The sequence below is a fragment of the Haliaeetus leucocephalus genome, unplaced genomic scaffold, assembly GCF_000737465.1.
Source record: "Haliaeetus leucocephalus isolate CR32 unplaced genomic scaffold, Haliaeetus_leucocephalus-4.0 Scaffold317, whole genome shotgun sequence".
In the NCBI taxonomy this organism is placed as follows: domain Eukaryota; kingdom Metazoa; phylum Chordata; class Aves; order Accipitriformes; family Accipitridae; genus Haliaeetus; species Haliaeetus leucocephalus.
In genome coordinates, this window is record NW_010972753.1 from 9,960,646 (window position 1) to 10,032,734 (window position 72,089).

Below are 72,089 nucleotides of genomic sequence, written 5' to 3' on the forward strand. Positions count from 1 at the left end.
CCATGGATGAGAAATGCAGAAGAGTTTCACTAGCTGGTTACCAAATGCATTCTCCTGTTGAGAAAAATATTTGTTCTGATGAAAGGAATAGCAGCTGGGAAACTATTTAAAGAAATAACTAAGGTGAAATCAGTGGGATTTCAAACTGAACGGGTAAATGCTTTCGGAGGGAGAGAGGTGCTGATATAAACCCATTGAAACAGTCTCACTACAGACTAAAAAATGAGACAGATATAAATCATCTTGGCTTTTCTGACTTTGGGAAAGCAGCCCTTATTGAGAATAACAAAGAAAATCCTGAAAGCAGTCAGGAAGTCACATTTACTCACTGCCTGTTTCTGCTCCTGTGTCTCACGCAGAGCTGCTAAAGAATTTGCCACCTTCTTTGTGAATGTCAACGTTACATCTGAGCCTCATGAAGTCTCCGCTCTCTGGTTCCTGTGGTACGTGAGGCAGTGTGGAGGCACAGCCAGGATTTTCTCTATCACCAATGGGGGCCAGGTACAAAATGTCTCATATTCTTCCTCCTCTCTTGAAACCATAAAGAGCAAGTGGAGTGTGGTACTACCCATCAAAGCCCTGCAATTAACAAAAACAGGACAAAACACCAAGTGCATGTAGCACTGGAGACAATCACCTTCTCACGGGGTGGAACAGCCCTCTTGGCTAACTCTGTACAATGAGGAATTTTATTAGCTAGGCTTTGGGATAAATTGGGACAATTTAATAATTTTTTTTTTTTCCTGCATTCACTTCAGCATAGTCCTTTTGTTGCTGTTTTGTTGCTTTTTGGCCACTTGAAGTACTTTTTTGTACTTCAAGTGTACTTCAGAGTGAAATAAGGTTTTTTTGATGTTGAAGCCTCTGATGACAAGAGTTGGAAGTAGATAGCAAAAGGCCCTTCCTTCTTGGGACAGCTCACGTGGCAGCATGTTTCCTGAGCTACTTCAGATTGTTTCTCGCCTTGGTCATGGCAGGTGCCTGGCTGCCTGCAGAACAGCATGGTTTTCCTGTGATTGTTCTGGATGAAGTTTCAGAAAAAGGGGAGAGGGAGCTGTCAAAGTAATTTGGATGTGATATGTCAGCACCCTTTACTGGCCTTCTACCTCAGTTAACTCAGCCTCCAAAAGCATGTGCAGCATTTCAGACTTAAGCTACCGACAGCAAAAGTGGAGAGAGTACTACACCCTTCCAAGTGTGCCGGGATTGGGAGACATTAAGAGAAGTTGCCTGGAGAGATGCAAAGTCTCCATCAACATCTGTCCATTGGGGTAAGAATAGACAACCATGTGTCAGGAAGGATCTAAGTAGAGCTAATGCTGCCCCGAGGTAAGGGCAAGACCTAAAAGCCTTCTTCCTTAGGAGCCCCTCAGCCACTTTTGCTGTCCCATGTCAGCAACTGCTAGGCACTGCAGCAAGAATTAAAATTAATCCCGGGATACTTGTAGCTAAATAAGACATGTGGAGAGGGGAAAACTTTTCTTTGTGCCCGGATGGGGCAAGCTGTCTTGGTTTCTAGCATCCTTCCCTCTCCCCTCACCCCAGTCAAAATCAGTTGAGCAAAACCGCTAAGGGTTTCTGACTTAGCAGCCATGACAACTCTTACAAAACTTCTTCAGGCAGCCACTTCAGTCTTTCAGCACAAGACGTTGTGGATCCTTTCCCCCCTGCTAGTACCAGCATGTTATATGTAAAAGTGAGCTGCTTGATATAACACTGGTGGCTGGTAGATAAAGGAGGGTTAGTGCTTCCCCTGAGCCTCTGCACAGACATCACAAGGAAATACGTGCCACAGATTGTGCTTTTTTCCAGACAGCAATGTCTTTGTGTCTTCCCAGCGACAGATAAAGCTCATTGCCTGCTGCATTTGAGGCCAGACCCAGTTAAAGATCTGTTTTGCTTCTGGGCTGGTGCAGGTTTTTGCTGTACAGACATGAGTTGGTGTCTTTGTCACACGAGGGTTTTGGTAGCACAGTGATGGGTAAAATACTCAAAACCTCTTTTTAATGAAGTGATGTGTTTATACTAGCTAGAATACCTGCATTATATGTGTTTGTTCTCTAGGCTTCAGGAGTTTTTAAGCCAGCTAATTGAGGAAGCCATTGCAAAAGTGGGTTAGGCAGCAATCCCCACTGAGCCTCAGGTTTATGCCTTCATTCTTCTGAAAGTCTGGGTCTCTTTATGCACCCTTAGGACTTTCAGATTTGGCCTGGAGTTTCTTGATTATGAGCAGAAGTCATATTCAATGTCATTGTGATTAATGCTGGTGATTTTTTGTTTGTGTTTCTTTTCTGTTTGTTTTTTAGGAGAGGAAGTTTAAAGGGGGTTCTGGTCAGATATCGGAGAAAATAATGGAACGCCTCAAAGGCAGAGTTAAACTGGAGAGAACTGTGGTCCGTATTGATCAGACAGGTGATAATGTCATTGTGGAGACTCTAAACCATGAGATATATGAGGTAATTTGATCAGAATAAAAGTGGAGTATGCATTTAGTGGGGGAATACATCTGCTGTAGCTCTTAGCCAGATGTAATCAGGAAGTACTCATTTGTGTGTCTATTTCTCGGACTACACTGACACTCTGTGAAACCAGCTTTACAGATTTATTTATGACCGGGTCTCTTCTTGGTGTTCTGCTAGTTGGTTTGTGTCATTACTCTGCCTTTTCTGCCTCAACTTCTTCTGTGATTATATATTTTTACATTTTAGTTCTGCAATGAGACCATTTCAAAGAAAGGAGAAATAACGTTCTTTTTCGTATCTAAGTTTGTGGTTTGCAGAACAAAAAAAAAAGACATTTCAAATATCTTTAGTGAGATTTAGCCTCTCTGCAGTGGTACTGTGAAATGCTCCATCAGTATGTGATCACCCTCAGTGGCACCCACGGGGCGGCAGCTCCCTTCTGCGTGCAGAGCCCTGCCTGCCACAGGGGTTTGTGCAGGACTGTCGGGGTCTGCAAGACCCCTTTCTCACCAGTGACAATGTTTGGAGGATATTTAGGGAAAGCTAGCAGAAAGGGAAGGGACTGTTTGGCACTGAAGCCGGTCTAAGGATGTCCTGGAGGAGAGACTCTCTCCCTCCCTAGGGATTTTTAAATGCTGGAGTTAAACCACTGGCTTCTCCCTCCATGCTGGCTGAGTGACAGGCCAGTCGGAGGAGATGGGCTTCCTGCACTCAGCGGCCCCACCAGCATGAGAAAGCCTGAGAGCAGCAGCGTCCATTGTGATATAGTGTCACCCTGAGCCCTGAAGCAGAGCGTCCTTCACCGCTCCAGTCAGACACAGGACCTGTGAGAGGCATGCAGCGTGTTCAGGAATGCTGAAATCACCATCAGTGTTGCTTATCTAACCACAAAACAACATGTTTTTCCCAGCTCCTTTTTCTGAAATGGCAGAATTTTTTTGGTCCCCTGGAAATATCTGTGTGGGAAAGCCAAGTAGCAGAGTCAGGTGTGGGAAAGCTGTTAACAACCAGTGAGTGTGTCTTTGAAATGTGTCCTGCAGGGCGAGCTCAGTGAGAGGCAGCACCTTGTCTGTACTGACTGCGTTTTACGTTTCAGGGCAAGTATGTGATCAGTGCTATTCCTCCGATCCTGACAACGAAGATTCATTACAAACCAGAACTGCCGCCAAAGAGAAACCAGTTAATTCAGCGTTTGCCTATGGGGTGTGTCATAAAATGCATGGTGTACTACAGGGAAGCCTTCTGGGAGAGAAAGGGTATGTGGGGAAAGTGAAGGACTTGGGACTCCCATGCTATGTGAATTTTGAAGCTCTGCTGTCTATCAGGGAATAAATCCAAGGCAGGGGGTGGTAAATATGCAAAACTCCAAAACCAAACACACAGAAAAGTGAAAGGTAAAGCTCCTTAGAAAGGAGAGCTCTTCCTCCAAGCTTGAGTGCATGCCTTGTCCCAAAGATGAGTCCAGGCCCAAATAGGGTCCTGAATCTCATTGCTGCTAGCTGAGGAGGGATGACTGAGAGAACAAGCAAGGTTTCCCTGGGAAGCATTGCTGAAACCTGCAATGCACAAAAGCAGTGACCCTGCAGCAGCAGGTCCCTGCTTCTCCCTGCCAGGGACAGCGTTAGGGCAGCCAAAGAGAATTGACAGCAGATGACAAGGAGAGCTTAAGGTGTAAGCAAGACCTTTCCCTGTTTTTAATCTTCTGTTCTACAGACCTGATACCTCAGAGGACTGGAAAAAGTAGGTTAGCCTTTTGTTTAACTCAAGATATTTTTTCCATGTGCTGCAACATCATGTGTTTCTCAGCTTTAACTGATACCATTTCCAGAACTATTTGTATGAACAGATTAGTTTTCACTTCCTATGTAATGATGCTGAGAGTTGCACTGGCCGAGAATATTTCTTAATCAAAATAATATAATCTTGCATGTTTCAGAGCATAAACCGGCCATTGGGCTTAGAAAGAAATGTGGGCAGGTTTGTACATTGTTATCTATATGGGATTTTTTGTGTGTTCATCTGAAACATGTACTGATATGATACTAGATGAGATGGCCCATGTTTCTGCTGCATTACTGTTATGGGACACCATTCCTGACAGTCTTGTCGTCAGGAAAATCAATACAGGGTGTAAAGTTGAGCCTGCAGTGACCAGATATAATTACCCTGGGTTTTGTTGCTGCTGTTGTTTTGGCCAAAGTTACTCATGGAATGAACCATCATAGTTCTTGCTAGATCCGTTTATTTTTAATCTTTATTGCCCCCAATATAGAAAGCCAAAGGGACTTGCAACAATCCACAGAAATTCCTTGCTAAGTAAAAATGGAATTTAAATATGACTTTTATAAGTCTGTGTACTAAATTTCCCAGAGTCAGAGAGGAGAGAGACTATTACAAAAACACTTCAGACATGTAGGTATTATTGGTGACAAAGAAATTACTGTACAATTCCTTTTATGGATAATTTTCCTTGCTCATTACTATCAGAACCAATGATCATGAACAAGTTTCTCTGACAATCGTTTTGTTTTCTTTCCCCCCCTTAGGTTATTGCGGTTCCTTCATCATTGAGGATGAAGAGTCTCCAATTGGAATAACCATAGATGACACAAAACCTGATGGATCTTTCCCTGCCATTATGGGGTTAAGAGCTTCTAGCCCATACTTACAGCTGTGTATTTCTTTTTGTATGAAGGAGTGGAAGGAGGAGGAAGAGGGGAAATGGCCAGGTTACATCAGTAGTGCCCACTCCTACAGTCTTCATAGATGGAAGAAAGCACTTCTGACAAGCCCCTGCTACAAATAGCCTAATACAAAGGAGATGGTTGGAAAGGAGTTGCTGAATTTAGCTGTAGTTCATTTTAAGCATTCAGTTAATATTTTTTTGCTGTAGAGTAGATTTAGAAATAAATCACTTTCTTACCTAGCTTTGCGAGCCTGTATTCGGCTTATGTTGGGCCTTGTATTTAGTGCCTCAGCCAAAAAGAAAATGTAGTTGTCCAAGAAATCCTCATTTGCCTCCTCTCCATGATGAGCTGAGGCAGGACAATGAACATCAGCTGGTGGTTCAGCAGGGCAGCAGCTGTGCAGTGAAGAAATCGGGATTCTGAAGAAACTGCCAAGTAGAAAAGTTGTAGTTTGGACAAACAGATGGGAAAATATGTAACAGCATTGACTGACTTTTAAAATAGGTTAAGCCAATATGAACAAACAATCTTTACAAATGTTTCCACTGTAATCTGAGGTGAGACTGCCAAAAAAACGGCAATATAAATGTCAGGCAACTACTCCTTAAGTATCTGGCAAGGAAAGCTTGCCACTTCTACTGAACTGTACATATTTATGGGCATGTTCAAGGCTTAAAAACTTCCATGACCTGAGAGCAATAAGCCTCCTCCAAACCCCATGTGGCAAACATTTTCCTGCTTTCTCCTTGTGGGTTTATGCAACTTTCTAAAAGAGTGCAGGAACATATGTCCATCCCCCGAGTATCTCCACTAAGGTCAGATGAACTAATCACCAAATCTGTTTCCTTCAAGCTGAATAAATATTGGTCCCAGTTCTTACAGGACTGGTCCATGACACTGGGCAGTGCTTGTCAGAGCAGCAGGCTCCCCTCACTTACTAACACCAAAAGACATGGGCAGTGGTATGGCCAGCTGCCTGCGAGACTTCAAAACTCAAGAAAATGTGGGGTCTCAGTCCTTTTGGGTAAGACCTAGGTATAAGAGGGTAGGCAGCACGTGCTAGTTTGCTGGACACTGTCATCTCTCTGCCCACTTTGGGTATAATTTTGCTCTCCTGAGTCAGTGGGGATGGAGAGTTCATTCCCACACAGCAAAATGAGGCCAGTGCTGGCAGCTTTGAAAACAGGCTTGCAATCCACAACTTTCTCATCTGGCAGCTGCCAGGAAGTCCTCTGCACCTCCTCCCCTGGGAATGCATGCTCTCCCTTTCACTTCACTCCCCAGGGTACCAGGCACAGGCCTTTTCACCCATGTGACCTGTAATTATTAAGTGATGAGGTATGATGAAAAAATGCCAAGCCTATTACATACTGGTAAAGTGCTTTACCCGTCTTTTTTTAGAGTCATTTCAAGCAAGAGCTTGCAAATCAGCTGGGGTGCTGACACTGCATGATACTTACATGCTATATTTTTCTTTTCAGTTTCATCCTTACCAGAAAGGCTGTTAAACTGGCCCATCTCAGTAAGGAAGAGAGGTAAGAGTTCAGAAACTGCAACTATATCAGAAATAAATTGATTCTCTGGGATGCTTCCCCACAAGAATATGTATGTGGGTATGTGTGTGCATATGCATGGATACACATGCTCAGTGCAACTACCAATACTGGAAATTGGGGCAAAAATTGAGCTTTTAGCATAAACAGGCTGAGACACTAATGATAATATACATCCTGTTATGGATACTTCTGAGTTTCCAAGTCCTGCCCACTCTTCTGTGTTATGACTTATCAGCTCTGTGTCTCTATGTGAACTGAGAAGATTTTTCCAAAGACATGGCCAGACTGCATCCCCACTGAACGATGCTTCACCCCAGGGATATAGGGAGTGCTGACATGCATAGTTTTGGGTGTCCTTCACATTTAGACTGGGTAACAAAATTTTTAATCCCCTGTGTTTACAACAGTATAGTTTCTCCATTAGTCTGTGAAATGAACAAACAGTACTTTCTAAATGTGGGTTTTGGTACACATGCAAGTGAAAGAGGTGTTCTGCTTAGGAACGTGAGTAGTATTCTCCAGCTCATATTTTGTTCTCAGCTATAGTAAATCTGTAGGGATTTCATTGATTTATATTGCTTCTCTTCTGGTCTTACACCAGTGAACATGAGAATGAATTGGCTCTGCATCCTAAAATAACTGTACAAAGATTTATTTTTTCAGAGCTCATTGCCAAAATCAACCTTCATTTCCCGTTCCCTGGGTCCATTTTGGATGTCACATTTAGGCTTCAGCATTTGAAATATGTATGTTAAGATAAGAACTTGAAATCAGACTTAAAAACAAAGCCAAACCCAACTTTCTTTCCAATGTATTGCAATAAATGTGATTTTTTTTTATAAGAAGAGCAATAGCTGAGAGGTTTTTTTCCACCTTTTTTTTTTCTGACTCTGATTTTATTTTCATATAGGAAGAAGAAGATCTGTGAGGCGTACGCCAAGGCAATGGGGATGGAAGAGGCTTTACATGTAAGAAATGAATGCCTGTTTTCACCCCTTTTGTACAGTAATGTTGCTCCTTTGTTCTGGATGAAGCCAAAATTCCTGGTACCTAAAATGTGTACCTAAAATTGCACATCGTGCCATGCAATCTGTGCTCCCAGGGGGAGGGCAGCAGCATCTAGTACAGGAAGAGAAGAGCTGCCAGTCTCACTCTTTACGAGAAAAGAGGAGGCAGTGCATGGTTTTATTTGTCCTGTCATTTCCCCATGGGAAGCTAGTGCTTCTGTAAAAGTGCAAAGATTTGTTTTGTGCAGATGGATAGTGTTAGCCAGATGACATGGCACTCCTTTGACAGGTATCCTTAGCCTGTTTTTTCCCTCTTCAAAGGATATTTGTTTTTTTTATTTCCAGTTTCTCTGCCACTGTTTCACTCTCTAATGTTTGCTAATACTTACAGCCTGTGCATTATGAAGAAAAGAACTGGAGCATGGAGCAATATTCAGGGGGGTGTTACACAGCCTACTTCCCACCAGGCATAATGTATTCTTATGGAAGGTAAACCAGAGAATGCTTTGCTGTTTAATTTACATTTCTTAGCTTGTGTACAATGATATACCTTATGGAACAAACTTATGGCATATGTAGCATATTAGGGGAACTCCAATCCTCTTTCCATTCCCCTGCTCCCCAGCTAAGAAGGATCTTGTTATTGACTTCAGTAAGAGCAGAGTTTCTCTTGTGACTTTCAAGGAAACCAAACACAGTGATAAAGGGACCCACTAGAGCCACAAAACCTTCCCCCACTAGGTTACTTACAGTAGTTGCTGCTACACAGTATTTGCAATAGATCCCTTTAATGCTTTCTGAGACCTTGAGGGCACACATCTTGGACAGATGAAGAGTCTCCACTGACTGTGTAGGTGGAGCATCAGGTTCTGGTGAAGCCCATTGAGTCACATCACAAGGGGAAGACGCAAAACCCTTACGTGAAAACTCGTTCGCTTCTCCCACCCAGCAAAACCTCCCATGCCCTCCCCATGCAGAACTGCTGTATTCCTACAGGAACATGTTAGATAATACTGATGAATACTAGGTATATCACTGAGAAGTGTGTGAAAGGCATGGTTCAGCACGTAATAGGAACAGCCAGACAAATCTTGTATCCATACTCAAAGACCAGACAAACCACATAGCACATCGCAGCATGAGCTCCTTAGCATGTCCATCACAGAGTTACACCCTGCCTCTGTGCCAAGATACGTGTGAGAAGTCATCTCGTGCACAGACTCTTGTGTCGTAATATACCTGAACTCTTGGGTAGTGATGGGTGAGGCCTCTGACCTGGGGAAGATGGTGTCAGGCAGACAGGGAAAACCTAATCGGGGGTTAGATGGGAGCCCTTAGAGCAAGCACATCTCTCTATGGGAAAGGGAGCTCATTACCTATGGGTGGGTTGACCGCGATGCTTGTGCAGCTTTGCACAGCTGGAGGGGCTGGTTTATATGACCCTGCGGGGTGAATGCAACTCCCTGAATGCTAAGGCCTTCAGCTGCCATCCCCTTTTGGCAGGACTTGCAGGCTGGCAACTCCAGCCTCCAAACAGAAGCTGGTATTAGTGACCTGCCACTGCAAAAACATCATTCACATCCCATTGTAATGGCAGGATAACATAAATCTATCAGCTGCACTGCATTGCTGGAGGCTGTTAGGATTATCCCTTATTCCAGCACTAAAATAAGGTTCGTATTATTTTGCACAGAAGCTGGGCACGCTGATTTATGCCTTACATTTTCTCTCTCTCAGATCTTCATTTTTGTGTACAGAAGCAAGTAGGTGGTCCTGCGGGGACAGCTTATTGCACCATGGTCCCCAGCCCAGGTCTGCAGGAATTCTGGAGAACTGAAGTTGAGCGCTCCATCAAAGCCCATAAATTGCTTTTAGAAGGATCATCGCCTTCCTGTTACTTGTCATCTGACATTCTCCATTTGTTTTGAAGGATCATTCGCCAGCCCATTGACAGAATCTACTTTGCTGGCACGGAGACAGCTACCCAATGGAGTGGATACATGGAGGGGGCTGTACAGGCAGGAGAGAGAGCAGCCAGAGAGGTACAGACTGTTGGTTTGCTTTCAACGTCTCTATTAAAAGGTTAAAAAGGATTAAGTACAGCTTGGAGGGTCTGATTTCGTGCATCACACCGTGTAGTTGTGCAGAGGCTCCTAGAATTAGTGGGGAAGAATCCCAGAAAAGGATGAGAACCAAAGCCTTTTTTTAAAAAAAACCAAACTTTACTTAGTTTATTATTGAATAAAGTGAAGCCAAGAATCTCACACAAATCAGAACATTAAGCAGTGTGTTGCTGCACTGGAGACTTAAAACGAAGCTCATGCTGTATACCTAATGTCTAGAGGAAAATAGCCTCCAATCTGATGCTGCCCTTAGATATACTAACACAATTTCTAAGAAGTTAATCACTGTATGTTTTAAAAGTAAGTTACAAATGCTCACAGCTATTTCCTATGCAGCAATCTGGAAATCTGAGCATTGTTCTCTTTTTTGATCCATCCCTTCTGCTTCTCCTTTTACGAGAAAGTACGGTTAGCTTGGCTTTATGAATTCGTAATGGGCGGCTCTGATAATGTCTAAATCTCCTCAGAATGACACGCATTGGGCTGGATTCCCAGTCACAGTGAAATCCCTTTACAACAGTCTGGAGGGAGGGGAAAAAAAACCATTAAAGGGTGTACATTACAGTTACAACAGCTGTATGACAGAGCCATGGAGCTGTTATTTAAGGGAAGATCAGCCCTTTGCTTCCATTTGACAGAACATCATATTTGCCTTATAATCCTCATTACTTGCTTTGTTTCAAGTCACCTAATTTCTCTTTTCTTTTCTCCATGCCTGTGAGGAGTAGTTACAAAGATGGTTAGTTGTCTCTTCTGGAGACATTCATTTGCCCCGAGAACCACCGTGATTGTTATTATCAGTTTATTCTCTAGAAAAATCCTTGATGAGCTTTGTACTGCCTGATTAGCCAAGAGATAACTTCGTAATTCTATGCTTTGAAAGCCCCAGAGTTGTATCTCTCCTCTTTCTTTTTTGTGATCCAAGCGGCATCTTTCCTAACAGGCTTTGTGTCCCGAGTGTGTGGTGGTAACCTCACCTTGCTGTTTCTCAAACTATCACGTGAAAAAGCATTTTTACTTGTACTCAGAAAAAAATTTAAAATAAACATCTGGAGAAGCTGTAGTTTGTGTGGATTTCTGAGTGAAGTCCTACTTTTTACAAATGACTCTGTGAAACTGTCCTTTTATCCTTAAAACACTGGTTAGGCACACGACCATTTGATGACCAGCTGTCATATATTTACACAAACTACCAAAACTGCCGCCTCCTTCTCTCTTTGCTGTCGTAAACAGAGAAATCACTATACGTTTTCTGGTTCAAAGCACTTTCAGGTAGTCATAAAGCCTTTTGTCAATGTCACCTTGCTCTGACTTGCTCTGCTTTTCTAAAACTGAAAGTAGTGTGGGTTTTAATTTTTCTCACATGGTACAAACGATTTTTTCTTCTAGATATTGCATAGTATGGGGAGGATCTCAGAGAATGAAATTTGGATGCCAGAGCCAGAGTCGAAGGTAAGCCAGACTTTCTTGTTGTCACCTGGTGAGGCGCGCACCCCTCAGTCAGGCTGTGGTCCCTGCTTTGGCGATTCCTGTGGGACCTGCCCCCGGGCAAGGTTTTGGTTACCTCACACGCTGATGGTATTCATTTTTTTGACCTGTCCAAGGAATATTGTTACCCCTGTCTGAGGGGTGAATGGCCAAGACCTCAGAGTGTGGGGGACTACAAAATGCAGGAAATCAGCTTGGTTCTGCCCATTCCCAGGCCATAATTTTAAGCCAAAATAACCTCCTTCCAGTCACAAGTAACTCCACCTTCACTGTCCTGTGGCTGTTTGGGATGACAGAAAATACGCATTTCACAGCCGTGACCCTCCTTCCCCCAGAGTCTGGTCCTTGGGAAAAACCTGTGATCTCCCCAGACTAGTGGGGGATGTTTGTCACCTCCCCGCTCACGCGGTACCACTACCTTGTGATGGTACCATCTCCTCTCTCCCCCAGGATGTCCCAGCCCGACCATTCACCACCAGCTTCTGGGAGAGGAACCTGCCGTCCGTGCCAGGACTACTGTGCCTGCTTAGCTCTACCGTGTGTTTCACCTCTGTGGCTGCTGCGGGGCTGTTTGCCTATAAAAAGGGACTACTAATTCGAAAGTAGTGGGGACCACACGTCCAGTGGAAGCTGCATACTCCCTCTTCTTCCCTTTTACCAGATGAGTGTTACTTTTGAAGAGAAGTGGCATGGACAGCTGGAAAGGTCAATAGTTGTTCTTGTGATTTTTCTTTTGAGTACCATAATTCACGCATCAAATCTATAGCAGTTGCTACCAGCTAAACAGAAATAAATCAACTGTGGGAGCGTTCTTCAAATTTGCCTTTTCCTTGTCCATTTGTTTTGATTGGACATGATAATATCGATGGTATATTCCTAATACAGGGGAGGCAAAATGCAGATCACACCTTTCCCAAGAGGCAAAGAGGCCTTGGAGAACACATTCGTTTCCACTTGCTGCTTTATTTTTTACCACCGGAGATAAAATGCCCTTATGTATTCGTCTCAGTTAGCAGCTCAGAATATCTGAGGTTATTCCCATAACATCCCCACTGCACAGAAGAGATTAGCACGCCAATCAGATGTAGAATTGCCAAATTAATTTTCAAATGCATTTGATTAATTATTAATCATCGCAACATGAAACTTAACCATGAGCTGGATGAAAAGAGGTAATTAGCATGAAGCAGCTCACTAAGCGGCGAGAGAGGAAGTGCGAGTGGACTTTATTCTGCCCGCTACCGAGCAAACATCTGCGCTTATCTGTTCTGCAGGGTGCCTGCGTTGGTGCGGCACGGCCATGGCGCGGTTCTCGGTTACTTCCTGGCCCAAGAGCATCCCATCCAGCCCAGACGTTTGCTGTTAAAGCAGGGTGAAATGAATTAGCGAAGTTAAAGCCCCTCCGACTTGCAGCAGGTGCTAGCTGTTATTTTCCAAATGGCAGCAGCTTCCTGGCTCCCTGTCAACTCGCTGCCCCTCGTTTTGCTCGTAATCTGTACCGCCTTCCTCCAATAAGGAGAAATAAATTGGGGCTTGAATTACTGCCTTGTAAATTACAGTAATTGGATGCATCTGCCTGTTCCGCTCTTATTATGTACATGATACACTTAAAATAATCACTTTAGTGTTTAACTGAAGTCTGGAATATATGTTTCACAACGTACCATCATTATGCGGTCTTTTTGCCATGAAATGTGAGCATTGTACGTGTCCATGAACTCAGCTGTCATTCATCATGGGTGAAATGTGCCTTTCAATGGTCCTGGAACCTTGATAAAAGGAGCTCTTCTATAAACTTTTCTTCAGATTCTTTCTTGTGTCGTTTTTTGTGAGTTTGTGGAAGATGGTGTTTCTTTAGTATGTTAAATCACTAGGCACATCACACGCAGCAGCCACCAAATCCTTACTCTGCTCGCTATGATCCTTATGTGTACGCCAACAGAAATACCTACCTACCCAAGATGACCTCGCTTCTGGCCTCTGCTTCAACCATATTCATATATCCTCTCGCTTTTTTGTACAAAAGCCTTGCAGACACCGTAAGTGCAGGCCAATCTCAGCCTAGGTGCTGGTGGGCTCCAAACCAGAAGCCATTTCCAGAGGGATGGGGTGCTTCAGGCAGCCCCTTGTCATCAGATGTGAGCAGGTGCTCACGGTGCCAGTGTTAACCACCGCACAGAAAAGGCTGTACAGACAGTACATGTCTCCTGAGTTACTTTGTTCATTGTTTGCCGCCATTCTGCGTGAGGATCAGCCAGCCACTACCAGTTTCTCTGGGGGAAAAAAGCCTGAACAGATTATTTATAAGAAGACTATCTACATTTTCAGCTTTCAGCTTCAACTTGCCAATCTACCTTGAGCTTACACATGCACTCCAAATTACCATCAGTGGAACGAGAGAATAGTCTCAGTAGGAAGCAGCAATGTTGGATTTTGCACACAATAAACCGTAGTATTAAATGCTTGTTTAAAGGATTTTTGACAGGTCATTTGACAGGTCAGCTTAGCATCCACCTTCGGAACCTTCGCAGGGGGGAAAAGTGACTAACGTGAATTGCTGTTTGGCTCGAGGGCTCCCTGCTGACTCTGTTCTCCGCAGCTCCAGCCATTACCGAGCCAGGATTCCTGTGCGCTAGGACTACCCCGTGCATGCAGCGTGGCACAGCCACAGTGCCTGCCCGAGGGCTCGGGGAGGGAGCACAGGCTTGCTCCTGACAAGCCTTTTGTGGCGTGAAACGGTTCTGCACCGTTACACGCTTCACCCGGGGGGATATTTCCACCGCCTGAAAAACACTGTCCATAGCTGTTCAAAAAAATTCATCCATACGTGTATTTGTGGCAATTACAGCCATTCATTTTTGTGCTGACTTTAAACTTGACATCTGAATTTCACAGCTTTTGTGTGCACATGCAAAAGAGATCCCAAATCATCTGGAATATACCTGTGAGCCGACACTGTCCAGCTTTGCTTTTCACCTTATCCATGCACATTTCTGTTGCAATTTGGGTTTTGAAGTGCAAGTTCAATTCAGCTGAACTAGTCTCAAACTGTTAAACGGGGCCAGGTACTATGTTCCCCACTTCACAGGGAAATAGCACGTCTCACTGCTGTGGGAGTGGTAAGCAGTAAATGAAATGAAAGAGGTTGATTAAAATTGGCATTTCTGAAACTCCTGCAGCTCCCAGGCACCATGCTGCTGCAGAGAAAGGGCAGCGTTTGTCAGAGATTATAGACCAGTTTCCATCCTGCTTTAATGCCCTTTCTGACAATCAGAACAATTTCCCTGTTTAAACATTAAACATTTAGCTTAAATATTAAACAACCAGGCATCTTTCTTAAACCAATTTTGAAACAGAATGGGACTGAGTTTATCACTGCTGACAACTCTCCAAGCGAGCTGCTGCCATTGTTAAAACCGTGAGGCTGAAGCACTGTGGAAACACCTTTTTCTGCTGGGGACAGAGCAGAGTCCTCACCCGGACCGTGGAGTGGGAAAGCCTTTGGTGACCTTCCCTATCCAGGGGTGCTCAGTGCCCCACTTTTGGGAGGAAGAGCCCTGCACTCCCTTGGCAGAGGTGGGAGATGCTCTGTCCTCTCAAAGTAGGAGGTGAGACGGGAGAGGCCAAGGTCCACACAAAGTCCATCAGCACCAGGGTGGGAACTGAATTGCATTGACACACCTGGGAAATGGGAAAGCCTCAGGTGAAAAGGCTGCTGTTTGCTGCTTGGAAATAAAGCAAAGACAAGAGCAAGCGCTGGCAGAAGGAGCAGCAGAGGGGAAAGAGAGGAGAAGATAAAAAAATAGACTAATACTCCATACTAGCAGTGAAATAAGCAGCACCACGGAGCAGATAGGTCAGGCAGTCTGAAATAAGCAAGCGGAGATGACGCATGTGAGACAACCTGCCTCTTTTTTAAATTAAATTGCTGGTTTTGCTTACAGATACCACTTCAGCTGTGCCCAAGCCCCTCACAGCATGTCACATAACTAGCCTTTCAACACCTTTGAGAGCTACAGAAATGGGTACCAGTGATGGGAAAACACTCCTGTGAGACTCTCATGCTTCCCACCTCCCTTCTGCCCTGCTCCCCTCGGCTGTAGCACGGCTGCCCCCTCCCTGGCTGCCATCAGCCAGCCCCACGGGGATGGACGGGGACCTTGGAACAGGACAGGCTGCTGGGCCACCAAGAGCTGGACGGGCAGGAGGTGCAGGAGAAGAGCCGCCGGTTGGCTTTTTTGCACCGTTGACCCAGCGAGGCTTTCCTTCCCTCATCATCTGACTGTCATGCAACCTCCAAAATGCCCGGCGTGGGAACTGACAACCCAAACCCCTCCGGTTGGAAACCCACTACGTGAGAGGTCTGGGAAGGGGCCACCATCACGAGGATGAAGCGCTGGGTCGCAGGGGCTGCATGCTTTGGTGCAGTGGATGCAAACCTCCCCCAGGTCCGGCAGCGTCCCTCCAGCCGTGTTCCTCACGTGGGGCAAGGGGGAGGTCTGACCAGATCTGCCCGGGGTGCTAAAGGTACATCCAACCTCAAAAATCCACTCTGGGCAAGCAAGTGGCTGCAGCCTGCATTTGGTCTCTTCGATAGTCATTCACCAGCAATAATTTCCAGTCCACGTTTGATCCAGCCCCTGGTTTCACACTTGATCTCTTTTCCCAGGATGAAACACACCCCCAACCACTGGCAGAAATTAGCATTATATAGTCGAATAAAAATACCACCCAGAGGGATGTGCCAATGTTGCGCAGTCTGACAGCCCATAACGTGCAGGTTTCCCACCAGTCGGTTCCCACGTCCCATTGCCCAGATTCTGCTGCCTGACAGCAAGGGCTTTCCCCAGCCAGAAACCACTCCGGGAACAAGCTGGACACTTTTCTTATGTTCTCTGCACTGAGCTTAGCTCCCAGTTCCTGACAGCAGCATCAAGAAATAGAAAAATGGGCAAATCCAGAGAGTCCTCTTCTGTGAAAACATGATTTTAGTCCATTCTCTTCTTTTCCTTTTGAGCTGTTTCTCTTCCATGGAGCAGTTGGAAGCAAACAATTTTGCTTTGTAAATATTCCCTGCAACAGTTGCGTTCCACACACACGCAGAGAAAGCAAATTTCATCTTGGTGAAAATCCAGAAGGGGAAATTAAATGTGCTCTTTATTAGTGAAGTTAACTTCTTCTTTTCCCACTCAGCTCCTGCCCTTGGCAATCAACGCTTGGGGCTCTGGTTGCAATTCCTGTTGTTCTTTTGTAGAGCTTGGCTTCCCAGTTTTTGTTCCCTGTTTCTTGCTCTGTTTGGTTTTTTCTTTTTTTTTTTTTTCTCATCTTAAGTAGCAGAGACAGAATAACCCAGGACACATAGAAGAAACAAGGAAAAAAGTTTCCCAAGTGAGAGTGCATTACTTAGGAGAGGAAAGGAAAGCTTTAGCAGAGCTGTGCTGGGAGCTTGCTGGGTGCCAGAGGAGGGAGGACAGCAATGGCTCCGAGCTGCCTGTCTCCTCTCCCAGGGGTCCCAGGAGATGTGCTGTGCCCCGGCCTATAACCATGAGCGGATCAGACAGGGGTGTGAGTTTGCACTGCCTATGACCGTACCAAGCACAAGACGCTATAAGAAGACAGACGTCCTTTGCCATCTCTGACTTCCCACTGTTACTCTTTCTCTACGAAATTAACGGTGAGCTCCGCTGCCACTCACAGTACACGAAAGAGCTTCCACTCGAGATGATGGGGTTGAAAATGAAGCAAAGGCCATAATTACTGCTTGTGCTGGCATTTGGACTTTCACGGTCAGACCGGTCACTTGAAAACTCCTTGGATTATAGCTTGAGCACCATCATTTCCATCCAAACGTTGGTTAAATCCAGGTCTGGATTTAATTACAAAAGGCAGAGCCTAGCATTTGGGGGGGGACGACGATGAGGGACACTACTGTTAGGAGACGCCAGCTGCAGACAGCTGTGTTGAAGCGGGGCTGGCGGCCCTCAGCACAGCACAGCAGGGCTCCAGGCTGAAATAAAGGCTGCCATCTTCTGGCTACATAATAAATGTATTTTATCACCTCCCAAACAAAAATGTGGCAGAAGCTTAAGACTTCGATTTGCAGCAAAGGTATTTCTGCACCCTGTGCTTACCATTTCTGTCGGGTAGCTAAAATATCAAATTCTGGAATGGAAACACACTAAAGGAAAGGGATGCAAGTCCTCAGCTTCAAGCCCCAGTTCTCACCCGTCTCCAAGCTCCAATATGCCACATTGGAGGAAGCAGGGAAAGGCAGGCTCCATCCCTGCAGCCTCTGCTTCCCAGAGGCAGAAATCAGGGCAAGGAAATGGCTGCTGCACTGCGCCTCTGCCAGCACCGCAAGAATTCCTCTGAAGGGCAGCTGAAGTCGATTCTGCTGCTTGGCAGCACGAAGGAGCTGGAAGAAAAGTGTGAGCACAGATCCTAAGTGCACCTGAGCACTCCCTGCCTCGGAGAAGGGGGCTTCTTTGGCAGCAGTTGGCTTTACAGAGATAGATAGAGGAGTTGGCTCTAAATATGCAACCTCTGAAAAAGCACCCTGGCCAAACTCCAGCTCATGAAGAAATTATTGGGAAATAACATAGTTTCTAATTTAGTCTAATATTCTTGTTCCACTCTGAGTTGAATTGGCAAGTGGAGGCTAGAGTAATGTCTCGCCTTGATTTTGATTAAGTGCAAGCATGCATTTCAATTGTTTAAGATAATGACTGTACAGGCTGATGGGACAAATCACTGCCTCAGACCTGGAATAGAAGTTTTCACATCTGAAATTATAATGTAATTTCTGCTAAATGCAACACTGCTGTGCAAAGTGTTTTCTTACAACTTGGAGCATATGCAAATTGGGAGCGAACAGCCTGCGAGCTAACAAGGATGCCTCAGTGCATTATTAATACGCTTCCTTTTCTCCCCTCCTTCCCATCTAAACATCACAGCATATTTGAGTGCAGTGTTGAATCCCATTAGACGGCGGTGCAGGAGCGAACCGAGCCATTTGACAGACCCAATCAGCCAAAGGCTGGTGTTTCTGCTGGGTACCGCTTCCTCGAGCGCTTCTTCAATAAAGTCTCTGCTGCCGCAGGGAAGTGGCACTCGATGAGATTCCCTCAGAGTTAATGCTGGTGTTCAATGACATTATGCCATTGTGCAGGTGAGGCTGGTCTGTATTTTCTCAGACCCTTTCTGCTGTACGTCAGATGAACAGATCGCTTCGATTTGGATGAGGCTTTTTTCCCCCCTCGAAGTTGCAGGGATGGGGGGAGGGAGCCTACAGAGCCTGTAGATGCCAGAGTAAATGGAGCTGGATGGATATTGATTATTTTGTTAGGGCCGTTCCACTACGGAGGGATTGTAAACATTGTTAACAGAAAACTCCCTGTGCACATCGCAAAAACCAACCCTGGGTGAAAGCCAATAACCCTTTACTCCTAAATTAGAAAAGATATCTCTCACATCCTGTCAAAACACAGAGTGAGACTGTCTTTGACCTATGATGGACATAAGAACTTAAAACAACTTTGTTTGCCTCTTTCAGCAAGGCTGAGAAGAATGGAAAACAGGGATGAGCCAGCATGGCACTGGGTAAAGACCCAGTGGACAAAACCCTTAGGGTGTGTTTCACAGCTTATCATCACAGCTATTTAAAATTAATTTTTGAGTTTTTTCTAGCCTAGCTTCAGAATAGCTTATTGCTACTGACTGTAAAATCATGCAAACTAAAATCAATTCACAAACCCTTTTACTAAGGTGTATTTTTTTTACAGCTTAACTTGGCACTTAGATGCTAACTGAAGGCTTTTCTAGGAAACACCACTAATATTCTAACTGACTAGAATATCAGGCCTTTGCTTGTCTTTCCAATGACCAACAAAATAATTGTATAGCCTGCCTGCATAAAGGACGTGCAGCTACCTATTAACATGCAGTCTATTAATTTGCATCACGTTAGATTCACAGGGCCTGCATTATCCCTGTTTGCATTTCTCCAAAGCTAAATACCCCAAGGAGGCATTTAAGTACTTAATTGCTATCAGTAGTTGGTGGGAGGTAGAAGCTGCCTAGTTCGGTATCCAAAGAGCATCTGTGCCACCTGCGCAGGGCTGGTTTAGGACTCACGGCCTCTGGAAGAGCTGCTGCCTTTCGGAGCAGCAGCTGGAGGCTGGATAAGGTGCCCTCAGATGTCTGAAAGGCACAAGGCAACTGCGTTTCGGCTCCTGAATTGCTCTCTAGGTGGGTAAATCTCACGTCCATTTTGAAAACATCTAATCTTGCTATTAATGTCTTTGCAGAACAAGTGAAATACATGCATTAGATCTGATAAGTTAATCCCATCTATTTGAAACTCGTAACTGAGATGCTGAAGGTAGAAACCCCATCAATTTGGGTATCCTCCTACATGGAAAGTGAGAGGAGGACGTGTCTGTAGGACTCCTCCAGTCCTGCATCGGCTGAACCACCAGGCGAGGAGCCCCCTTCTCCCCGCTCACCGCACAGAGGAGGACCAGCCAGACAAGAAACTGTGTCTCTGCAACCCCGTTGATGGAAGAACCTCAAACGAGGTGGCAAAAACTTGGGCCTTAACGCATCGGTCTAAATTAAACGAAAAGCCTTCCCTTGTTTCCAGTAGATACCAAACTGTATCTTGGTTCTGTACGGTCTGAGGCCAGTTTTGCTTTTCATTCTTGGTTGGTTTTTTTTTCTGAGGCAATGTTACAGGCCCAAGGGGAATTTATCCTGCCTTGAACCAGAAGGCAAAACTTGTCAGTCCTTCAAACATTTTGGGATTTGCTTCAGATGAGGAGATTGGTATAATTATACAAGGTGAGAGTCAAAATTACCCTCAGTTCTCATACTAGAAGTGAGGTTTGTATGATTTAGCCAAATAATTTGCAAACACATCCTACCCTCTCCTAAACAATGAGTGGGATTTCTAATTGGTTTCTCAGGAAATTATATTACTATCTTCTATAGATGTTATCCAAAATGCATTTTTCCTGTATTAATCTCTCCAAATTAATTTTCTGTACCCTGGACTGCTGGAAATAATGAAGTGCCCCCTAGCTCACATAGTCTTTTTGACATGCACACTGAAAGCTGTGTAAATAAATAAATAAATAAAAAATTAAAATACCACCATTTCAGTACCTCCTCTGGGATGCCACAGGACACGTCTGAACAAAGGGTTAAAGAGGTAGTTCAAATCTGACCCAAGGCAGCAATGCTTAAGAGTCATAACCATTTGTGAGCTGCTTTGAGGGCCTGTGAAATGCATTGCTGGTTCTGATACGTTTCTTAGGGGACGGATGCTTTATAGAGCATGCAAAGGATTAGTTGAGGGTATTTGCTTTCATGGTATTTGTGCTCCTTTATAACTTGTAAGTAATACTGGAAGTTAAGCCTATACAAAGAGCACTGCATGCTTTTGACGCATTTTTCACATGGATGGTTACGATTTTGCCAGTATTCATACGCAATGTTTTTGTGAAAAACAGGTCCCTTCCCAAGGCCGAATTTGTTCTTTGGTTACATTATCTCTCTAGCACTGACACTGAGATGCTGAATGAAATTAAGCCAGTGATGTTTGTCTTTCTTTTCTTCCAGGTTTTTTATGTTTACACCACACAGTATTTGGTACAAGGTCTGTTTCTTCCCATGTTCAGTGACAGCTGGATAGCACCTGCCCTTGACTCTTATGAGCAGCTATAAAACGTGTCCCTGCCCATACATGTTCTGGTAAACAAGGGGCTCCAAGAGAGGTAGGTTCATGATGGGGACACTCCAAATCCACCTACAGCAATAAAAACTAATTCTTAAGTGTAAGGCAGGTGGTCACCTATATGTTAGGAAGAATTATTACCAAATGTGGTTTGAGTTTTTTGGTGTTTGATTGGAAGGGGGGGGGGTTGAGGGTCTTTTGGCTTCTGGGGGGTTGGTTTGTTTTTTTTATCCATCTCTCCTCCTTCTTTACAGAGCTTGCTTTACTGAGAAAAGCTGAAGATTCCTCACCGGCTTCAGGATGAAATGCAAAACATTGTGTTACTAAGTAATACTCACCATTTCAACCAAGTCAAAAGGGGCTTCCACAAAAGAAAAGCCTTAAACAGTAAATGTGACATGACAATATTTATTGATTCTAATTAAGGTTAGAAAAAGTTCACAGCTGTCAGATAAAAATATTTGCAGAGCCTATTGAAAAGGGAACTTAAGAAGGAAACCAAGGGAGACAGTCACCACAGAGGCACTTGAGAAAATGCTACAGTTATAAAAGGCACAAATTCATCACACACACAGCATATATATTCCTGCAAAGTGAAGTCACTCTTTTTTTTCCAAAACACAGAGGCAGGCATCACTGAACACTGACCTGTACATGACCACAGGAGACACGCTATAAGCAGCAGTCTATGACAAGGCCTAAATGATTTGACTGTAGAGATACTTTGAAGCAAGCCTGTTTTGGCCATCTCATTTTTATCTCTATTGAAGAACAGATTGTAAGATCAAGGTGATCTTAAGGTGGTGGAGATGGGAGAGGGAAAGTTAGTCCATTTAAACACAGGTCAGGTTTATTTGTGAGCATTTGTAATCTGCAATTTAAGTGGGTTTGCTTCTTGCCTGAGAGCAGTAGCAGATCTGTTGTCATCTGCACTTCTGTAAAGTCTACCTCAGTGAAACAATAGTCCCACTGAGGATACACAAAGACTGTTGTAATAGAAGTCCCTAGCTTCTCCTCCAGGCCCTGGGTTCCAGTGATGGACAATGCTCAGACAAATACTTAATTGTGATTAATGTCTTTGTTGTATTGACAGCAGATGTGCTATGTGGAATCAAGTCTGCACTGAGAAAAAAAATGGACTGGGTAAAGGAAAGACAAGGGGCTGCCTCAGATTGCTCACTTCCTTGTTATTGTCAAGGAGTTTATACAATTAGCTTTCAAGTACTTTGGTTAACACAAGATTTTCGTGCCCTGACCCGACATCCTTTGCAATATACAGTTGCTATCATAACAGTGTACAAGCAAGTAAACCTCTTTTTTTTTTTTTTTTGCAAACTCTTAAGAGCCTTACAAAATATGCATGATAACACAAATCAGTTTGTAAGAGACAAATACAGTTAGTTCCATGGTTGTTCCTATAATACATTTTACAAAGCTCGTAAACTGCTGGAACTTTCATGATAGCAGATTTCTCATCACGTTAATAAATTAAGAATATAGCACAACTGGTAACCCGTCAAAACCAGACTTCATTCCTCTCTTTGGAGGGTTGGCACGAAGGAATTTTAAAAATGTAAGCCAGTGTGAACAGTTCCCTTTACCCATGGGGAAGCAACTTGACTTTCTACCTACATTTGTCAATTTTCTCATCACACTGGCATCCAAATACACGAAGTGCCTTTTACGTGGAAGATGTTGAGAAAACAGCAGCAAATCCTTCTTTTTAATCCCATAGTGGTGATCAGCTCCACAGCGTAATCGTGGCAAGAAACAGCTGGAAAGACAAAGAGAGCATTCCTAATGCTTTGGCAGTCTGGAAGGAAGAAGACAGAGACTTTTGAGTGCTAATACAGATGTTGCAATTCAAACCTCCCAGCTCTATCAGATTTGGCTAGAAATCTCAGGGGATCCAAATTTCATTTGAGATTTCAAGTCACAGCTACTTTTAGTTGTGGCAGAATAACATGATAAATACTTTGTTGGTTCTTTTTCCCATTTTTGTTTCACTTTGAAACTAAGAATAAGAAAGGTTTCTAATGATATACCTTTTTTTTTTTTAAAAATTGACCAATCTCACGAAAAGCTTTGGTTATGATTCAGTTCAGTTCTAACTATACCTAACTTCTGTATTTCCTTGGATCTTTTTCGCCTGTGGCACACAACATTTTCTTGTTAGACCAGCAAAAACCTCTGCCAGATTCAGGAGCAAAGAAGAGAGAGATACATTTTGGACATGAATAAAACCAGTTTATCCTCATTAGTCTCATGGATCTGCTCCCCTTTAGAGACCTCTGGAGTACTTCTAGGGCAGAAGCAAGACTTGAATTCCAAACAGTTTTGGCAGAGAAATCATCTGCAAATGCAGCAGTTCTTTATATGTTAAGTATGTATTCACCGTCTAGTGCTTACAAGTATTGGGCCAAGACTTTAAAAATGTCTTCCCGAATTTAGGTTCCTATGTTTATTTCTGGCCTGAGAATTGTCTGAGTTTCAAAAGCTCTGAACTTACACAGTTCCCATTCAGCTTTCGGTTCCTAATTCATTTAGTAAATAAATCACACAGAGAAAGCCACGTAGAAGCACTCTGTGGTAGGCAAATGTCCCAGCCAATTAGTGCTCTATGTGATACAATGAGAAAGGCCATATGTACACTGCTGCACTGTTCTTCTGACTTAAAGATCTTTATGTTTGAAAAGTTCCCCTATGCATTTTAAAAGGCTGTTATGAGGATATTCATTTGTGATAAAATCCAAGCTGCTGCTACAAGAATATTTTTAACTGGCACATCAAGTTAAAAAGAATGAAACCTAAGGGCCAGAAACTGATGCGCTGCTCACAAATATTACAGCTTTATAAGTGGTTCAGTGGATTTCCATGGGACTATTTGGAGAATGAAGTACTACTCTGCACAAGCAGGATCAGATGCTAACCCAAAAAGTCTGCCTGAGAACTGGTGATACAGGTCCTCTACTGTCTGCTCACACTAGTTGCTGAATGTATTATTATACTTCCTTCCATGGCTTTGTACTGAAATATAATTTTTTACATATAAATCAGCACTGGTTGAAGGGAGAAGTGCAGCAAACAGGCTCAGAAAAATTCCAGTTATCTCAAACTTCACGTGCACCAAATCCTGTTCTCCATTATACCTGTGTCTTCCTGGTTTGTATTGTGCAGATGTAAAACAGCAGAAATACCTACAAAAAGGTACCATCATGTTGACAGGTAGGCACCTAAGGTTTTGGTGGTTGTGGTTTTTTTGTTTCTTTTTTTCTTTCTTCTTTTTTTTTCTTCTTTTTTTCTTTTTTTACATTGTTTGAAAGGTACCAAGCTAGGGAGGGCAGAAGCACTTGCATGTGACTATCCTATCCATGGTTCTCTTTGGTGTCTCTATCATTTAGATCCTTGATTAGTTACCAAAAGTGCTCAGTCAGTACAACACCGCACAGCAGGCAGAAGTGGAAGTGCTAATCCCATCAATATGGTTGTTAGCAGAGATTGAAGCTCTGAATCAGCTAAACTGTGTTCAGCATGAAGCAAGTGTTGGGGGGCAGCTAAATTGTTTTTTTCGTTGGGTTTTTTTTGTAATGCTAACACTACATTTTCAAGACCATTGTGCCCTACCAGGCAAAACACAGCATCAAGGTGTTCAAAGTAGAAATTTAAAGTAGATGAAAGAAAGAAATGAGGTAAGAAAAAAATATGTAAAAGTTTTCTATGGACAGCTTTGCAGCTTCCTGGGGTAGGCAGAGGTTGATTTGTTCTCTTGCTATCTTGCAGCAACTTGGGGAGCTAAAAGAGGACCTTGGAGGTAAAGATATGTCAGACAGGGTGAAAAAGGTTCAAAAGGTTGTGCCTGTATATTAGCACAAGGTTCCCCATTCACACTCAGGTCCAACAGCCTGATCTGCCATACCGCTGTACACATCAGCTATAGTCTGGAGCCTGCCAGATTTCTAGGCAGAGGAGATCTGATCCCGCGCAGGGACGGACTCGACTGGGACACATGAGCTCTGCCATTCCAGGCAGTGTGAAAGCTGCTGGGGAGCCTGAAATTCAACCACATTGCTAAAGGCAGTAAAAACATTGTCCTTTAACTCGCTGTAGGACAAATATGCCACTGGAAATGCCAACAACCTATGGCCACACTTGCATAGTTTGGATGGATAAATTTAGCCTGACTTGTCGCTTAGGTGCTGCCTGGGCTCTGGACATCTGGGTAAAAAGTAAAAACACTAAAAAGATCCTTACCAGTAATTTGCATGAACTAGTTAGTTATTCGTTAAGCAATGGATTTCTTTTCTCAGTCTACCACACAGGAAGGCAGAAATCCTTAGTTTACAACTAGAGATGGAAGTACCTGTGAAGACTTGGAGTTCAGGGTCTGGTTCAGATCTAAGTGTAAAAAGAACTGGAAACCTCATCAGAACAGGCTTTATAGAGGTATTTTGTCACTTCTGTTCTGAGATCCAGATAAAAACCTCAAGGTGATAATGCATGGCAGGGTATCCTAGAAATTCAACAACCAAAATGTGGGATATTTAGAAAACAATGGACATATAGTGAACAATCCAGGCACAATGGAACTGATTATTCCGTGAGCCAAAGGCCTCTGCAGGCAGCAGGCCTCAAGGACGTGGCAAAGATTAACTGTTGCTACAAATTTGATGAAGCGAGCACGAAAAGTAGAACAAGGCTAACTGTTGCTATAAAAGTTTGATGAAATAAGCACAAAATGCGAACAAAGTTGGGCCTACGTGACTGAAAGCAGGACACAAGACAAGTTACAGGCGGGGGAACCATTCGCGTGATCAGAAGGCCTTATCCTATCAAATTATTGTTTTAGGCGCGTGGACAGCACATGCTAACCAATCAACAGATGGCTTACGCATGAGCAGGAACTAAAATACTTATATAAACCAAGCTATTTGGGCAATAAATTGGCATCTGCTTTAATCATATTGATTGTGTGCAGTGTCCGTGACTTCTGCGTCGACACCAAAAAGTTCCTGCTAGAAGTAGGCCTGGATTGAAAGGGTTCTTTTTCAATATGGATCACCTTCCTTTATCCCTCCCCTCCAGCCTCTTCTCTCTACTATTTTCTCCTCTTCCCCAGTCCTGATCTGATTTTGGAGACAGGGAAGTACATGCCAAAAAACCCTCCAAAAAAAAGAAAACCGCTCAAGTGTGAGGATTTGCGTTGGCACCTTTTTCAGTTTCGAACTAGAAGTCCCTTTCTGTAGGCAAATAACCCAGCCGCAGCCACTGAGGTGAAGAAAGTGGACAATCCAATCAGCTTTAGCAGTCCTGGCACAGACGGCAAGTTCCTCTCCCAGAAGGTTGTAGTGATGGGCAAAGCTGGAACATCCTGTGGGGAGAGCATCCATTATCAAAATAACATCTCCACTGTGAGAGGCAGGATGTAAATTGAGAGATTCTTGCGGCAGAAACAGAACTGGGTTGAAGGACTTCATGTTATGAAGAAGTACAGTGTATCAAAATTTTCTGCTCAGTTAAAGGGAAGAAGAAGAGACACATGGAAAGGATTCATAGCCCAGTTAAAAAGTGCAGTTCTTTCTGATCCCATATTACAGAGTTGTCAGATGGGTGACCTCTCTGAGTTTCTATCATGTTCCTGTTTAGGTAAGGGCAGTTTTGGTGAGTAGGGGAAAGTTTATTGTGGCTTTGATTTAGTGAACTTAAATAAAAGCAGTCAACAACATTTTATCTCATCAACAAAACCACAGAAAAAAAATAATCCATTTAATCTACAGAAAGACTTACAATTGATTCAGGTTCTGGCTTCCAAATTTCACTGTCTGGGATTTTCCTCATAGCAAACAGTATCTGAAAATAAATAACATTCTCCAGTAAGTACCACTCATTCTTTGGAAGGGAAAAAGAGTTGGCTTCAATTTTTGTTTTAAAATGGCGTGATGAAGACAACAATTAAGCACATAAACCTCTGTGTATTCAAATTTTAAAAGAAAACTCGACCTTTGTACAACTCATTTCTGGGGAGGTCTGATATTTAATAAGATACTCCTCCTAGTGGAAATAGAAACAGTAACAGAAAAACCTCTCTGCTTAGTTAGTCCATGCGAGATATTGGAACTTGAGTAGTCCCGTGGGAACAGGGTAATATGAATATGACTAAGAGTTAAGTACACACTCATGGCAAAGTGAGGTGTGCATAAACCAGCTACTGCATGGGCAAGCTACAGAGCCAGGAGTAGCTTGTTTTGCAAATTTTACCATGATGTAGGAAGAGGAACAGAATCCTGTAAGTGATGACAGACCACCACTTTCAGCCAGAGAAAAGCAAGACTAAAAAGAAAACCTTCACAATGGAAAAGTAACCATTTGAAGTATCAAAGATACCAGAAATCAGTAGGACAGCAAAGATTATCTGAAATTATAGTCATGAAAGACAGCAAGATTAACTTCTTCTACAGTAAAATAAAATGGAGGTGGTGGTATTAAAGTTTTTCCTATTCCAGGCACTTGTAGATTTAAGATTTGCTGCCTTTTACAACGGGCTTTGATTCTAGACAAGATTCATGGACTGCGTCAACTTTTCAACACAGGAGAGTGCGAAGCACCCTTGCACTAGATTTTAAACATATTTTCCTTGCACTACTTCTGGAGGTTCTCAGGAACATGTTAGGTATAACCTTCACAAATGGGACAGTCTAGGGACAATTGATCCCTGTCTTTTGGGGCAGGGGTATGGGCTAGACTAACTCTCCAGATCCCTTCCAGGCCCATTTCTGTTCCATGACTATAGTTTTTAGCCACAAGGTTCCCTTCACCTCATAAAACAAAGATGACATTTCTTTTGCTGCTCAATAAACTGTAATATTCCTGAAAATACTTGAGGAATTGGCATGTTCTCAGAAGCAAAATATTTAAGCCCTTGTTTAATGACTTTATGTAAGGCTGTCTCAATGGTATATCACTGTGTCAACAGTATTGTTGGAAATAGTTGAGGAAGGGACTGGCTTGGTGTGCAGAGCTGCAGAACTGAGCTGTTCCTAGTGAGGTTAATGACCATGATCTCTTGGTATGATGACTAACAAAGTGCCCATTTGGGGGAAAAAACAACTAGGTGAGAATTTGGGGTTTCTGTTAAAGAAGAAAGTATTTCATTCCTGGAAACAGAGAAGAGTTTGATGAAATAGCCAGAGCCCTTCCTAAGCACTCCAAATCTAAGTGCAAAACCTTCATCCTTTTTGAAGTCTATCCCCTTTGCAGGGATTTGCATCAAGATTTCAGAACGCCTGAAGCTGTCAATACTCAGTTCCCATTTCACCTCCAACCAGAAGATCATTTTCCATAGGATATTTGACAGTGTCCCCTGTTTTGGGCTTGCGCCGGTACCTCTCTGGCTGCTCTCTCTCCAGCCTGTACAGCCCCCTCCATGTATCCGCTCCACTCTGTGGCTGTCTCTGTGCCAGCAAAGTATATCCTGCCAATGGGCTGCCGAATAATCCTGGAGGGCGACAAGCAGTAAGTCACATTGGTCATATCAGGAAAGATAACTGAAATACTTGGGTTAATATTAGAATAAAAGTGTTTTAAATAACAGCAAGCACTTAAAAGATAGGAGCTTTGGGTGAGCTGAGCTGGAGAGTGAGTCTGCATTGCGTTTCATTTCTTACAGTAAACACATCAGTGTTCATATTTTCTAAATATTTACACTGCTTGTAGGTGTAAAGGACAATTAATTTGAAATGAGACTTATTTTATCCCATGATTTTAGCCAGTGTCATAAATACCAATGGTAGGCATTACTGGTGCAGTGTAGGATTCTGAAGTAGATCCCCATGATATCTAATGTAACAAGCAAATGAAAAAAAGTTTTAAAAGTTTTTTTTTTACTCTGTTTTTGCCAGAATTTGCAATAATTATAATTAAAATTACTTTAAATACTAAGGCCTCCATATGCTCTTCACTACAACTGCTTTATTGCTCTAAGTTCTTTTTACATTGTGAAAAGTTATACTTCAAAAGTAGGGCTATGCCATCACATTAAAAACTATGTATCTGAATTCCATCATTGGTCTGACCAGTAAGACTTTTTCTTTTTGGTACATCATATTTTCATGCAAAAACTTATTTCAGAGAGGAATGTATACAATGACACACTGATTACTATATTAAACCTTGACTGCTAAAAGGAAAGGAACAGTCCAAAGAAATCACTCATTACTGTCAACGTTGGCAAGAACTAACTCTCTGCCAGTATTTATAAAATACCAGCTAAAGATGTGCTGGAAACAGTAACACCAATCTTAAATACACAAAGCCAGTTTTGTAAACAGATTGTGAAAGCTTCCCAACTCCCTTCCAAGAACATACTCAGCTGTATTCACCAAATAACAAAAGTGAATAAAAACCCCTAATGATACTGTACTCATCCATCATAAAGCCCAACTGAGACAAGTGGAAGGTTATGATATCTGTTTAAAATATTCCCCAGTGATCTTCAAGGTATAAAGCGAACAGTGACAGAGGATTTATGACCCTTTCTGAGGATATTTATTAACTTGGTCTTATCTTACTACTCCGAAGCCCACTATAAATAGAGACTGTACCTTCCATACTGAGTCATTATGCCTGGTGGGAAGTAGGCTGTGTAGCAGCCCCCAGAATACTGCTCTTCACACCAGTTCTTCTCTTCATAATGCACTGGCTGTAAAACAGAGATTAATTCACTCAAGGAAAGGACAAAGTCCCGAGGAAGGTAATAAAAGAACTGAGGAGACAGCAGAGAAGAATAGCTTATGATTTGTTGCATGTCAACGTCTGACAAGACGAACACATTTAACAAGTCTCTTAATGCAACATGGATCTGACACAATAAGCCTTAATTTTAGACACTGCCAGGTATTTTTAAAGAAACTAGCTAATCTGGCCACTGTAAAACATAATGCTCTTAATCTGTCAATGTAAATTTATGCTTTGAGCAAAAATTTATGCTTTGAGCCATGTAAAGCAAAATTAACCTCTGCTGTACACAGGTGTAATACTTGTAATATGTACAAATTGGATACAAATATATACTGTTAAAAACACAAAGTATGGCACTTGCATGGTTCCGCATACAATACCATTGTGTTTAAAACGATGTAATCTCTAGACTGGTGTCTGCAACATTTAACTCACATAAAATTGCCCTTAAAGGATAAACAGGGTTGTTCACATAAACTAAGTGTGAGATCACACAAATCCTATCAATTATTTACCATTGCAGGGAAGAGAAGGCAAGGGAAAGGCAAAAAAAACCCAACAACAAAACCCAAACCAAAAAACCACATGCAGCAATGGATCTTAGCAACTAGTAAGAGAGAAGAAACATTATGCTCCACATAGACTGAGAGGGAAAAGCAAGCCTGTCACATCTGAAAACAGTTGAGGCGTATGGTGGTAAGCACTGTGAATGGCACCCATGAACCTGGACGAGAACATATCTGCCTTTTAACTGTTTCATAAGCTCATTCTTGCCCTCACTGTCAAACACAACCCACGACTTGCCATGACCCTCTCTCCACTCCTCTGCAGAGGGCAGCAAGTGCTCCTGTAGGAGGTACCTTTTCCAAAACGCTACACAGTGCTGTGCCAGGGCACTGCTGCATTCCGGTTTCATTCTGCCCTTCCCCAGCTCAACAAGTCTGACAAGAGACGCCGCGGTTTAGATTTTGTGCTTACATGTAAAGCTTCCTCTGATCCCAGAACCTTTGCATAGAGCTCACACAGCCTTGTCTTCCTGCAAGAGAAAAGCAACAGAAGACTTCTGTGTGAAGAAAGAGAAAACAAACCACCTCTAATACATCCTAGTTTCAAGAGAGCAAGTATTAATATCTGCTTGAACTTGAGGTTCCAGCTTTTGGGGATCTATCCTAATTGGTCAGCCTCTGGATCCCTACAAATAACTCACTCAAACTCCTGTGCTGTGTAAGTGCCGGTTTTACCAGCAGTTATGCAAGCTGTTCATTTAAGATACCTCTAGCAGCCCAGATCCATACATTATCCAAAGATTCTCCAGGCTGTCACAGGAAAAGAAAGTAAGGCATTGCACTTTTTGTCTTGGCACATAGCCTAACTTACGCTTTGTTCCTACAAAGATGCAGGTATTGATAGCCTGAGGCTCTCAGGGAATCAGTACTTTATTTCTGTATCTATAAAATTTTCTCCTGTTTTAGTTTATGAGTCTATAAATCCATGAATATACTTCATTCTGTAGCAAATCCCAAGTGCAATTAAGTTTGTTCCTACTAGCTTTTGGGTCTTACTGTTTACTGTTAACTGCACTGCACCAATTCCCAAACACAAGAAGATCAAGATGAAATAATAGTTAACAATTACAAAAAACAAACATGCAAACACAACACTGGAAAGACGTTTACTTCTGGAAGCAAATCCTGTACTCCACAGAAAGCCATGCTGGGCACAGAAATACAGCAGTCCCAGCTCTGTAACTGTATGGGCTACACTTGCAGCTATATAAGAATATGAGGAAACCATATCTATACTGCTGTATGAAGCACCCAGCTATACAGGAGGCCAGCTATACCCATGAGCAGCTGAACTCAAAGAATGCTATAGAAAGGGGGTGAGGAGGAAAAAAAAACCCAGGAAGACCTGAAGGGCCTTTAAGAAGGTGTCCTCCTCTACAGGTTGGGGCTTGAGCAAGAAAGGGAAGGCTGCTACAGTTCAGGAAGAGCTGTGGCCCTGGGGTGATTTTGCTGCTGGCGGGTGTCAAGACCAGCAGCAGCAGAGGGGAAGGAAGCAGTCCCTTCCTTGTGCCCCGAGGCAGAGGACAAGGGTCAGCCTGCTTCAGAAGCAGAAATGCATGGTGACACATGACTGGCCTGTAGGGCTCAGAGAGCTGCAAGATCTGTATATGAACATCCCGCTGCAGGCAGGGGGTGACATGAATCCAGCAACAGCCATAACAAAAGGGATAATTTCCTCCATCTCTCTCTCCGTCTCTCCCTAAGTGAGGTGATCATCATGCCCTGCAGACCACCAGCACCTACCCAGTGTCCGAACAGAATAAAGCCATTTTAACAGCATGATCCATCAAAGCCTCTGCTGAGGTCTGCCCACCAACTCTCACAAATGCCCACCGGCTCCTGCTTTCAGGGCAGGTCAGTAACACCACAGGGCTCCACAGGAAAGCGAGTTATCACCTTGGGACCCATCTGCTTCTGCTCCTCCCAGCACCACAACAGGGATGAGAAGGACCCCTCTAGATCGTCTGTGCCCTGCCCTTTTCCCACACATGACTTGCAGACCCTCCAGCGAGCTTGGAAATGGCATCCCAGAGGCTGGTAGGGATTCTCATGTACAGCCAACTGCAGGCCTCCAGAAAGGTGCAAGTTCACTGCTGTTTGTTAACTACATTGCAGATACAGATAAAGTTAGTTAAGATAGCCGTGCAAAAGAAAATATTAAGCTTCAGGCCAAGGGCATCTTCAGAATCTTAAGAAATTTCAACCCTGGAAGGAATTATTCATCAATAATAAGGCATTATTTGACAGAAAAGAAACACAGAAAAGCAGTTTCTAAAGGATTGAATTGTACCAACAGTAATCTATCACTGAGGACATTTGCCCTAATAAGAGCAAATCCTTGCAGATGTGCTGGTCTCTCTGCAACATCTGCACTTTTTGTCCTAGAACAGTTTATATAAATACTTATTTATGGATTTATGCTTAATGCTAGCATAGAACATAGGGAATACGCAGTGAGTAAAATCCTTATTTCTTGGCTTTGGACTCAGCTGTGAAATTGCCACCAGCACTAAATAAGAGGAATGTTATGCCTGGAGCTACGTAGGTAGGGTCCTGTTGAGAGTTAAACTGTGTTCAGTGTGGAAGAAGTGCACGTGCAGACACTCGGCTCTTTTTCCTGGTCTCTTATTCCACAGCAGTATATGATACCATCACCTTTGTTGCAAAGCTGTGAAAGGTAGGGCACAATCTAACCACTGTAATTACTCATTGGCACCTGGCCTGGGAAGACCAGCTGGAAGGCAGCAGTGAGTTTTACTCCTTTCATTCTGGCTTAGGCTGTAAAACAGTTTCCATCCCATCCCGCAACTGCTGTTCCCAGCCATGACTTAGGATAGCTGCCACAGACTCTACGTCCTACTCTTCGTATTCAAGGATTACCGAAAACCTTACCTTGTCATCAGTGTGATAAAGGGAGAGCCCAACTTGTAGTGACAGGTGAGCACAGCATCTCAGTGAGATGCATCCTCTGTAGGGTGCCACAAGAAGCCTGTCCTCAGAAGAGATCCCTCCCTGCAAACATCACAGCCTCCATCTAAACAACACAAACTGGTTGCACCCTGAGTGTACACTGGGGGAAGGTCCGGGTTCACACTCTGCCTTCTCCTGGACCCCGATTTCCATTGGAAGGGGACTTGTGCTCATGTGCAGGACAGGAGCTGCAATGCAGCCCAGCGGGTTCCTGCCTTGGCTGGCTGTGGCCAGGACTGCAGGAGCCAGGGAGGTACCCCTGCACCAGGGTACATCTATCAGGTACCAACCCAAGCATATTTCATACCCATCTTTACCAAAGGAAAGTCCTTCCTAGTCTAAGGTTTATTCCTCAAAAGACAAAGAGTTCAAAATCCTTTTGTTTATACCTTGGCTGTAGGCAGCAGCAGAGTCAGGTAATTGTGCTAATGCTTTTAACACCCAGGGGAAAGCAACCTTTCCTTCATGGTGCCTTGCAAACAGCCAGGACAGCCATTCATTTCACAGAAAGAGAAGCTGTTCCCAAATACTGCAAATGCTCAGTTGTATCTAGTGTATTGAAATACAGCATAAGACACCATTTGGTGTTTATTACAGCTTAAAATGCTGGGCACACTGGATTTCAGAATACCTACACTACTTTTATTGTCAGTTACATGCTGGGGGTCTATCTCAAAGCCTGAGTGCTGAGGAAAAGGCTGCCTTGTCCATTACTGCCCAAATTAAAAGTGCTTTGTGCTACCAGGCTGTCATTTAAAAAGACTGGGACATTAACAGCTCCATTTGGACCCATTATTCACAGACGGCTAGACTACCTGCAAAGCTAATCTAAGATGACTACATCTTCTCTAGTTAGACTAGCTATTACTGTAAAAATGTTTACTTGGACACAGTATTCCTTGTGGCATGCTTTAAAAACAAATGTATTTTCCCCATGTCAAAATAAGGCTCTCCTCATATCCACACTCTCTACTTGTAGCTTTAATTTTATCTGATACTGTGAATCACTGTGATGGAAAAAACCTCATTACTTTGTAAAATCTATTTTAGTAATAAACCAAAGAGCACTACTGTATGCAGAGATTTGTTTCAAGAAGACAGTAAAAAAGACCTTCATCTTGTGCCTGAAGGGCATTTTTTTCCCCCCATAAACTGAGGGTGGAGAGCTGGTGGCAGCTTTTTGACCCCTTCATGATGCTGAGTTTTCGTTTATGGCAGCTACAGCAACCTCAAGATTGCACTAAGTTACAGCCACTGAAAGGACCCTCCAGGGCAATTAGAAAAAAAATTAAGCACAGTGGCCAAACCTGTCCCTTCTGACAAGCTTTCAAAGAGCTCAGTGCACTTGCAGGAAGCTAGAGAGGTGGCAGTGTTGGGGGGATGAGGCTGGCCCTGGACCCTTTCCAGTGAAGGCAGCAGAATATCTACGCTATTTTCATATTCAGCAGCTTAGAGCAGTTCTTCTGCTAGAGTCACATAAGCAGAGCAGCCCTGCTGGAAAATGAGAACCAGGACCAGAGAGTTTCCAAAGGGCAGGGGCCAGCTACCACATCTGCTGCCGGTTTGTGGGAATTCCATGGGGCTTTCATCCAAAAACAAGAAAGATATTTTCTTCCTTAAAGCAACACATCTGCCTATTGTCACAAGGTTACAGACAACTTCCTTCAAACTGGGGCATTTTTTTCCTGCTCTGGTCATTTATAACAGAATTTTGACTCAGATTCCATGCAGATCTCCAGTGTTTGTACTTACCTTTCTTCTTTTGTGAGACCTGTCAGTCTTCTACACTTCCGAGCAAGAATGAAGCTGTAGGAAGATCACGAACAATTTACTTCCATTATGTTACTACATTTCCTCCATTATTTAAAATGCCAATACCTTAAGATGGGATGCTGTGATTCATAGTGTTAGCTTCTGGGTTTCTATCCAAAATATCTATTTCACCTCTCTGCATAATGTTATATGCTCTGCCTGCTGCTTGCAGGACTCACTGTGGAAGGAACCACTCTGAGATTCAGGTTAGAATATTTATATGAGCTGTTTCCCCATGCCCTTAATTTTATACAGCAGTGGGTGCAGGCATATAGCAACAAGAGGTGAAGCCTGGGATTGAACTGGAAATTATTGTTTAATACACTTTTTAAGACTGATCATACTCTCTGGCTATTTAAAAAACCAGAACAAAACAAAATATAATTCTAGAAACAAATTTTAATTTAAAGAACTGGAAGATCTGGGGGAGGCAAAATATTTGGAGAAAACTTTACATTTCTGCAATCACCCCCTTTTTTCTTCTCCTTCCTTTCCTCTTCTCCAATTTTGTACTTTGCCAAACAAAAAGGTAAAAGATGATGGTGAGAAAAAAAACAGAATTTCATTTTTTAAGTTAGCAATTAAATCATAGAGATAACATTTTTTGAAAGAAAAAAAATCATAGAACATATTCACCACACACTGAGAAACTCAACCCTTTAACTATTTTAAAGTATTTCCCTTCAAAAGTAGCAGGTTTTCTGTTTCAACTGTTGCCTCTAAGACAAAATAAAAAGGCGTTAACTAGACACTTTCTTTGTCTCTTACCCTATTATGGCAGGAAAGCTGCCATCAGGCTTAGTATCATCAAGTGTTAAACTAACTGCAGCATCCTCATCTTCAATGATCATGGTACCACAATACCCTGTTAAGCACAAGGTGGAAAAGAAGTTAGGATCCATGTATCCAAATGCAGGAACAAGCTTCCAAGAAGTTGTGAAATACTCAGAACTTGACTGGAAAAAGCCCTACACAACCTGATCTAAATTCCCCCTGCTTTGAGCAAGGCATGGGACTAGATGGCATCCAGACGTCCCTCCCAGTCTCTATCATCCTCTGATTCTATGATTCTATTACAGGGAGATACGAAAACAAAGGAAAGGAGAACAAAAAACCCAAGTAAAGCGACCCCCTCAAGTGACAAAGATTAGCACAGAGCTCCCTTGCTGATCTGCAAGGCAATGTAGTATAGTGGTGCCTTGAGTCAGAGAAGTGCTAGATCCTCCCTAGAGGAGAAAGTTTAGATCTGAGATGGGCTGATAATTAACAATCCTTTTCAAGCGTCTTTAAAACAGAAAGTCAATAAAAGCACCTCCTATTGTTGAATTCATGGTAGAAAAATAAATTATTCTGCAACCCAGTTAGCAAGGTAACTATTAATTGCACAGAAACAGATTGCTCTCAGATACTGAAGATATTGAAATGCCTCTACCACAGTTGTTTTCATATATGACATTTATGTCAGACATAGGAAATATTCATACCTTGTTTTGAAAACACAATTGTTCTTAAAAGAAGGGTTTGAAGAAAATAAATTGTTCTTAAAAGAAGAACAATGGTGTTAGCAAAGCACAGTATGCAAGCTATGGGTTATATCAGGAAATAGGAATCACCTCTTGCCAATCCATCCCAAACCTAACATCCAGAATATGCCAGAATCCAGAACTCTTGAAATCATTCACAAAGATGAAGGGTAGATGACATTTGTAGACAAACACAGATGAGGACTCATTATAACCAGTGATGACAAATGGGTGCTATTACATTGCAGTTTGTCTTAGATTCGGTAAGTTCTAAGAGAGCTAAGGAATCATGATGGAAGTATTTAGCATGTAAAGGGAGTCCAGGATGACGAGCCCAGCTGGGGATGTCTATGTGAAGACACCTTCAATTGCCAGTGCATCCAGAGGGCAGAATTTTGCAGGCTGATAATTGATGGGATAAAACCTCCTTCCATCACACATCACTTGTACCTTTACATTACTGTACAAGTGGGAGAGACTCATCTCATAGCCAGGTGCCACTGAAGGAAAAGGAGAGGACAACAAAGAACAACCAAGGCAATAAGCAACAGGCATGAGCTCTCCCTTCATGTCTTACCTCCTTTTTGTTCCCCCATCCACCCTCTCTTCCCAACCGCTCTCTCAAGTTTCTCAAACAGGGGAAGGCAAAAATGGCATAGAAGTGTGTGAAGTCTCCTTCTAAGGTCCAGCATCCTCTAAACACAAAGTCTACTCCATTACCATGTAACCCTCTTCCCTCTCTCTGTCACTACTACTCCTTTCAATTAAAATGTAATACCCTTCTTCCTCCAGAAAGTTTCCTTATAGTATACAATGCACTTGATGACTGAGCCCATGGGGATTCGGTTGATGAGCTGGTTTCTCATTGGGGGCAAAGGTGGGTTGAAATGAATCTTCAAACCAAGAGCTGGGGGAATGGCACTGATCACATATTTGCCCTGCAAAAGAAATTATACATAAGCCAAATACATTCTCCACTACTTCATCCTAAGTATATTGCTCTAATGATCTTGGCAGACATCTGGAGAGGCTGCAGGGTGTATCTTCTGAAGCAATTTTGGTATTTAGCATAAGAATTGCAAAACTGAACCCTCACAAAATCCCGCTTGTTGAACAACAAACAAGCATTATATAAACAGCCATCTCTTTGAATGATGGGCAGCTGCTCTTTCCCCAGCACTTAAAAAAAAGCTCTGTTGTAAAAGTCCATTGGTCTCCCTTCCATTTAGACTCCCCTGTTACAACTTGGAAGCAAAGCTTGCCATGTTTTTCACAGAAGGTTCATTACTAAACTACATTTTTGTGTTCACCTTACAATTATCCTTTAATTCAAAAGGTAACTGAACACAAAGAAGAGATGCTAGCAAAGGAAGAGTTTGAATATACACTTTGCTTTTCAGGCATCACTTTAAAGCTCTACCATTGCTATTACTTCAGGACAATCAGAAAGTGTGACTGTCTGTCATACTCACTTAAATCTCTGCTACATTTTTGTACAGGATTTTGGAGAAGTCAAAAAGGAAAAGCTGAAGGTTTTCTAGCCATCCCTGCACACACAGTTGCTTAAATGCTGGAGGTTTCATTACCTCATATAATTCATGATCTAAGGTTTCCACTATGACACTTTCACCCGACTGGTCGATGCGGACAACGGGCTTCCTCAGCTTCACCCGGCCTCCCAGGCGCTCCATCATTTTCTCACTGATCTGGCCAGAGCCCCCAACAAACTTCCTCTCCTGAAACACAGAAAACAACAACTTGGCAAAGTGGACTCAGCAGACCGGTGCTTGTGAAGTGTGTCTCATGACAAACATTTTGCTTGGCATTCAAAACAAACCCTGTTCTTCTGTTGTTATCAAAACATTTTGGGGAAGTTTGGCAGTCTCACCTGGAAAACGTATCCACATTACTTTCTTTTTCAGTGAACTCCTCAAATACTTCCCATATTTGACCACCAGCCGCAACTAGAAGTATCAGTAACCTTATGAGAAAATCCCTTCTCATGGGGTCTCCAAATGGATTCCACAGACCTGCATGAATCAGCAAGACTTCTGGAAAGTGCTTAAACTTTTAAATCTTTCTCTGAGTTCACTCTTATCCCTGCAGAGGTCTGTGTATCAGAAGTAGGAACCCTGATCCTCATAATAAATAACAAGGTATAAGAAGCGATGTAGCTCACACCAAAAATGTCTCCTGCAGTATATAATCTAACCTAATTTAAACTCAAATCACCTCTGACATAACACAGAATTCAAGTAATATTTTATTCAATGTATTTACAGTTAAATTATCTATAATTATTGCTTATCTACGCAGAGTTATGCATTTTAACATGTTTTAATGTATTTATATTTTTAGTTATTTATTTATTATTAAATAATTTGCATTTCTAAAAAAAATAATTCTTTCTAATAGAATTAGTAAAACTTACATTTCTCAAGTAGAAGACTGTTAACAGAGTCTTTACTTCCTTGAAATGCAGAAGCAGCACTAATATACCAGATTTCAAATATTTCAGAGCAATATCATATTTAAGCAGGGGTGTTCATTTTCTTCAGTCTGATTTTAAAATCTTAACAGTCTTAATCCATGGAAGCTTGTGTCTTTAGGAACCGAGCTCTGGGCTACATTTTCAGTATTAATTTGGAGCACTCTACACATGTGTAGCTAGCATTGCCATCTCCATTAAGTGCTTCTGAAGTGGTAGGCTTGCTTCAGCCTCACGACAGAAATAAGAATAAGTAAAACTTTATTTTTTCTGTGTGGATAAGCAAAGTACGTATTCTAACCAGAGCCCAAAAGGAAACAGGATACAGATACAAATCTACTGATGCCTGGGCCAATGCCTTCAGCACAGGAACGGCCTTCAGCACCAGTTTTGCAAGATCCCAATTAACATGTAAATGAACAGAACCAGTTATCAATGTTATAGTGGCTCAAAGTCATGGACACCTCAGTTGGCCCTCTGAACTAAAATAAAGCAGCAAAAGAATGAAGTTAAAACAAGGCCTGTCACAAGACGCAGAAAGTGATGGCTGACAGTACCTGTCCTCCATTTGTTGTTGAGAATATCCTTGTTGTCCCCCCACACTGCTTCACGTACCACAAAAACCAAAGGGCAGAGACCTCATGGGGTTCAGAAGTGACATCCACATTCACAAATAGAGTTGCGAAACTCTTGGCAGCACTGCAACAAAGACAAGAAAGTGAGTTAATTTAAAAACTGAAGAAGGGTGACAAGATTGTTCTTTAGTAGGGGAGAGACTGTCTTCAGCAACCTCTTCTTTCACTGCGGGCAAAGGATTCCTTAATTTCAGTTGAAGTAGGAATCTATCAATCCCTTTTACCCAACATTTTTTCAAGTAACCCTGCAAAAAAGTGTTAATCAAGCACTGCTGTATTCCAGCCAAATTAGGGACGCATACGAGCCCATGAAAGCTTATGTCACTTTATGCTACTAATGCAATGTTAGCTTGTCATCCTAGACTCAGGATAAAGGGAAGCAAGCGCTCCCGTCTTCACTGGACTCCAAAACCACCATGTCCTCCCATGGTTCTTGGGTTACATACAAGATCCACAGCTCTGTTTGCACCTTCTGAATGCCCGTCCCTCAAGCACACAGCATAGAGATTATTCAACACTTGTCATAAAAAAGTTAGGGATCTTGTCTAAGCTAATTAACTAAGCTCTCTGGATTAGTCAGCATCCCCTCACTGCCCACTCCTCTGCTGTGCTCAGGGAGAGTGCTGCAGCTGGAACACAATAAGGAAAGAAATGTAAGTATAAAGCCGTAAGTGAAGAGACAGCACACACACATTCATGCAAAACTCTGGCAAGAAAAGGGAAAGGATGCATTTGGTTGCTCAACTCAGTATTTTAAACAGCAGTCTGGTAGCTAGTGGTGATGAACTCAGAAGTGGAAAACTGTCCTCTGTCTGAAAAAGAATCACTGCTTTATGTCCTCCAGTTGGTGCTTTCATAACAGCCCTACTGAAAATTACTGTATAAATCTATACAAGATTTTGGGGTGCACTAAGACAGAGTTAATTAAGGCTCAGGGAAACATTCCACCTGTTAGAACTAACTACTTTCTCTGCCCTCACTCTGAGGAGGAGTTTAAAGGGACATGGACAGGACCAGGAAATGCTCAGCTTAACTGCACTGTGATTGACAGGGACTGAGATTTTATAGGTATTTCATATGCCAGGCATCAGGCAATCAATAATTTCCAAAGCCAGTACAGAATGCACTTTTAGTCACTTCTTTCTTTAAGTCTTCAAACTTTAAAAAAAAAAAAGAAAAAAAGAAAAGTGTAACTTAAATGTACTATTTCAAACAGCTGTAGCTCTACATAGAAAAAAAGGCATCTTCTGTCCTTTCTAAAAAGGCAAAGTCTCACTGAAGTAAAGAGCTGATCCATTTTCTGAAATACAGGTGCATTCTGGATTCATTCTTGATAGCCAAAAATAATACAGAAAATATTTATCAATTTTTGTCTGTATAAACACATATGATCAACTCTGAAAGATATTTTGTCTAATGGAAGAATTAGTATATGTATTTATTAATATTTCAAAAGCAAAAGCTGTTAGATTGTGGTTAAATTTTCCTAGTTTCTGCTGCCTTCTCCCAGTGCTTTTCAGCATTTCAGTTCCCCAGTTTCTCCTGGTGTTTTACCTAGAAATGGCAGTATGATTTCAACCAAGAGCACTCAGGGTATTTCCAGCATGCAACTCTAGCCAAAAGCAAATCTGTATAGTCTGTTAGATGAGAGGAAACAGTAGAAGATTACCCTTCTGGATCACTACCTTCCAGGGTGGGAAGTTTCTATGGCATGTTACCTAAATCTTGAACAACTGGGTAAATCAAGCTGAGATGCACATATAAAATCTGAAAAGCATCTTGGAATTAAGGGAGGCTGACAGTTATGCCAACATTCAGGTAAAACGTCAAGTCTTATTCCATCAGAATTTGAAGTAAATATGTCGGCAGTCACGTGAGCTATTGGATATTGAATGACTACTGATGCGTGGTGTTTTGCTAACTTGTATAGCTCCTTACCAAATCAGAGGTTCAGATGGCCAGCAGAACCACCAGCATACATTTCTATTTGGTTTTACTGAACATGGATGGTGATACAAACAAGAAAGGGTTTCTATATGTTTTTGTGCAATTGTCACTCTTGTTAAAGCAAAACAACCAGAAGATGAAAAGTTTTTGGACAAGAGCCTACTGTCCATTAACAAAGATCATGTTGCACTCTAGAGGCTGTCTGAAGCCGTAAAAATGCCCCTGTCGATGACAGTGTCAGCTTGAGTGGGTGCTAGCAGGCTTCTGCACCAAGCTTATGCAGACTTGTGGCAGCCACACGTCAGGTGCTTAGCAATTCTGAAGAGGTTTCTGTAGAAATCAATCTGCTTTACAGCAAGGCAGAATTACTGTTTTCTTTTCCTTCAGTGCGAAGAAAACCAATCAAACTGTTGTTGAATGGCAAGTAAAGAAAAATTGCTTTGATGTATACATAAAAACAGGAAGCATTTTCAGTTTCCCTGTGTGGTATATAGTGCAGCAGTTAAACAACAGAATGATAGGTGTTAAAGTGATTTAGTGCTATTTCAAGACAAATGTTATTTTTATAGCACTTTGGTAAAATCAGCTGGTCCAGCACAGAATAAATGGGTGTTGTTCCATCAAAAGTTTCATTCAAAAACCTGCTGTAGCCAGAGCATTTTTCTCTTAAAGGTTAAACACACAGTAAAGAGAGGGAAAGTGCACATAACAGATGAAGTTACTACCCATATCTTCAGAAGTAACCCTCCCCAAATTTTCATTTTATCTTTATTTAGCCTAAAAAGTTATGGAAATATAACAGAATCTACTGTGTGTGCTGACAGGTGTTGTGGTCCATTATTACAAGATTTTCTCACCCCATTCCTTTAAAATAGCTGCATTCTAGTGGTAGTTATATCTGTTTGCAAAGCAGTAACGCTTATTTGGAGCTCTAAGGTATATAAATATAAGCTATTGTATTTCATATTAAAAGAGTTTCTTACTTTGTCCAGCAAATTTTATCTATGAAGTCTTGCATAGTCATTTTGTCCCATTCTTCTGCATGTGGAGCCTTCCATGGGGCTTCGCTGGGAATCTAAGGAGACACAAAAGAGCGTTCATTAGCAAATGAATGAATGGCATAAGAAAAAGACAACAAACACAATCAATCACAATCCATCTCATCTTTACATGGTAATTCAGCCTGCAAATTCCTGGCAGGTAATACAGCGAACTTAACAGAGGATGCTTTTAGGTTTTTTGTTGTTTGTTTGCTTGTTTTAAGATCTTTTTTTTTTAGATTGAAGAATACAGAATAATTTTAGAGTTAAGAACTTTGCCTAGAAAGGCAACATACAGTGCTGGGGAATTTCTCTGAGTTATTCCATATCTCTCCCATTCATCTATGCAAGTAACAGCAACCTCTTCTCAAAGTCTTGTGGCTCAGTCAATGAAGAGCATACACAACTGGTAACTAAAACAGACAAGTTGAATTTGGGGGTGGAGAAGGGCATACACTTGAGGTCTACCAGCCTCTTAAAATATTACTTACCCAATCGTCAGGCAAAGTGCTAAAGATCACAAGCATAAACCCTAATGTTCATATATCCAGAAAAATGAAGGTATGACTGGAGACTCAGCAGCATGGCCTTCAGAAGAGCTTGCCAGGATGCCACTTACACATGTGCTCTGACCATCAGTGCATACCAAAATGCATGGCATGATGCTGCTCTTGCCATCACCAGGTCTGTTCAAGCTAGGGCAGCTTTGCCTATCTGCATCCTACTCCCAACTTCACTCTGCCCCTCACGGAGGCAAAGCCAAGCTGAGACAGTCTGCTGCAATTCCTCATGCCGTACCTCCTTTCCCATTTCATCCATGGTCCTCCATAGGTTATTGTAGTCCAGGTAGGCCAACAGATTCCACATAGGAGGGAATGGACCTTTAAAGGGGTAAGACCTACCCTACAAGATAAAAAACAAACAATAACATCATAAAAACTAAATACAACCATAATCTTGGCTTCCATGTGCAGAAAGCTGCACCAAATGGTTAAGTGTTCACTGCACGAAAGCACAAATCTAATCAATACATGTAACAGCTTCTGACAGATTGTGTCTGTGTATGCACGCAGAGCAAGAGGCAATGGGCACACACTGAAACACAGGAGGCTCCTTCTGAACATCAGGAAATACTTTTTCACTGTGAGGGTGACCGAGCCCTGGCACAGGTTGCCCAGAAAGGTTGTGGAGTCTCCATCCTTGGAGATGTTCAAAAGCCACCTGAACACAGTCCTGGGCAACCAGCTCTAGGTGGCCCTGCTTGAGCAGGGGGGTTGGACCAGATGACCTCCAGAGGTCCCATCCAACCTCAACCGTTCTGTGATCCTGTTATTCTGCATGTGCAACTTAAGTGTGACACACAGCTGAATTAAGTCAGTTGTGTGCAGAACTTACACTGCCTTGTATCTTCAAAGCTTTATACTGGGCGTTTCTGGGCAACAAAATGAATACCCTGCAGTAGAGTCACTAAGATCAGACCAAAAAAATGAGACAGAACAGCATTGCTCAACTGGGATGAAAAATTGGCTATTTTTTACCAAAAAAGAGAAACATATGTTACGTTTTTTTCTCCTAGAGGTTCATGAAAAGACTGAACTGTTAATTGTATTTAGTGGGGATTTTTTTCTTTCAAAATCAGACAAAAGCAGCTCTGATGAGCTTTACTATACATTAAAATCATAGCTGAGAGACCTTCCTGGAAAAAAATGGTTTCAGCTAACCTAAAAATCCCCAGCCCTACAGAAAATGTAGCATTTACTAATAATGACTCATTCTTCCAATCCAACACCTCTGGCCATAAATTCCAGAGAGCGATAGTGTGGCCAATACAAATGTCCCAATTACATCATTATATATCTAACAGTTATTTTATATATCTGTATGTCTGCTACTAGATATTCAGAAAGTCTAGCTTAATTAAGAGTGGAAGACAACAGGTAATTTGTAGAGCTATTTTATTTACATGGGATTTCCCTGGCTGACTATATGGATGGCAGCATAATAGCTTTAAAAATTCACAAAGAAATGCTCATTAGCATTACGTGGTTACTTATTTTTCCACAATGCATTCTGGACACCATAAAACAGATAAATAATAAAGGCCATATTGTGTGTCACAGCTGATTTTTCAAAACTTATATTAAATTATGTATTTAAGAGGGCACTGCATCAGCATGAATGTCAATTGGTAGAAGTACCAACTTTTAATAGATAATTGATGCAATGCCACACCAATCCATCACTAAAAAAATATTTACACTGGCTTCAAAAGAAATACTGCCTCAAGATTTAATATTTAGAACCACGTAACAATAATAACAACACTGTGTCTTCTTGAGCAGAAGTATCCAAAGACCACTTACACAAAGAAGTGTCGGGCTAGATTTGATTTAGCCTCTATTAATAATGTGAAAGAAGGGACAGAGAGCACATTATGCAAATCTGCAGGTGTTTGCAAGCACCAGAAGAGACAGTGAGAGGACACAAAGGGATCCTGAAAGACTCAAAACTTGGTCTGGAAATAACAAAATGAGATATAACCTTGAAAAATGCTGGCTAATAACTTCGAGGACTTCCAGTTCAAGGAGAGAGATACTTAGAAAGCAGTAAGGACAAAAAAAAAAAAAAAATCAAACCTAAGAATAAGAGAAAATTAGTTTACAAAAAACCCCAACAGGCTAGAGAAAGTGAAGAAAAAACTGGTTTTCACCTAGTCTTTGTACAGACGCAGGACTCTAATGGAATCCTTGTCAGAAACACCAAGGTAATGGAAGTTAAGAAGAAACCAAAGTGTGGGAGGAAAGGATTTGATTCTTTGGTACATGGACATATGAAGAAGTAGCTGCAAAACAACTATTTCATTTTGCAGTGCTTTTGAGGAGAGATTAGGGTTTGTAAAATGCCAAAACATCAAATTTTAAAAAGTTTTCAATCAGAAGTTTTGTCATAGCCAGAGCAGATCTCCAGTCACTTCATGAGCCAGAAGCACATTGGTTGAAAACCTAGCATTTCCAATTTAAGAATGGACATTATAGTACATCTTCACAAATACTCTAGAAAATGGAGGTTTGTTTTTTTCTTTTTCATTCAGCATGGAGCAAAGGACATTTCTACAGCTCTTGTGCTCAACCATATGAAAATACATTAAATTGGGATCAGGAAAACATATCCCTGTAGATAGATATGAACTCAATGAGTATGTTTCATCAGAAGCATTTAGTCCCAATATGGACATTTGGGTACTATTATGGAATCTCTTAACATGAAATTAATTTGACCTGGGGCACACCTTCATACTCTGCTGCCAAAGGGCTATGAAAGAAGAACAAAAGCTCTCAGACTGAGTACCTTCCCATCCCAGCTAGTAACATCTGAACCATGTTGGTAATTACCTTTTAGCCTTTTGGGCACATTAAAATTCCATAACCAACTCCTACGGCAGCAAGAAGTCAGTTTTTACTGTGCCTTCTTCTGAACACTGGAGCCACCCTTCACTAGTGTAAACGCCGTGTAGGTATTCCAGGGACAGAGCATATCAGTTTGGTTTTAAGTACCTAGCATTTCCCAGATTTAGATTTATGAAACACGTATACTGCTATGCTCAAGAAAACCAGGACAGCATCAGAATGGGTTATTCCAATTATTGATTTTGTTCTCAGCTTCCTGCTCTGCCAGAGGCAATCTCAACTGAGTTATCCCCTCTGAGTTAACTCAAGTCTTATGAATTCCCTGTGGTGCTTCCTCATGAGCGCACAGCTAAGAGATACACAAACATATCTTTGTTTTACTATTCTTCTATTTCACTGAATTTGAACTGCAGAAAGGGAAATCTTGGGTATGTCTCTTGTGCAGAAATCTGGGGTGACAAATCAAATAAAGCACAAGAACAACTTCAACCTGGAAAAATAAAAATTATCATCAAAGTTAGGGACTCTCCTGTGAAAGTTACTTTCAAGAGCTCCTAAGACACTACCTAAGGCCTTATCCTTATTTCCTACATGGACAAAACTCCAGGAGCTGTCAATCAGAATTTTGTTTGAGAAGAGATTTCAAGACTAGGCTCTACACAGAAACAAAAATAGCACCACCAAAGAAAGACTACACATAGCTCTGAGTAGTTTCCAACAAACTGAAACATTTCAGCTCTACTTCTGATGAATTTGCGCTTTTGCAAATACAACAACCTTTTTAATACTTAGGCAAAATTTGCCTATTTCTATCATACTGCTGGGAATAGCATTCTCCGTACCTCCTGGTGCTGTATAATCTCTAAAGGAAAACAAGACACAGATAAAAAATATGCCCCAGATGCACAAAACATTTCCTTTTCAAGTATTTTTATACCTAAATCAGAGCAGTATAAAACCAGCCATAATAACCACCCCTTCTGATCATTTCACATGATATTTCAACACCAGTACTATAATGCTCAGAAGTGTTTCTTACCTTTTACTTTTTTTAGGGCTTAATAGTATTTAATACAGGCGCATATATATATATATAAACTGTTTCACAGTGCCACTTGGAATGCTTCCAAAAACAGAACACCAGCATCAGCACTTGGAGGTCTACCTGCTATTGTATGGGTCACTTGCTGGTTTGCTACTTATGAAGGCTGTTGCTGCAGTATGGGCTAAAGCATACTGAAGAAGCTGAAACTATAGGCAGGAAACTCATGCAACCCAGCTGCCTCAGGAATAAACAAACAGGGAAATGAGAAATCCAGTGTTTGTCACAAATATTACAATTCCCAATAGATTTTCTCATCCATCTGTTTCACATCAACTAATATTTGGCTTAGTTACACTGGACCCATGTAATATGAGTAGAAATAGAAATAAACCTTCTGCACACATCAGCTCTGTTTCAGGTCACATAGCTGACATAAGAAGCAGGTTATTACAGGGGGAAAAAACCACAGCGTGGCAGCTGAATATCAGTAGCCACTTGAATATCAGGCCCAGCACTTGGGAGGGCATAGGGGCCAGATCCCCCACACTTTTTCCTGTGAGGGTGAGAGCGAGTGACTGGTTAGCTGAGAAAGGACACACTCTGCCAGGAAACACCACTATCTCAATGAAGAGTGGTATCTCAGGAGAAAGTCTGCTTTTGCATGCATAAGATAACTTTATGCTCCCCTAAACATTATGTACCCAGGTAGCGCCCAAGTGGGATGCAGTATTGTGAATCGAAGCCCCTGGTGCCAATGATCCGTGCATTTTTTTATAGCACGGTATAAACACCTTATAAATATAGTCATCTTTCATTGGAAGGAATGAGATGGTGTGGTGCATTCTCTGCATCACTGAATGAGCACAGATATTCCCTCAGCTAAATCATCTAAACCTTGGAGTAACTGATGCTAACTTCACCAAGATGTCACTCTGCATGTTAATTCAGTTACGTAGGTTTATAGGCACGCAGTGCCCTCTGCTGATTCACAGCACTGGTACATCACACACACCTTGTTCTCTCAACTAAAATCCTGGTAATGTCATTCATATAAAGCACAGAAACTGTAAGATGCAAAGTTGTGAGAAGGAAAACCAGAAACAGAAAAGCATCAGTTCAGGCTGTAACTCAGTACCTGTCTCAGATACTCAGTTTCTCATCTGCTGCCCTGTGGAAAACTATCTTTTTGGTTTCGTTTGCGGGGGATGTTTTGGGGGTGTTTTTTTTTAATCCAAAGCATCTAACAATATGTGTCTTTGGGACTAAGCCTCTTGTGTAATCATAATTCTCAATAAAACATGGCAACTAGTTGGACCAAGCTGAGACAGGTATACAGGCCTACCCAGAAAACTGTTAACAGTGTTGAACTTCATTGAAGTTCCCTTCTTTGAGAAACTGTTCAGGAGCTCATACGCTTAGCTGGTTACTATACTGACAGATATCCTAAAGGTAAAAAGATATATAGGTTAGAAAATCTAAATGCAGCACAAGAAAATCTACATAACTAATGGTGCAAAGCTACAATATTAAGACATGCCAAAATATCCCCCAAATATCTTTTAATATCTAATTTGAGATCATCAGCTGTGGATGCCAGTGTTTTGTGAAATTTGGTCAGCAAAAGTTAATTCCATTTTAAGTGTAGAATAGCCAGACACACTGGCTTGAAACATGCATCCTGAAAAAGAAAGGAGCTAATTGAGAACAATTTGTTTCTGCCATATTATAGAAGTCAAGTCCATCTTCACTCTGTCACAACATCAGTCATACAATCGCTGGAATACTTATCTGCACAAAGGCAGAATGAGAAAAACAACACTGAAGTGATTTAGAAAGAGTAATTGAGGTTCTGCTCTGAATTTAAAAGTGAATATTTATCAGCTGAAAAAAGAGTTAACTAAGACTCCTTCCTACTAGAACAGGGTTTTTTTGTTTTCGGACACTAAAAAAACGCTTTTACAAAAAGCAGCCAGGTGTCTTATCAAGCACAGAACCTGCCAACAAAGTAGATAAAATCAACAGAAAACTTTTCAGTATTTCTAGAATTAGTCTTAAAAAAATCTCCTTCCCCTCCCAAAAGCAGATATATGGGCAAAAATAAATGAAAACACAAGAAAAGAGGAGTTTAATTTGGGAGAAAGCCATCAAATGAGCTCTGCCCACAGATAACATAACCAAGCACACAGGGCACACACACTCTCTCACAACTAAACCACTGTCTTTAAAGTAGAAAATAACACTGGGCTCACTAGTTTTGTTTCTGAGATACTCCAGGTTATTAAATTTCTTACGTTAAAAAAAAAAAAAAAAGAAACCTTACATAAAATTTTACAGACATGTGAAACCCAGTATGCTCAGCCAGCTGTTTCTGTATGAAATACACATTTCTCTAATTCTGTTTTTCTGTAGACCTCAATCAGCTTCTCAAGGGAAACAAAAATTAGTTCTTACAATCAGATGCAATTGAAGCTTTTCTCCCAGCAGCCTGAATTAAATAAGCTAGGTGGGAGCACAGCTCCTTTTCCTTATCTCCTAGGGAACAGACCCTGGGGTCTGGGAGGGCTAAAGACTGAGGAAGTTTCTTTCCACTCAGATTTAATTAAGAAATGCATACTTTATTTCCAGTTCATTTTTCTTACTACTTTCATCCTCATGCTACCATTAGGTCACAGCTGCCAGTCTTCCAGTCAATCTTCTTGATCAGTAAACATCCCTTGCAAGACCTTGCTTTACAGTCTCCTTTGACAGAGATCACTTTGCAGATTTGCTGTATGTAATCTTGCTTCTTTTAGGCTGCTGTAATACAAATATTATCCTTTTTTAATTAAAAAAGGCCTAATTACAAACTTCCTTCTTGCAATTACTGCCAGGTGGATGGCACAAAAAAGAAGGAAAGATGCCCCTTTATTTACAGGGCAGGTCCAACAAGACCAAAACAAGACCAGCCTTTCCTATACTCCTGCCAATGCCTGCTCTTCAATTCACAGCACGGAGGGTACCCTTTGTGGGAGTCTGGAAGATGCTTTCACCAACCTCAGCCTATTCAATCCTCAGACTCGCTTTTGAGGCTACCAGCGAGTGTGATTAATGACATGGCGTCTTGTGACAGGAATGCCTGCATTGTCATATATAGTAAAGAGTTAAAATAACATAGATCTGCATTCCAGTAATGATACGTGAAACTACCAAGGCCCTGCAGTAATTTAAGCATCTTTGAATTTACTCGGCTTCCTTTTCAAGACACCAGATGCCCAGCTTCTTAAAGATTCAGATGTATTCTTCTGAGTTCCCCAAGTTCTTGCTTACAAACTGTCAGCAAAAAGGGGAAAAAACAAAAGATGTGATGCCATTTCGCCTCGCTTAAACTGATGGCAACGGAGACTCTCACAGACTTTTCATTCTCTGACTGCACTCTAATTAAGTTACACAAATAAAAATAAAAGCACTTTTATCTAGTTGTTCAAAAATCCATTTAAGCTGTTACGCTCTATACTACAGACTATGCCAGGAGCAGGAGATACTGCCCTTAGATTTGCAGAGAAGCAGGTCGAAAGCTTAAATAAATCATATTGCTTAGCTTCAGTGCATGTATCACTGATATCACAGAAGAAATACCACCAAATTCTGTAACTTTAGATACAGCAGTCACTTATCCAGCTGCTAATTAAATCCCAGTACAACACGACCATCACATTTTTTATTCATGAACAAGACCACAGCAAACTGCATTTTAATAAGCACAATAGTGCTGAAAATGAATGACACCCAAGAGGGCTGTAAAATTTTTTTCTGCAGATCTATTGTAGATCAGTATGTAACCCAGTAACATTAGTGCAGATTTGTGGTCCTAGTTAAAAGTACTGCACATATAAGACTAAATATTCACCTTCAGTGATGTGCGGCAAACAAGGTTCACATTAGCATTCTCCCCAGAGATGTCGATTGTATATACCTGTACGAAAGTGGTGCTAAACTTGAAGAGGGCATGACATGCATTCAGACACCTCTAGCCAGTGCTGCTGGCAGATGAATGAGTATGAGGAAATTCCATCCTCTTACAGGGAACTTAACTGAGGTAATGAGGTATTGGCAAGTAGCTGTCAAGAACGTGACTAGGCAGGGGATGCTTCATGTTTCACCCAGCATTTTAACCTGAAAAACCCCTAAGGAAACAACTAGCAGGACTTATCTCAGTTATAACCACATGAGGAATGTTTCAGGTGCAACACACTGTCAAAATAGCCAGCTACCTAAGCCAGATGTTAGCACTATCCCCAGTCTGCACTGAGACAACACAGAGACTAAAAGGAATAAGTGTTACTACCACTTTCTAGCAATGATGCTATAATCTGGGGAAATTCCAGGAAGGATTACGGCATTATCCCATAGAAAGTTCCAGTGGAAAAAACATCTGGAAAAAAATTACAAGGACCATCAATGGCAGGGGGCAGGGGTGGTGTGGTCTACCACAGACTAATGACTATATTTTGAGAAACAAGCTTTGTTGGTCTAATGTAGCCAGTAAGCAGTGTCGTTGCCAGTCCGTGTTGCCACGTTTTTATGCAAGCTCTCCATCAGCAAAAACAGGATCAGAGGATGTTCAGCTGGCACCACAGCAGGACAAAGAGTAGATCATCCTTACTGTATATGAAGGAATAAAGTTCTGAAAAGATTAATTTGGCAAACAAGTCATACAGAGAAATGTTTCTTTACACTGATTTAGGGTAGCAGAGTAAACCAGTTCCGCAGTTACCTTACTTAGCAAAGGAACCTGTGTTACATTTGATAACATTGATAAATTTGTGATTTAAAATGCAGGAAGTTTGCATGGCTATTGGGACTGCACAAAGGAGAAGTGCAATTTGAATTAATGCAGAATGATTAAACCCTCATGATAATTGACATGTTTTCATATTTCAACACTTCTTTCCAGGGTATATGGAAAGATCCTGGACTATATGTACTTTGGCTTGTTTTTCTAAGACAAAAGCTGACTTTTGGGTGAGGAAAATAACCATCACCAGTCAAAAGCTGCAAATCTACCTATCTAAGGTAGGGCCCTGAATCCTCTCTTGGGCAGCTAAGGAAAAGTTATCTTACTTTAAGAAGTGTTTTACATCTGCCTACGAGTCCAATGGGAGGACTGTTAGGAGATGATGACTTCTCAGATAGTTCTGCTTTTGCTTCTTAAATCTGGATTTATGAAGGTAACTTCAGGTACACTATTGAAAAACAATGGTGTTCAGGCAGTAATTTGCCTACCAAATACGACTTGCAGAGCTATACTAATTTTCTCACTAAGGCTGATGTACCGGTATTTACACAAATGAAAAGAACATACTAATCTCCTTTCAAAGACCATGAAAAAGGCTGCTTAACAAGTGGAGGGAAAGAAAAAAATGTAGGGCAAGAAATATAATTTTGAATTTCTGTGAAGTTATCACACACAATATAAGTGAGACCAAAAATATTCTCACAATAGAACCTGACATTAAAAAAGATTAAAGGGGAAAAAAACCACACAACCCAATCAAGTTTGTAATGCCTAATTAGCAGAGACCCACCCAGAGATCAACAAAAAGCATTCTTTTCATTTTGTAGTACAAAGAAGCTGCATATATTACTTGTATTAAAAAGCCTCTAAAATGAATTTAATTAACGATGAAAGGCTTGATTTTGCCTTTGGGTATACGTAAAAACAGCAGCTGATTTTACAAGATGCACTGTGATGCCTGATTGTGTAGCGAGAGAAGAATTAAAACCTTTAGGTTTCATTGCCTCTCTGGGTTCACAGAATTTTGTGGTCCAGAACTTAATTATATTTGACCACAGTCACAAAGCTTGGGTCAGCATGTGAATTCAAATTCACACAGGGCGACAGACCTGTGTATATTTTGGAATCTGTTTTGAGCGCTATGACTTTAGAGTACCGCTTAGATTTCAGGGAGCACACAAGAGCATTGTGCCCTTGCAGGGAAAGCATGGGCAAGCCACATGGCTGAAAGTGAGACACCTGTAAAGAATGTATTACAGATACATGAAATGCAAAAGGCTGAAGATTATTACACTGATTTGGCCACACAACAATGCATGTCTACTATATAGTGCTCATGTTCCAATCATTTAACTGTGAGTAATTCTTCAACTATGTTAATGCTTTTCCACAGTTGTACACATACAGAAGCAAAAAGGAAATAAAAGATTTAAAATGAATTAAATTAGGAGATTCAAAGGAGGTGCTATATATCTGTGGATTATCTCCTCTTGAAATATTCCAGAGTCACCGATATATATCTCCTCTCTTTACCTCCAGCTTGGCTACCAGGGAGTCCTGGCACACACTTCTTTCCCTCCTCTCTTCAGGAGCTCTCCTACAGGCAGCCACGTTGGGAGCCTGAGCCTACACACTGTCTGACTCCAACCTGCAGGCTCTTAGCATGCCTTGGGAGCTCCTCAGCCAGCAGGTGGGATCTCTCTCCCCTCAGAGACTTTCAACACTTGATTGGGAATGGCCCCAAGCAACAGACCTAACTATGAGGCAGACACTGCTCCAAGGCCAGGGTGGAGTAGGAACCTCCAAGGGTCCTTTCCAGGGCAGCTTTTTCAATGGCTCTGCGTAAGGCATAGTGCCAATCTCATACATGCCTGCCAGCGCTCAGAGCGAGCCACTTGCCTGCATCATATTGCCATGGATGATTCATCCCTCTGGCATATACAAGGACATAACCTGTCATCTATGCGCATCTCTCAGTAGGTCTTAGCACAGGCACATGAGTGCTGGAGCAAGCCCAGGCCCTCAGCCTTCCTCACAGCTTCCCCAGGATCTGTTTGCACAGATGCAAGCATTAACCAAAGTAGCAAGCGCCCCGTATCTGCAGGCTTGGATGGCTTGAATGCCTCCAGAGGCAGAGCGGCTTCCCCCACCTCTGGACTTCTGGATACGAGTCATGCTGCTGTATAGATTCCCTGGACTTGTGTCCTAATGCCTTAGTGACCAATTCAAGGCCCCTTCTATGACCAACTTGCAGACAAAGCCAAGGCATGCTGCTCTCTGCCAGCCTGGGATACGTCACTGAATGCCAGCAAGTCCTATCAGTGCTGGGTGGAGAGTAAAGCTGAGCACCTTGACTCACACCAGCACTCACCGTCCTGGGCTAAAAGGTACCCACAGACAACAGTAAAAGGCTATGCGCAACCTCTGGCAACGCATGCAATAGAATACTTGTGGTCAAGGGGAAGACAGACTGCCCCTGTCAAGAGCCCAAACTTCTACTTTTGTGCCATTCTCTGTTTTCCTCACTCTGAAACCCTGTTGGAAAAAAAAAAAAGGCTGTTTCAACCAGCATAGTCATATCCCCCCACAAGCTGGTTCCTAGACATCCTAAAAGAAAATGGGGTCTGGCTTACCAAACAAGCAGCCATGCTTAACTGGCTGCTGACAATAAATCAGGCCCATGTCTGCTTCAGTTTTGGCTTCAGTGACTTCTGGCAGCATTTTGGAATGCCCCTGTGCTAGGACAGCAAGGTTGTCCTGAGAGCTGGTCATCCTGACTGGCCATGTCAATTGTCTTCTACCATTAAGGTTTCTCTTCATGGTATGACCTCCTATTGCTATTGAGGAGACTCTGAAGGCTAAACAGTGTAAACAAGCAGAAAATTTAGCTTTGAGGATGATGCCAGAGGCACACGAAACGGAACAGTGTGGATGTAGCCACCAGTTCTACCACAGCAGATGTAATTGTGGACAACCACCATAGAAAATCACTTTGAGAACACACTTCTTTTTAATAACAACTGAGTGGAAAAAATATTGGAAACATGACAGAACACCTTTTCTCTGTTGCTGTTCTTAAATCTGTCCATGTCTTCTTTAACCTTTGATCAAAGATCAACTACTATCTGACAAATGTTTTGCTAGTCATTGCACAATGGCTTTTCATACACATATAATGAAACTCAACATTAATTTCCTCAGGACTAACATAGAAAGTTTCCCTTCTGTGGGAGTGCAACACTGCTCTGTGTCAGGAAAGGAGAAAGGATGCTCTTTTGGAGAAAGCATAGTACTAATACTGAGAATATGTGGGCTGTTTAACAGCTTTGCCATAGCTGTCCTGTTTCAGATTGTGAACAGATCATTTAGATCTGTCTCCACAAGAACATTTGATTCCCAGGGCCATTTGCAACTACTATTACAATGCCTTTACTACTCTGCATGTTAGTTTCCCCATCAGCAAAACCAGACTTAACCTCTCACATTTGTTTCAGTGAGGAGAATAATTGTCACTGGTTTAGGAAGCCCATCCTGAGAAACTTTCAGCCTGATTGAAGGTACTTCTAGGACTTCTGAAAGGGACTTTCAGACACCTTAGGCAGTATATATGAGAGCTGACCTGTACAGAAGAGTCAACAGTTGTACTGTTCATAAACAATGAAGTCTTTTGAGAGCTTTTAACTAAGAGGTCAGACCTGAATCAAGGCATCAGTTAACAGGATGCATCTACAGTGTACACATGTAGATGTGCATGCATACAGTAATTTGTATGAATTCTTCATTACCAACATACTTATTTTTCTCCGAGAAACTCAGATGGTTAAACAGGTATACTCCACTGTAGCATGGATGGAAAACAATGATAAAGGCAATCACTACAACTTGCCTGTCTAGAGCAGCATGCTTAAGAGCATCTTACCTTGACATGGTGTATCAGGTGCTCAACTTCATTCACTTTATACGTCTCTATTCCTAACTCTTTAGATAACCGCAGGAGACGATTTTGTGTTGGCCCCACGTAAGCTCCTCCAAGGTCCACATATTTAACTTGCTTATTCTAGTTTATCACACACAACACACAAAAGGGAAAAAAAAAAAAGGATTAAAAAAAGATAAGCCTTTTGTAAATAGCACACAAGTTAAAAGAGCAATCCAGAGGAATTCTTTAAATGAAACACTCAGAGAGCATTTTGGCTAAGATCCCTCTCCCCATGGAAAACTTCAGTTCTTTGGTAGGGTTCTGGCATGGTGATTACCAAGATATGTTATACCAAGATATTCAGATAATGAGTTCATAACCAGCTTAGCTGGCCTGTTGTTACATTACAGCCTTAACAAACACCAGAGAAAAGAGCCTGACAGGCAAAGAGAGGACAGAGTCAGAGATATCTGTGCGGTTCTTGCTCAGTCAGGCATCTCGCCAACAACTAGTTCAAAACAGACTGTACTAGGAAGTATCACAGGTAAGATTTTCTAATGAGCAGAGTGGGAGGGGGTCTCCCAGGTCAAGGTAGAGCAGAAGGTAGAGGAGTGATGGGAGACATGCTGGTTCTATTTCCTAGCCACCTCCACCATTACTTTAGTCTCCATCACTCCTCACGGGGCTTGTTAGCTCAAGGATCTTCACGGCATGGTTGGCTTTATGGCTATTTTTCATAGATATTTCTCCAGCGTCTCTCCCCAGGAAATTATTCTGAAACTTAGCTAATCATGTTCTCCTTCCAAAAGGAAAGGACTGATGACTCCAGAGCCTGCAGATCACATGGAAATATTCTGTCCCCACCATTATGGCAGTCTATCCCTACTCTTCCTGGTACAATATCTGGAAATTTCCCACCTGTTAGTGCTCTAGAAATTTTCCCTCAAGTAGGTCCTCTAGCAGGAAAGATAAATAAATACATTTATGTACGCTATTCATATAGTATATGTATACTATTCATATATATATACATACACCATACTTGTGTATAATTATACATATGCATATACTATAGTATATACTATATGTATGTATATGTAGTATAAATGGGTTTGGAGATAATTACCCTTACAGTGAAAGTTCTTCCACCAACCCTGTCATTGGCTTCCAGCAACACCACATTCAAGCCTGACTCAGTCAGCAGTTTGGCAGCTGAAAGACCTAAAAGATAAAAACAGTTAAAGAATACTTCTGTATATGGACCCCATGGCTTTTGTGACTTGACATGTAAACACTCATAGCTATCTGTCCAAATCCTGAATTTTTCATTCAAACACTTTGCCAGGGGGGCAAGGTGGAATTAAAAAGAAAAACAATAATCATGAAATGACACTGAAGCCACATATTAGAACAGTTTGTGGTCAAATTTTACATGTGCTGAGCACCTTTTGCACCACATGCTCAGCTCTTCTGATGCATAAGCCAGCACTTCTAATGACAGCCAGTCAGCCAGGCAGAGAAATTGGGGAGGACAGCCTTTTGTTTTCTAACATCAGCACGCCATCTTTTATAACCCCAACAAAAAAAGGAAGAGGTGAACTTTTATTACAACTGTCCTAAATTTTAAAAGTTTTCCTGAAGCTTGTTGTACGCGTCTGCTTTCCAGCTCGGAATATTTTGAAGTACATTAGCAAAGTTCCCACACAGTCAGGTCACAGGTTTCTTCTTCTGAAGAACACAGGGTCTGACTCAGAAGAGACAGAATGTGCGCTTGTGTGTGGCAAAAAGAAGAAAAAATATGAGTAAGTCTATCCAAAAACATCGTTTCTTTTCTCGCTGTCATGGTTTAACTGCTGCAGGCAACTAAGCACCACGCAGCCGCTCACTCACTCCTCCCCCTACCTGGTCGGAGGGGCAGGAGAATTGGGAAAAAAAGTAAAACTCATGGGTTGAGATAAGAACAGTTTAACAATTGAAATAAAATATAAAAATAATAATGAAAAGGGAGATAACAAAAAAAAAAAAAGAGAGAAATAAACCCCAAGAAAGACAAGTGATACACAATGCAATTGCTTACCACTTGCTGACCAATGCCCAGTCAGTCCTCAAGCAGCAAACCACCCCCCTTGCCCAACTCCCCCCAGTTTATATACTGGGCATGATGTCATACGGTATGGAATATCCCTTTGGCAAGTTTGGGTCAGCTGTCCTGGCTGTGCTCCCTTCTTGTGCCCCTCCAGCCTTCTTGCTGGCTGGGCATGAGAAGCTGAAAAACCCTTGACTTGGGATACGCTCTGCTTAGTAACAACTAAAACATCAGTGTGTTATCAACATTATTCTCATACTAAATGCAAAACACAGCACAGTACCAGCTACTAGGAAGAAAATTAACTCTATCCCAGCTGAAACCAGAACCCTTATCCATTCTCTTCACAAACTTTTATTTCAATCTTGTAATTCCTGAAGCAGAGACACCAAGGGATGGAACAATGGGAATACAGAAGAGAACATCTCATTTTAGTTCTGATGCCATAAATCCTCATAATTGCAGAGGAAAATATTAGTGTCACACCCTGCAGCAAGTGTGCCAAGCCGCTATGGGAATGAAAGGAACTAAAAAGGGTACACAACATGGAGGGAATACGGCCTGCAACCTCTCAACTTCTCAAGACCATCTCTGCCTTTTACTTCAGCACACAAACTGAGATTTGTATAAGTTGAGGTTCTTACTTTGGCCACATGTGAGTGAATTTCTAGTGGGATGACAAGAATTATATTCTAGAGGGTTATGTCATCCTCTTGAACCAATAGGATGTGTTGAATAAAGTTCAGCACAGGCCAAGCTAGAAGCCACACTCATACATCATAATTTAGCTACCTTTTCTGGCTCTCTGCCTTGTCACCATCAGAAGGCAATCAATTTCCTCTCTGTGTTCTAGTACATGTAGTTTTTGAGGAGTAATCATCGAAACAGATTGTTCTAAGCACAAGGCAGCCATGGAAGAAATGGCAAAAGCACTGGCAGGAAAAACAGATGGCCAAAGCTAGCATGGCAGGACTGAATGAAATGATAATGAAGAAAATATAGCAGCCCTGGATAGAGAAAGAATATTAATGAGAGCTACTAAAGGTGCTACAGGACATCCTGGTCATCAACTAGTGGCTTGGGAGTAGGAGAACCAGGTCCTGTTCCTAGCACTGCAGTGAATCTGCTGCACTGTGCTGGTTAAATCACTTTAAGCTCTTTGTTTCCCCATCTGTAAAAAAAGACAGAATGGTGTAGACCTATCTATCTGAATTTGACATTTTCTGAAGAAAAGCAGCAGACATTTCCATTAAAAGATCGTACTGTCCTGCTTTTATATCTAGCTTCATGGGCCTATTTATCTTGGATTTTCACATGTTAGTGAGAAAACCAGTAATGACACTGATAAAGGTCTTTCCATAGTTCCTTATTGAGGAAATTATATTGAAAAAACCAGCTGGCTGGATCAGCGTCCTTGACTACACTCACAAATATCTGAAGATACCAAGGAAGAACAAAATACAGAAAACAGTGACAGTATGCAAACCCGGACCACTCCTTCAAACAACTTGTAAAAAGAGATTGGCTCCTGAAGGAAAAATAGGCAACAAAACTCCTAAATAAACATAGCTTACCAGTTAAAGAAAAAAAAAAAGTTGCTCCTCAAAAAAGACAGTTGGGAGACGATCAATAGTAGTTAATAATTTAGAGAATGAATACATAATCTGAAGGCTGTTGTCACTGCAGGTTTCTGTTGGCTTATCATGCTAACAGGTATTGACTAATCAATTAATAATATTCAGTTACCAACACTTATTAAGGAATATGACTTTTGACTTTCTTTATTAAAATCTAATGAATAAGCATTTCAGTACAGCTGGGAACAAAGGCAGTTTATTCCCAAGAGCTGAACAGACAGAGAAGCTTGTGAAAGGATAGCTCTCTAGACTCAACTGAACTGCAGCCGATTTGTGGTGGTCAGCTCAGATATCACCTCCTTGCTTCCTTATGCACCTTTCATCCGCCCTATTGCACCTACTGACTATTTACTCCCTACTGTTTATTTTGGGGCAGGTGCCACAGGAGGGTCAGATGGCACAGCGAAGGGCAAGACTCGGTCTCATAGCACACACAGTACAGGATAAGGCAAGACTGCTGTCACAGATACCACGCTACAGTGCAATATTGACAGTTGGGAACATTGCTATTTTTGGTATCTCACACATTCAGAATCATGGTACTGCCACATCACCCCCCACCCGTTACCTGGAGCTGGACCCAAGACCCCAAATGGGCTCTGGGACTGTTAATGTAACAGCAAGAAGACTGGGTGCTGTGGAGGGACAGCTCCCAACCAAAGTGATACAAGGACAGACAAGGGGCCGGGAACAGCAACAAAAACATATTAAAATGGAAATGAATACTAGCACATGAATATTGGGGCACGAGGTTGAGGTTTACTTTTCAGAAACTAAAAATTGCTGCAGGAAACTCCTACAAACCACTCTTCTGGGCAAGAGTCAGAGTGGCCTCTCCGTCCTTAATACTCCAATTGCTGCAAACAGAGCATGCACAAAGCATGTGAAGCAAAGCCTGGAAAAATCTGTCATACATGATGCAAGATCTCCTCTTGAGAAGTTTAACCCTTCACAAGTTTCAAGGTAAGCCTCTGGCTTACCTCTCACTCTCTTGCACATCACTAACAAAAGGCAAATCTTTAATATTGCCCCCACTCCTCACAAGTGAGGCAAACAGCCACATTCAAACGTAAAGCTCATCCAAAAATGTGACTGATGATGTTATTACTCCCATTTCATTCACAGTGTTTTGTCACCCAGTGGTACCTTCCCCTCCTCCCCAGAAGCATTTCAACAGCATCAGATCTGAATTGCAACATAAGGGCTCAGCCACTTTTGCCACCACTTTGCAGAGGACAGTAATTGGGTTCCGTTTCTATTGCAGGTCAGCTTTCTTCAAGGGGCAACAGAGCGCCGCATCTATATGGCAGAACACATACAGTTAAGCAGCCTCACCTGCAGTTCTGCTCAGAGAATTGATAGGCAGGCAATTAATGCAAACAACAAAGAAGCAAAGATGATAGGTCTTATCCCCTAAGATGATAGTCAGACCCCAGACTGAAAATACCATTGTGCTTAGAGGATGTTTAACTGGGCAAGCCTTCATCCGTTACCATAGCAACCTGGTACCCAACCGCAGCCACTCAGAGATACTGGTGAGAGATTGCCTCCCCCAGAATTTTATAATGCAAGTTCAAGCCATGAAAATCGTTTCTCCATCATACAGCACTCTGCATTCAGACAGATCTTACTCAAATGTAATCATGACAATAATTATTTCATCGTCAGGTCCAACTTATTTCTTTCCTGTTTGATATCTCTGTACCTACTAAACATCTTAAATTGCACCATTTGATTAAACAGCTTTATTATAATCTCACTTCCTAACATTAACAGCTTTCTTTTAATTAAGAGGACAACTAATTCAGGCTGTTTGGGTTTGGGGGGGGGGGGGGTGTGGGTTTTTTTAGAGAAAATCTTAAATTTCTGTGCTAGGGCAGAATCCAGACTCGCATTTGGATTGACAAATGTGACGAGAGTCACATTTTTCATCTGACCCCCATGTATTATGCACTACAATGAAGCCCTACAATCAAACACATCTGGCTATCTAAAAACCATTTTAAAGTAAATTTTTAAAAAACTGTTTGAAATTTTGTAACACTGGTCTGATTCTGCCTGGAATCAGCAAATTTACTGAAATATCCTTTTAACCTTAGCATTTCCACAAAAATTTCACCAGAAAGGACATGATTGGAAGTTGGACCTTTGATATGTCTCTAAATAATACTTGTGTCTTCTTCCATTTAGGTTTGGGTTTGTTTTCTTTTTTTTTTCCATAGGGTACTTCTGTCATTCTCTGGACGGCTAGACAACCAATACACAACAGCAAGCCCATCAGCAAGATTATATTTCTCACTCATGCTACACCCAATTCCCTTGCAGTGTACAAGGGACAGGGTGGGTAATTTGGAGGGGGATGGATTATAAAGCTGTAAATAAAGTTTATTTCTGAAGGCATTCCTGCAGTTCTTAACGTACTTTCTCTATTACTCACTACTTTACCATGTTCCCCCACATTTATTCTCTCTCTTCTAAGAGCAAAAATAATCTCTTCTCTTATATATGTAATTATAAAAATCATCTAAAAATTCTGAATTTTAATTCATGTAGGGAGCAAAGAAAGAGCCTCTAAGCCACTGGCATTCATTTAATAGCTTCAAAGATGGCTGTCAAAAAATTGTTTACTTTATAACCTTAACAATGTCTCTCTCCAACTAAAATTGTAAGCTGAGCAGGAAGAAAGGCTGCCATCATACTTGTGCTGTACTTACTTGCAGGTCTTACTGCAGAACTTGCATGTCTCACACCTCGATTTCCTCAGAATCATGAGATTTGCTGATATTTCTCCTTCCTCCTCTTTATTTATTTATTTAGACACCAAAGATATGTTTACAAAGTACTGCCCAGGGGAGTTGTAACATTTGTAACAGATGCCAGACACTTGGACTCTGCATACAAACATGGGCTGTACACATAGATTAGAAACATCCAACACTTAAAAGAGGCAAGGAGCTGATTTCTACCTTTGCTGTGCCTCCACAACTTGGATATACATGCGAAACAAGCTCTACACTGGCTCGGTTAACTGCTGAGAGCATCCCCCTTGACATCATGTGTTTGAGCAGGGGCTAACACCTGATTTTCCCAGCGTATTTGCAGATGCAGCAGCTGCACTGCAACTCATCCTCCAGGCAGCTAGCTGAAAGCTCAAGCCTGCCTGCACGAGAAGTGGCTGCCGTAACATACCTTGTAAATAAAGCCCAAACTGATGCGTTTCTTGCGGATTTTTTCCTTGCTCTCAACCTGTTCAGCCACATCTAAATCACTGTCTGCAGAGATGTCAGGTAACACATGCTCCTTTACGCAGAGCCAGTGGGCAGAACAGCCTGCAGCACTGGAGTCTGAGCCTGAGCACCTCGATGGGGTCCAGGGCAGTAAACAAGCACAGCACGAGGCTCAGCATGAGGATCTGTCACAAAGTGCACCTTGGAAATGGCATAATACTTAGCCTGCACAACAAACACAGTCCTCTGCCCTGGTGTTGAGAAATTGTGGGATGTAAAAATGTTTCACAAGACTGATAGCAAGAAAAGGAAACACAACATAATTGATTATAGATAAACAAATAAGAGTTGAGTTCAGGGTCAGTAAGGTAAATGAACTCAAGTATTTCTTAACATAAGTATTCAGAAATATTAGTCAGACCACCTTTGTCCATGGACATTTAACATCTTGAAGCTGTTATTTATGAATCTCAATATTTGTATTCTTCTTCTTGATCTTGAGTCTAAGTCTCATTTTGACCAGAGGGGCCAGGAATTTAATTTTTTTGCTTAATGAAAGTGATGAGTCTCACAAAAATCACAAAACCTGAAGTAGCCGTAATGTTTAAGAAAAAACAGCAAGTCCATCAAAATCTATGAAAAGTTACAGAAGCTGGTATTGCTGTGAGATCACACGGGAAACACAACTTTCCTCACTATTAGAAGTCTTCATACAGTAACCCTTGCCTACCATCTCTGATGCTGAGAAATATGTAGAAAACGCATACAGCAAATAAATGAGTTTGGCCAAAACTGCTGCACTGTACCCAGTGAAACAAAATCCATCTGTCTTAACACTGCAGAAGAACTTTTGAGGAGAACCCCTTTGTTAGTGGTCAACACAGTTGCAGTGTTCGATCTAGGGCAATAGGAAGAACTAAAGAGGAATATGCCCCAAGCAGTTGAGGTAAATTGTTGAGGAAGCAGAAAAACACTCCTTTGACCAGGAATACCCTCTGGGTACGTTCCTAGCATCTAAAAATTAGATCAGTTAATGGAAGAAACCCGTTTGCTGTTGCTTAGACCTAATTACTCTAAACTTCAAATAAAACCCCTCCTTGTTTATGCTCAGAGTTCTCTGACCTCCTTTTAAGATATGCCACAAAAACATCCTGTTATTTCAGTGCCATTAGCGTAATACAGTTCGCATGCTACTGCGATACTGAAGGGATGAAGGGCAGAACCAGAGAAAAGGCACGTTCTTATCTGCAGCTAAGCAGCCATTTTGCACCAGTGGGTTTTCTCCTTCCAGCCTTCCACAGTTTCTTTATTGCATTACTGTGTTAGAAACTGCAATTTAATAGCATTGCTTTTGTTTGTGTTGACTGCTCTAATGAACACAATCCGATTACTGCTCTGCCACTAAGAGATTGAACCTGGCGCTGGTCACCTTTACCTCTGTCACTCATCATTAGCCAGCTAAAATGTTTTAATTGAAATAATGGCTTGAGACAATAATGCCTGTAAGGCATTATAGATAAGTATTGTAAGCAAAATAAAAAACAAAACAACAACAAAAAACCAAAACCAACACTGGCCCAGGGTCTGGGTGAGTTAGGGTGATACAGGCATTTTTTGTAACTTTCCTCACATTAATAGAAAGGTCAAGGGATTTTGCTCTCGTGAAGAATACTACCCCTTTATAAATTCAAGGGACATGCTCAGAATTGTAATGGGAGCACTACAACAGAGACAGCTAAGATCACACTGCCTGAAACTCAGTTCACATCAGGCTGACACACTGCTATCAAAATTGGTGAGCATATAGTCAGTTTTCCTGCTTCATTGCTCTCTTAGTCCTCTGCAAGACAAGGTACACAGCATCCAGATTGCTCCAAGAGCTGTCTAGGTGACAATACTTCTGAAAAGCAGAGGGCTACAAGGAGAACAAGATACTGTAACCTGACAATACCTTTTATAAACTTAGTCCCTCACCTACATCCACATGCTTTCACGGTGAAGATAACATTTTTAACTTCTCTAATTTGGGCCACCTTTACAAAAGTACTTTAGATACCTGACTCAGTCTCATGGAAGAAAGATACAAAAATTATAGTTCAGAACCTAAAAACATGGTAGAGCTGTGTCTCTGTAAATTGTCGGTTGGTTATTCTCAATGCCTTACCTTCATGTGCTGAACAGTACAGTGAAAGTATCAAAGCAACTCTTTTTTGATGCAAGCATTTTGACCATGGGGGGAGATACACTCTCTCTTCCTAAGCTGTATCACTGTGCGGCAATGAATGCCATTAAAATGAATATCACTCACCTACAACATTAGAGAACTTAAAAAAATAATAAAACAATAAAATTACAGTTTCTGAAACCCCAAGGAGCAGAAAAAGACATTATCAACCTGCCTATCTGCTTAAAATGTACATTTACTTAAAATATTTGTACGAAGAACATAACATGTCTGCCTAGGATACTGCACTCTATGAGCAAATATAATTTATTTCTGTTAGCATTTCATTGTCTAGCCGAGGCAATGAGTTTTTCTGTCTGAGCACTGGTTCTGTAACCTCGTCACTGAGGTCAGTACGAGCGTCCCTACGAGTTAATGAGACTTTACATGAGCATAAACTCTAGTCCCAACTTTCTGTGACCTTCTCTCCCTGGCAGTGCTCCTAGACGATTCATCCATGGCGCTGGAAGCAGTATTTATTAAGCAGAGTTCTTAACAACAACATTAAAAACATTCAGTCTACATTTGTCCCAGGCATTGCACCTGGTGAAGTGATACAGAGCCTGTCCAGTTACGAGTGAGATGAGCAAACTGGTGGTGCATTAAGCTCAAGCCCCGCCAAACACAGCATGAAGACAGCTTGTCACACCTGGATGGAAACCCAGTGCCTTCAGTGTGGTGGTGCCCAGGCTCAAGCGCTGAAGCCACAGCTGTTCTGCCCTTGCCCAGGGCTTCCGTTTAGCTTCCACTGCATTTTTACATTTGAAGTTTCCAATGAAAATTTAGATTGACAAAACTGGACACTCCAGCATTTCAAAGGATGAGTATTTGTAGTATCAATCATTTACTCAGTAGTCTGTTCATTTAATTGCCATCTCTTACACATGGAGTGGTACACCCATTCAATGCTCACTTCACACTTCAAAAGGAAGAATCAGAAATCTGTTTCTAGGCTCCAGTCAGGTAAAAAAAGAGTCCCAAACACATTCTGCATGTCCTTGTTATGGCCCCAGGATATAACAAAGAGTTAATTGCATCATTATTATTATTATTATTATTATTATTATTATTATCTGTACTGCAGTATTATCTCACACTCTCAATCCCAGATCTCCTTTGGCTTAGGTCATCCCTTTCTGCTAGTTTACAACCTAGGCTGCCTCAAAACACAACAGACAGAGGGAAGAAACAAAGGAGATAGAGAACTGAAAGACAAGATAGCACTACAACAAACATACCATAGCATTGGAACAAAGCTGAGCACAATGAACTGGCTAAGACATATATGGGTAGTTTACTAAAAGCATCCTTTTAGGCATTACTATTATGAAGAGATATACAAGCAAATAAAATGCCAGCCAGATTTACTCTGCAGAAGAGTTTTGCCTTCCATACACAGCAATGAGGGGAAAAAAAGACTAAGTTACATCTAGCAAATTTTGCAAAATTATGCAACAGTTGCCTCAGAAGAGAAATGCTTATCTGTTTTGCCAACTCTTGCATGTTCTCAAGCAAAGAATTCTTTTTTTTAGTCCCCTAGGAAAAGTAAATGCTCAAAATACATGATCAAATAAAAGATGTGAACTTATAAAATAAACAGAGGCTATCTTGACAATAAAGAGTAACATGTAATTTCCCAGATTTCTCAATATCTGGTGACTCACAGGCATCCATCTAGAGAAGGTCACTTCTCATGGCAGCTAGCAAAACCCCCAGCAAAGCCCCCATGCCCTCATTCTATGGCTATCCATTTCGTTTCATGTTTTCCTTGATCTTCCGCTAACTATTTTCACCCCGTTGCACCTAAGAATTATGGATTTATATTGAGCATGTCTTGGTGTCACTTTCAAATATCCACCAAGCCATGCCCCAGTGACTCTCTGGAAACTCCTATCATCATCATAGCACACGTATACAAGTTGGTAAGTGTACACACACATGCACACACAGGGTAGATACTACTAGGTTGTAAAGCTTACAAGGATTTGTGAACATTCTATCTATCTGAACAACTGAAAAATGAAGATAAACCCCCCCACTTTCCAGCATCTTGTATAATCACTTCACATGCCAGCCAGCTCTTTGATATCCCAAAAAGACCATTTCTTGATGGCCAGCTCAGGCTGAACGATTCCCTGGCTGAGATACCAAAGACTGAGTACATACACATCATCCAGAGAAGTCCAAAAGGGAACTACTGAATGAGAAGACTTTCAAATGACTGTCTTCCTTCCATCTCTAAGTGCAGGAAGGAGAAAGTTTGAGCCAAACAGCTCATGAAAACATCAGTGTTATGAAAGAAAAAATGCTACCATTAGATTTGTATCATTCTGATATAATGCATGGGGGAAAAAAGTGAAGGAAGCATAGAGGAAAAGAGAAGTATCTAAGATGTAAAATAAAAGAATTTACACTCTTTCCTTTCTTCATTTGTGCTCACTATTTAGCATAACTCAATGATTCAGCCTCTGGCAAAGTGTCATAGTTTAATCCCAGCCAGCAACTAAGCACCATGCAGCCGCTCGCTCACTTCCCCCCCCCCCAAGTGGGATGGGGGACAGAAGGAAAAAAGTATACTCGTGGATTGAGATAAAGACAGTTTAATAGGACAGAAAGGAAGAAAATAATAATAATGATAATAAAAGAATTGGAATATACAAAACAAGTGATACACAATGCAATTGATCACCACTCACTAAATAATGCCCAGTTAGTCCCAGAGCAGCAATCTGCTCCCCCCGGCCAACTCCCCACAGTTTATATACTGGGCATAACGTCTTATGGTATGGACTATTTCTTTGGCCAGTTTGGGTCAACTGCCCTGGCTGTGTCCCCTCCCAACTTCTTGTGGCCTTCCAGCTTCCTTGCTGGCTGGGCATGAGAAACTGAAAAAATCCTTGACTTAGTATAAATACTACTTAGCCACAACTAAAAACATCAGTGTGTTATCAACATTATTCTCATACTAAATGCAAAACATAACACTACACCAGCTACTAGAAAGAAAATTAACTCTATCCCAGCTGAAACCAGGACACCAAGCTAGCCTCATTAAAAAAATCAACTCATATTGGAACCAAACAGGTGTCTTGCTCCAGTATTTAGTGCATTCAAACACAGATCTATCACTCAAGCAAACAAAATGCAAGTCTAGATGCAAGCTATCCAGGTAATCACAACGCTTAGTATGAACGAGCTGTTTGATCCGCTGTTGCCATGTGCAGCCAACCAAATAGACTGCATTCAATGTTTTATATACGAATTATACCATCAAGACAAAGACCAGCTGGCTGGGAGGCAGGAGACTACAAAGGCATCTTTACTCCCTACCCTGCTCACTCCCAGCTGAGTTACATGGTGGAAACTGAAAAACGTGATGAAGTTGAATAGTACAAAGTAATATTTGTAAGATGAACAGCTTTCAAATTAATTAAAACTTCATGGAACTCTTTAACCACCTGAAACATGAAGTGCCAGTGGTCACCACCATAACCTAACACTTGTAACTGCAAGATGCCCGAGGCTCTAATGAACCACAGCCACTCTTCAGTGTTAAGCCAGTGTTAAAAATTAGCACATCTATGATGTATTTTGCCGTATACACCAGCTACCAGAAGTAGCTCACAAGATCTCAAACTTTCTAGACTGAACTACCCTTTCTTCTAGGGATGGTCTGCACCTTGTGTTCCCCTATCCTGTCCCCTGCACTCCCTTCTTCTACACAAAAAAACACAGGCCCCCTACAAAAATCCTGATGCCAATCATTTCCTTGAGCAGCTCCCTGCTCTTCATCCATGGCTGCTACTGCTCCTGATGGTATCAAGAGCCCATCCCTCTTTACACTAAGGCCATGGCAGCTGAGTCCCGTGGGGCTGTGGGTGGTGTGGGGACAGCAGCCCGACATACTTGCTAGGGAGGTGGGAACATCTGTCTGGCAATGGGAGCAGCACAAAGAAGGACAGGGGAGAGAAAAAGAGATGGGAGAGAAGAAAAAGATGGGTTGAATTCCCTTGGGCAGCTTTGTCCCTGAAAATATTTCACTCGCTTTCTCCTTGGAAGCCCATTCTTCCCATAAATATTATCACTGTTTCTTGACTAAGTCAACGCAACTCCTCTGTGGCTTGACAGGCACTTTCCAGCATCTCCTTTTTTGCTAACTTACCCAGAATTCAGGGTCTCCACAACTGAGATATTGATGCCCATTCCTCTTCCTTTTCCCGTACAGCACTCCAGCCCCAAATACTGGTCATAACAATGGTTTGTGGAGCAAATACAGTTTCTAAGGGACTTCACACAGATATTACTTTTAAGCAAGCTGTTTGAACAGAAAACCGACAGGACAGAAAAGGTTGTGCAAAATACAAGTGCATGGGTGGGCTATTTAAAAGACTGCTAGACATTCATGGTTTAAATACCAATGTGCTGCAGTGCACTCTCATTGACCGCTGAAATCAGAAAAAAAAACCCCCAACTTTAAACAATTATCATACAACATTACAAAATTATAAACCTTACACACAAATCAGTCCATAAGGAAATAAAGCTAGTCAATTAGACAAATGATCACATTTTGACAAACCATCTCACAAGGCAGCAAGAACCTTAATATCTGACGTAAGTTTACAAGGATGAAATAGGTTATCAGCCCAGAAGGAAAAACATGTTAAGTTAAAAAATGGCTATATAAAAATTAAATTATTGAAACGGCAATGAGATGAAGGAATTTCCTCAAGAAACTCAAGCCCAGCTGAAGCTCGGAGTTCTCAGCACAGGAAACACATGGACCTATTGGACCAGGTCCAGAGGAGGGCCACAAAAATGATCAGAGGGATGGAACTCCTCTCCTATAAAGAAAAGCCAGCCTGGAGGAGACAATACTCCAGGAAGACCTTATTGCAGCCTTTCAGTACTTAAAGGGGGTTCTATGAAAGACGGATAAACTTTTTAGCAGGGCCTGTAGCGATAGGACAAGGGATAACAGTTTTAAACTAAAAGAGGCCAGATTTAGACTAGATACAAGGAAGAAATATTTTACAATGAGGGTGGTGAGACACTGGAACAGGTTGCCCAGGGAGGTGGTAGATGCCCCATCCCTGGAAAGGTTCAAGGTCAGATAGGATGGGGCTCTGAGCAACCCGGTCTAGTTGAAGATGTCCCTGCTCACTGCAGGGGGGGTTGGCACTATATGACCTTTAAAGATCCCTTCCAACCCAAACCATTCTATGATTCTATAATTCTATGAATGATGACCGATTTCAGAAACATAACTGAGAGCTTTGTAAATGCATCGAGACACATTCTCTGTAAAGGAAAAACAAAGGAAAGTCTTCAATCCACTATGGCATTGCTCAGCAAACTTTTATAACCATACTGAACTTCACCATTGTATCAGTGCACTCTGTGAAGTAGCTTCTACAGAACCAAGACAAAACACAAAGGCAAGCGACTCCTGTTCTGGGAAGCAGCAGTGAGACAATATGGCTTTTTATCTTTAAATAACAGAACTACTTAACTACAGTTGTCAGTTGTGCTATAGAGAAAGAAACTGCACCAGTGGGCAATGTGCCAAAATTACCCAGATTGTTTACATACAGAATAGTAACCTCTGAAGAAGAAAAGCCTTCTCAATTGACTAAATTATGCATAAGACCTAATTCATTGTCATTAGCTGCTGTGTAAAATATGTAAATATAGAACAAACTCTCTGCTGGTTTATGATACTACAAGCAGCGCTCACAGTTTACCTCTGGGACTATCAGGGCTATGTAAGCCTGCATTGCTCAGGCTGCCTACTTAGCCAATACACACATGCCTACTTAGCTTTTTGCCACAGTTCTCCACCTTTTGATATGACTACCTCCACTCAGCAGTTGTCCTTAAGTCCTCGCGTACTCCTGAGATCACGTTAGACAGCCTGAACACTCCCAGGGTGGAGGCAGAGCAGCGGGCTGCTCCTCATAGCCTCCGGGACTGCAGGCACCAGCGTTTGACCCAGACTCTTATCACTGTGGCGACTGACATCTTGCTGTTTGCTGGAGACTGACAGTATGGTCACTCACTACAGGGGGGTAAGCATGCTGAATTATGTGTCTTTAAAATTACTCCTGTCCTTGATGGTGCCAAGGAGTAAAACGAGCAAATCAAAATTCACGAGTACACAGAATATGATCTTTTGGCAACCTCTTGATGCTACAAGAAAATTAAAGAAAGAAAAAAGGTAGGTAAGGAGAAGACAGAGGGTGGAGACAGAGGATGCAGGTGCACATCTGTGGTCAGGATGACCAAGTAAATTACTTTTGACTGTGTCTTCATGGAAAAAGAGCACAAATTGAAATACTTGCTCTTCCCATGTTACTACCTTTGATCTGCAAAATGAAAAGTATCCCAAGACAGCAAGTTTGCAGTGTCCATGTTAGCAAATAGTGCAGAACAGCAGAAGATCTGCAGAGTAAAACAGTTGTATCCTGAATACCCAGTATCCATACCATATGCATGAAAGGGGCTTTATTTCAGACTAGCTCTTGGGTGGTCCTACAGGCTGAACATCCCATTAGGGGTTGGAGCTCAAAAGGTGAGCTCCTAGACCATGTCTTCCAATTTGGTCTCCTGCAAAAAGGAATCCAATGCATATGCTCTGAGCCTGCTCTGTGGTGTACACCATACAGCAGTAAGTAGGGTCAATCAGGAGGTTTGCTCGAGGTACACACTTGATCCAAACCAATACACTAATGCAGATGAATACCTACCACCACCTGCAGTGTGATAAGGTTCTAGCCAAGTGCTAGACTAGACTCTGACAAATCTAACAAACTCAAAGCACCACTGCAGGTGCTTGTCCAAGTAAACAATGCACTCAACTTTCTTGCGAAGAACGTTCAGCCTCTCCTGTGTCTAACCTTGTCTGTAAAAAAAAATACACAATTCAGCAGTACATATAAGAAAATCCTGTGGACTTTGCAGCTTGTAACCCCAACATCAACTGCTACACACAAACTTGGGT

General features: G+C 41.8%; 2 protein-coding genes across 2 annotated transcripts in view; one reads left to right on the plus strand and one right to left on the minus strand.

The window, feature by feature from the left end:
• Window positions 1-12,201, plus strand: part of LOC104834194 (amine oxidase [flavin-containing] A-like) — a 38,663-nt gene extending 26,462 nt beyond the window's left edge. The window contains exons 6-15 of the mRNA XM_010571368.1: window positions 360-501; window positions 2,307-2,456; window positions 3,559-3,718; window positions 5,009-5,105; window positions 6,631-6,684; window positions 7,616-7,673; window positions 8,104-8,201; window positions 9,643-9,754; window positions 11,225-11,287; window positions 11,774-12,201. Of these exons, the coding sequence (XP_010569670.1) occupies window positions 360-501; window positions 2,307-2,456; window positions 3,559-3,718; window positions 5,009-5,105; window positions 6,631-6,684; window positions 7,616-7,673; window positions 8,104-8,201; window positions 9,643-9,754; window positions 11,225-11,287; window positions 11,774-11,929 (1,090 nt within the window). The 3' untranslated portion in view covers window positions 11,930-12,201. The remainder of the gene's footprint in view (window positions 1-359; window positions 502-2,306; window positions 2,457-3,558; window positions 3,719-5,008; window positions 5,106-6,630; window positions 6,685-7,615; window positions 7,674-8,103; window positions 8,202-9,642; window positions 9,755-11,224; window positions 11,288-11,773) is intronic.
• A 10,445-nt stretch (window positions 12,202-22,646) lies between these two features.
• Window positions 22,647-57,131, minus strand: LOC104834195 (amine oxidase [flavin-containing] B-like). Its single transcript, XM_010571369.1, has 15 exons — window positions 57,042-57,131; window positions 55,916-56,053; window positions 43,569-43,673; window positions 42,714-42,805; window positions 39,706-39,847; window positions 38,247-38,396; window positions 37,439-37,598; window positions 35,906-36,002; window positions 35,078-35,131; window positions 30,768-30,825; window positions 29,654-29,751; window positions 28,437-28,548; window positions 26,841-26,903; window positions 26,264-26,424; window positions 22,647-22,830 (listed from the first exon to the last, which is right to left on the minus strand). The coding sequence occupies exons 3-14, from the start codon at window positions 43,635-43,637 to the stop codon at window positions 26,269-26,271; spliced, it is 1,251 nt and encodes a 416-aa protein (XP_010569671.1). The 5' UTR covers window positions 43,638-43,673; window positions 55,916-56,053; window positions 57,042-57,131; the 3' UTR covers window positions 22,647-22,830; window positions 26,264-26,268.
• Window positions 57,132-72,089: the final 14,958 nt, after the last annotated feature.

Coding starts and splice junctions, on each gene's coding strand:
- LOC104834195 (XM_010571369.1), bottom strand. CDS start 43,637: ATGTGGAATCTGTTGGCCTACCTGGACTACAATAACCTATGGAGGACC. Junction 35,132..35,905: donor AGCTTTCCTGCCATAATAGG/GTAAGAGACAAA, acceptor ATCTTCCTACAG/CTTCATTCTTGCTCGGAAGT. Junction 26,425..26,840: donor AGCCAGAACCTGAATCAATT/GTAAGTCTTTCT, acceptor CTCTCCCCACAG/GATGTTCCAGCTTTGCCCAT.